General features: G+C 48.1%; 2 protein-coding genes across 2 annotated transcripts; both read left to right on the forward strand.

Annotated features, from left to right (window-relative positions):
* Positions 1-12,817: 12,817 nt before the first annotated feature.
* LOC117870326 (deleted in malignant brain tumors 1 protein-like) lies at positions 12,818-55,552 on the forward strand. The gene is made up of 12 exons (XM_034757426.1): positions 12,818-12,824; positions 14,275-14,592; positions 16,676-16,990; positions 19,073-19,387; positions 32,315-32,353; positions 33,665-33,958; positions 42,471-42,575; positions 46,625-46,649; positions 48,280-48,332; positions 49,030-49,061; positions 51,406-51,517; positions 55,101-55,552. The coding sequence occupies exons 1-12, from the start codon at positions 12,818-12,820 to the stop codon at positions 55,115-55,117; spliced, it is 1,632 nt and encodes a 543-aa protein (XP_034613317.1). The 3' UTR covers positions 55,118-55,552.
* Positions 55,553-59,542: 3,990 nt separating this feature from the next.
* On the forward strand, positions 59,543-69,136 carry LOC117870332. The gene is made up of 4 exons (XM_034757466.1): positions 59,543-60,201; positions 61,805-62,098; positions 64,588-64,638; positions 68,511-69,136. The coding sequence occupies exons 1-4, from the start codon at positions 60,156-60,158 to the stop codon at positions 68,723-68,725; spliced, it is 606 nt and encodes a 201-aa protein (XP_034613357.1). The 5' UTR covers positions 59,543-60,155; the 3' UTR covers positions 68,726-69,136.
* The last annotated feature ends 1,945 nt before the right edge of the window (positions 69,137-71,081 follow it).

The following is a 71,081-nucleotide window of genomic DNA, read 5'->3' on the forward strand; positions in this document are numbered from 1 at the left end:
ATACCCACACAAGGAAATAAGGAAACAAATCAACAGAGCCAGATGTGTACCCAGAAGTGCCCTGCTACAAGATAAGCCCAAGAAAGAAACCAACAGAACTCCACTGGCCATCACCTACAGTCCTCAGCTTAAACCTATCCAACGCATCATCAGTGATCTACAACCCATCCTGGACAATGATCCCTCGCTTTCACAGACCTTGGGAGGCAGACCAGTCCTTGCCCACAGACAACCCACCAACCTTAAGCATATTCTCACCAGCAAACATGCACCACACCACAACAACTCTGACTCAGAAACCAATCCATGCAACAAACCTCGATGCCAACTCTGCCCACATATCTACACTAGCGACACCATCACAGGACCTAACCAGATCAGCTATAACATCACCAGTTCATTCACTTGCACGTCCACCAATGTGATATATGCCAACATGTGCCAGCAATGCCCCTCTGCTATGTAGATTGGCCAAACTGGACAGTCACTACGCAAGAGGATAAATGGACACAAGTCAGATATCAGGAATGGCAATATACAAAAACCTGTAGGAGAACACTTCAACCTCCCTGGCCACACAATAGCAGATGTAAAGGTAGCCATCTTACAGCAAAAAAACTTCAGGACCAGACTCCAAAGAGAAACTGCTGAGCTTCAGTTCATTTGCAAATTTGACACCATCAGATCAGGATTAAACAAAGACTGTGAATGGCTATCCAACTACAGAAGCAGTTTCTCCTCCCTTGGTGTTCACACCTCAACTGCTAGCAGAGAACCTCACCCTCCCTGATTGAACTAACCTCGTTATCTCCATACTGATTCTTGCCTGCATATTTATACCTGCCTCTGGAAATTTCCGTTACATGCGTCTGATGAAGTGGGCATTCACCCACGAAAGCTTATGCTCCAATACATCTGTTAGTCTTAAAGGTGCCACAGGACTCTCTGTTGCTTTTTACAGATCCAGCCTAACACGGCTACCCCTCTGATACTTCCTAAAACTGTTGCCCCCAAGGATATAACAGGGTTTGTTTGCTCAGCATGTTTCAGGAACATGTATTTCACAATCCAGTGATAGAAATAAAGCCACAGCGCAGGTCACTTCTCCTCTGTGGGCTCAGTTGCACGCACCCACTGGGTCACTTCAGGGGGGGCGCAGAGGGAGGGGTCTCTGCAGTGAGAGGCCTGTCACACCCCCTGTCCCCTTGGGTCCCTGCCCCCTTGGGTGCTGCCCCATCTCCCCAGCCTCCCAGCCTGTGACCGTCACACCGAGCTCAGCCTGCCTCTCTCATAAGGACGATCGCCTGCCCTAACCCCTGGCCACGCAGCCCCACAAGGCGTGTGCCATGAACATGGGGTTTCCCGGGTGCCTCCTGCTCCCAGCTGGGCACCCCCTAGGCAGGAGCTCGGCTGCCTGTGCTGGAGCCGGGAAGACAAAGATCCCCATCCTCCTGGCCTGGCTTTGGGGTGAGTGGCCTTTTCCCTTTGCTCTGGCTTTGCATAGCCCTGGGGGCACCCTGCGATTCTCCAGCCCCACCCATCAGACACGGCATAGCTGTGTCCTGGGAGCCAGGACTCCTGGTGTCTATTCCTGTCTTGGGAAGGGGAGTGGGGTCTAGTGGTTAGACCCACGAAAGCTTATGCTCCAATACCTCTGTTAGTCTATAAGGTGCCACAGGACTCTTTGTTACTTTTTAGTAAATATTATTAACTATTATTTATTATGCAAACACAAGAATTCATGTTATGGCAGCACTGTAGGCCGAGCTCAAGGCCCTGTGGTGCTGGGCTCTGCACTGGCAGGGTGACAGGCAGTCTCTGCCCCCAAGAGCTCAGTCTAAATGGAGAGGATAGAGAGGGGCAATAGGGGCACAGAGAGGGGATGTGATAGCCAGGGCCGGTTCCAGCATTTCTGCCGCCCCAAGCAAAAAAAAAAAAAAAAAAAAGCCGTGATCGGCTGCGGCAGTTCAGCGGCAGGTCCTTCGCTCCTAGAGGGAGTGAGGGACCTGCTGCCCCCGAATTGCTGCAGGTGCTGCCCCTCTCCTTTGGCCACGCCAAGCACCTGCTTGTTAAGCTGGTGCCTGGAGCCGGCCCTGGTGATAGCAGCTGTTGGGAATGGAGCCCTGGTCTCATCACTCCCAGCCCGGTGCCCCTCAGCACTGCCAGTGTGCTTGGTGCTGTACAACACACAACCAGAGACAGCCACTGGGCTCACAGTCAGCCATGAAATGTGCTGTCCCCAGACACAGCCCTTCTCAGACTCAGGCCGACACTGACAGAACCTGGAGAACAAAGACAAGTTAACATTACAAATCTCAGCTCCCTCTCAGAACCCACCAGCATTTCCAGAGGGCCAGCAACCCACTTTGTAAGCCCAAATAGAGAGACGATGGCTCTGTCGCTGGACAGTGAAAGAAGAGCTCATCACTGAGAAAGTTTGCAGACGATACAGTTGGGGGAGTGTAAATAATGAAGAGGACAGGTTATTGATTGAGAGATCTGGGCGCTTTGTAAAGTGGGTGCAAGCAAACAATATGCATTTTAATACAGCAACATGCAAATGTATAAATCTAGGGGCCAAGAACATGGGCCATACTTACATGGTGAACTCTCTCCTGGGACGCAGTGCCTCTGAAAAAGGTATGGAGGTCATGGTGGATAATCAGCTGAACACCAGCTCCCAGTGAGACACTGTGGCCAAAAGAGCTGCTGTGATCCTGCAATGCACAAACAGGGGAATCTCTAGTAGGAGCAGATAGTTTATTTTACCTCCGCACTTGGCACTGGTGTGATCAATGCTGGAATCCTGTGTCCAGTTCTGGTGTCCCCAGTTCAAGAAAGATGTTGATGAGTTGGAGAGGGCTCCGAGAAGAGCCATGAGAATGAGTAAAGGACTAGAAAACCTACTTAATCTGTTTAGCTTAACAAAGAGAAGGTTAAGGGGCGACTTGATCACAGTCTGTAAGTATCTACACGGGGAACAAGTATTTCATAATGGGCTCTTCAATCTAGCAAAGGGGGAACAGGATCCAATAGCTGGAGCTGAAGCTAGACAAATTCAGGCTAGAATGAGGCATTTACCAAGGGTCATGGTGGATGCTTCATCATTTTTGACAACTTTTAACTCAAGATTGGATGTTTTTCTAAACATTCAAGGAATGATTTCAGGACAGGTCTCTGGCCTGTGCTATACAGGACTCAGAGTAGATGATCACAGTGTTCCCCTTTGGTCTAGGAATCTATGAATCTGTAAACCCCCCGAGTCAGACTGAAACTTTCTTTCATCCTATCAGACTGTGCTGGGTGTGCAGGGCTGGGGCAGGTTTGTGGAGCCCCTGGAATCTCACAAAGCTGCAGAAACACTTTGCATTCAAAGTTTCTCCCTTGATCTGAGAGCAGCACTGCTGGGGTCCTGAGTCTGGTGAAGAATTTGTTCACTAGAATGAACGTATTACATTGATTCATTGTGAACTTATTAGCCTCAGTGAAATCCAAACCAATTATCAGCTCACCCATGATCCTGGCTTCTTGCTCAAATTCCAGTGCTCCTATTTTCAAAGCCAATTTCTCCCATTTTTGGAAGGAGGCACACTCCCCAGTCAGGGGCCATGTCTACAGTGCGCACAGAGCCAGCTGCAGGGGTGTGAATTGCAGAGTTCACCAAAGAGCTGCACTCAGACTGACCTGTGTGGACACTGCTGGTGCGAACTGAAGGTTCCTAATTTGAGTTAACGCCCTGTGAAAGAGCACTAGGGTAACTATGTAAGAACCCCCCATACACTGGATGGGCAGGGGGAGTTCACGCACTGTAACTGCCCCCCATACACACGCACACTGGGGAGGCAGGGGGAGGTCACGCACCGTAACTATTCCTCCCTCTCCCCCCCCAACTGAGGAGCGCACTAGGCCTGGCCAGACCTCGGGGGAGCAGGGTGTGTCATGCTCCTGTCCCAGGTGTGGTCTGGCTACAGAATTTGCTCATCCACCCCAGCTGTGTTCATCGTTAGATCCTTTAATGCCCTGCCAGGTACAGCTGAGGTTCGGCTCCATAAGGGATGTTACACACAGCAGCACCCAGTGGCTGAGCAGAGTGCTACAGGTTAACATCCCAGTCCATCTCCCCCATTAAGTTCCATGTTCCTGCCATTTATTAACACTGTCATGCTGGCTGTGAAGTTCAGGACGGATCAGTCAGTTCAGTGTTTCTGAACCACCCTGGGCTCCTAACTGCAAAATGCCAACGTGTAGCAGCTTGGCCATCTGGCTGGCCGCTAGTTGCAACGAATGAGTGGGGTTGTTCTGGACTCCTTGAGTTGTCTTCTCGTTCAGCATCCACCATCTGTTGGGTTTGCTCTGTGGATGGTTTCTGTTGAACACAGTTCCATACCCAGCAGGTCTCAAACGGAGTGATGGCTCTTGTAAACGTGTCTGTTGTGTAGGGGCCAGCTGCCCTCACTGGCACTGGGTGGGTTGTTTGGCTGCCCTCTCCCCATGTCAGGAGAGGGGAGGGGTCAAGGAGCAGTTGGGACCCTGGGACTGAGAGAACTCCAGACAAGGGCCAATGGATAGTAGCCAGTGCCCCAAGTCATTCTGATTGACCAAGCAGCCAGGCCAATCAGGGAGCCTGGCTCAGGTCCCAGCCTCCATGCATGTTGGGGAAGGAGACAGCGAGAGCAGCCCCCGGGGAGGAGCTAGGACGGAGCCAGGGGGAGAAAAGCCATGTGAGAGGGTGGGAGGAGCTGAGCAAAGACCCAGCCACATATGTGGGGGCTGGTGAGTGGGGCAGGGCTGGGGCCAGCAAGTGGGACGGGGGTCGGAAGGGGGAGGGGGCCGGGGAGGGGGGGGGGGGGGGTCAGGGACACTGAGAGGGTGGGGCCAGCAAGGGGCAGGGATCAGGGTTGATGAGAGGCTGGGGCAGGGCCCAGGGTGAGAGTTGGTGAGGGGGGCAGGGCAGGGCTGTGGGGGGCCGGGCCAGGGTTGGTGACGGGGTGGGGCCAGGGTTGGTTGGAGGGCAGGACGATAGTCAGTGAGACAGGCAGGGTGCGTGTCAGTGCGAGGGGACATGGACAGGGTCACTGAGGGGAGTGGAGTCAGGGTCAGCTAGTGAGGTGGGGCTGGGGTCAGTGATGGGAGCAGGGCCAGTGAATGTGACCAGGAACAATGCGGGGACAGGGACAGGATTGCTGAGGGGGGTGGGTCACAGGTCAGTGAGGGGCGGGATCAGGGACATTGAGAGAGTGAGGCCAGCAAGGGGGCGGGGTTTGGGTTGATGAAGGGCTGGGGGCGGGGCAGGGAGTGGGGCTAGTGAGCATGGTGAGGGTTGGTGAGGGGGGCAGGGCGAGAGTCCATGCGGGGGCCGGGCCAGGGTCAGTGAGGAGGGTGGGGTGAGGGTTAGTGATAGGAGTGGGGCCTGTGAGTGGGGTAAGTGTTGGCGAGCGTGGTGAGAGGCAGTGGGGCGGCAGGGGCAGGATCAGTCAGGAGGCGGGGTGAGGAGTGGTGAGTGGGGCGAGGTTCAGTGAGGAGGGTGAAAGGTGGGAGGAGGGTTTGTGAAGGGGGTGGGACCCTGCCGTGACACGGTGACAGGCCCAGCCTGGCAGAACCCCACGAAGGGAAGCGAACCCAGCAGAAGAGACAGGGGCTGCAGAAGGGACCTGGTGGTTCAGGACCTCGTTGTGAGGGAGCAGGAGACAGGTAGAGACCCAGCGGGGGGGAGTGAGTGGGCAGCTAGGAGGGCCCAGAAACAGCCCCCGCTCCCTCCGCCCACCCTGACACCTGCCATACAGGGAGCCATGACTAGCCCGGCCTGGGGCGTTTCCAGGAGCCCCTGAGCCAGGCAGATGACTGCAGCCGGCTCTGCAGAGACTTGTCTGATCTGGTCCTGAGGCAAGGCCCCTGCATTAGCCGTGTACAGCCTGGACAAAGGCGGCCCCACCTCACAGCATGCCGGGGAGTCCATGGCTCAGAGGAGGGCGGGTTTTTCTTTTCTCGATTTCTCTCCTTTTCAGTTGACCCTTGGCTACAGGGGCTGATCAGCCTGCTGCCCCAGTGAGTACTCAGCCGGGGCATCTACTGGTGTGGGAGGTGGGTCTTTGTCACTCACAAAAGCTACTGGGGTACAACATCTAGTGACCCACCGCACACTCTCTTGGGGGAGAAGATGTGGGGCTAGCGCAAAAAGAGAAAAAAGGGGGGAAGTCTGGACACTTCTGTAATAATTTGTGTGGAACTTCGAGGGAAGCCATCAGCCGGGGGATGGGACATCGCCCTCATCACACCCCCTTCTGGTGCTAGCAAACTGAAAAGACAAATTTCAGCAGCCAGAGAAGAGACTGTTACTGCTGAAAGTGTGTTGGTTTGTAGGTGTACATACAGAGTAAATAGTTCAGTACGCTTCCCATCCATGTGTAATCCATAGTGTGACGATTTGTTTAGTATATTTTAAAATCTTTCAGCTGCTTAGCGTATTCTGTAGCCTGCTAACAAGTTTTCTCCCAGTTTCGGGCTGTTCCTGAGAGAGATAAATTTGTTATATTTGAGTTGTCGTTTTGTGTGTGTGCCCTTTTTAACAGCTTAGATGTGGATAAAGCTACTACCCCAGTTAGGGGAATGTTACTCATTGGGAATCTATCTAGTACCTGGGTGGGAGCACTCCAACTCACAGATGGATCCAATGTGAATAAGAGGAGAAGCTGGGGAGGAGGTACTGTGGTGAGGGGACAAGGCAATTTGGAAGCTCCTTTGCCATAGTCTCCAGTGTTCAGGTTCAGTCCTGGGGTCTCACGAACAGGTCTGAGGTCCCACAGAGGTAGGATGTCATGGATTCACAGGACTTGTGCTCTCTCTCGGCTCTGTAAGGTCCCTGGGAAGAATCCCCTTCAGTGCCACAGCCCTTATCGGGGGTCCACCCTCCCTCGGGTATTAAGCCATTGTGCATGTAGGCCGGGATTTGTCCCTCTTAGCCTGGGTGTTCTCTCTCCTGGCTTCAGGGGTATTATGATAATAAGCTTTAACACTCTAGTGTAGCTGTAGGCTTAGAAGGTTTAAAGAGATGCTAAAGAGTTTACAGCATCGGAGCTGCAGTGGTGCTGCTGTAAGCTCTCTAATGTAACCACTCTGAGCTGATGGGAGAGCTCTGCAGTTGGCTTAACTACTCCAGCCCTGTGAGCGGTAGTAGCTATGTCGGTGGGAGAGCTTCTTCTGCCCACAAAGTGCTGTCCACACTGGTGCTTAGGTCAGCATAACTTACATCACTCGGGGGTGACATTTCATACTCCTGAGCGACATAAGTTATACTGCAGCAAGGGCTAGTGTAGACATAGCCTAGGCTAGTTTCATGTTTTTCAAGTTGCTCCTGCCTTTTGTTCTGTTGTTTGACTAATTCAGACTGGTTTGCTATTTGAATAGCTGTGGCTAGAGTTAAATCTCTCTTCAGTTGTAGCTGCTGTGAAAGGATTTTATCTGTTAACCCAATAACCAGCTTGTCTGTGATATTTTCAAGCTTTGCATTCCCAAAATCACAGTTTTAAGCCTATATATGCGGAGCTCTTATAAAACATTCAAAACTTTCCCCTAGTTCTTGAGTTCTCTGGTGAAAACAAGCTGTTCCATAAGCCACATTTCTCTGAGATATAAAGTATGCATGAAACATAGCCAGACCCCTTTCATAGTCACCTTTGCGTCTGTCTTCAGTAAAGTCAAAGGATTTAAAGATATGCTCTGCTGGCTTCCCGTAGCCTACATTAAAGAAGATACCCGCATCTCTCACTTTCTTTGTGCAGCTTGGCAGCAATATGAAAGCTTGTGAAATCTTGTTTCCAGTGTGTCCATGGTGAAGTTTGTGAAAGTTGAAGTTCTCTGGGGCACTGAAGAGTGGCATGGTGATGAGATCCTGCAACCTTTGTAGCTTTGTTCCTTCTATTTCTGTTCTTAGTGTAAGCAGAGTCAGGATGAGCTCTACCCTGACATCTGGTGGTGAATTCTGGCAAGTGTGGAAAAGAACTTCAGGGGCTGATCTTGTTTGCATAGGCACACCCACCCCATCTAGCATGAGGCCACAGCAGCCCAAAATGGTCACTTTGGCTGCTGTGGGATCCCCAGTTTCTCTGTTATTGGAGCAGGAGGAATAAAATGTTGTTACCCTGATTATGTGAATCAAGGACAATGAAACTGTTTTATGACAGAGGGTCTCACCATCAACTAAGTAGCACTTGCTAGACAAGGGACATGGGTTCCAAAACCTAGTGAATTGAGGAAAGTGGGGCAAGTTTCTGTATTTGAGGGTATGGGGGTTGTTGGAAGGTCTGGCACACCAGTTCAATTTTTTTTCTATTGTTAAAGTTCAGAGCTAGTTTTGATTCTATTATGAGTCTAGTTACAGGTTGTTGAGCTGAATTCACTTTGTGCTAATAAAAAGAACAGGAGTACTTGTGGTACCTTAGAGACTAACAAATTTATTAGAGCATAAGCTTTTGTGGACTACAGCCCACTTCTTTGGATGCATACAGAGTGGAATAAATATTGAGAAGATATATATACACACATACAGAGAGCATAAACAGGTGGGAGTTGTCTTACCACTCTGAGAGGCCAATTAAGTAAGAGAAAAAAGAAAAAAAAAAAAACTTTTGAAGTGATAATCAAGCTAGCCCAGTACAGACAGGTTGATAAGAAGTGTGAGAATACTTACAAGGGGAGATAGATTCAATGTTTGTAATGGCTCAGCCATTCCCAGTCCTTATTCAATCCTTTGTTGATTGTGTCTAGTTTGCATATCAATTCCAGCTCAGCAGTCTCTCGTTGGAGTCTGTTTTTGAAGTTTTTCTGTTGTAATATAGCCACCTGCAGGTCTGTCATTGAATGACCAGACAGGTTAAAGTGTTCTCCCACTGGTTTTTGAGTATTATGATTCCTGATGTCAGATTTGTGTCCATTAATTCTTTTGCGTAGAGACTGTCTGGTTTGGCCAATGTACATGGCAGAGGGGCATTGCTGGCACATGATGGCATATATCACATTGGTAGATGTGCAGGTGAACGAGCCCCTGATGGTATGGCTGATGTGATTAGGTCCTATGATGATGTCACTTGAATAGATATGTGGACAGAGTTGGCATCGGGCTTTGTTACAAGTATAGGTTCCTGGGTCAGTGGTTTTGTTCAGTGATGTGTGGTTGCTGGTGAGTATTTGCTTTAGGTTGGGGGGTTGTCTGTCTCCCAAGATCTGTGAGAGTAAAGGATCATCTTTCAGGATAGGTTGTAGATCTCTGATGATGCGCTGGAGAGGTTTTAGTTGGGGGCTGAAGGTGACAGCTAGTGGTGTTCTGTTATTTTCTTTGTTGGGTCTGTCTTGTAGGAGGTGACTTCTGGGTACTCGTCTGGCTCTGTCAATCTGTTTTTTCACGTCAGCAGGTGGGTATTGTAGTTTTAAGAATGCTTGATAGAGATCTTGTAGGTGCTTGTCTCTATCTGAGGGATTGGAGCAAATGCGGTTATATCTTAGAGCTTGGCTGTAGACAATGGATCATGTAGTGTGTCCTGGATGGAAGCTGGAGGCATGTAGGCAAGTGTAGCGGTCAGTAGGTTTCCAGTATAGGGTGGTATTTATGTGACCATCGCTTATTAGCACAGTAGTGTCCAGGAAATGGACCGCTTGTGTGGATTGATCTAGGCTGAGGTTGATGGTGGGATGGAAATTATTGAAATCATGGTGAAATTCCTCAAGGGCTTCTTGTCCATGGGTCCAGATGATGAAGATGTCATCAATGTAGCGCAAGTAGAGTAGGGGCGTTAGGGGACGAGAGCTAAGGAAGCGTTGTTCTAAGTCAGCCATAAAAATGTTGGCATATTGTGGGGCCATGCGGGTACCCATAGCAGTGCCGCTGACTTGAAGGTATATATTGTCCCCAAATGTGAAATAGTTGTGGGTGAGGACAAAGTCACAAAGTTCAGCCACCAGGTTAGCTGTGACATTATCGGGGATACTGTTCCTGATAGCTTGTAGTCCATCTTTGTGTGGAATATTGGTGTAGAGGGCTTCTACGTCCATAGTGGCCAGGATGGTGTTTTCTGGAAGATCACCGATGGATTGTAGTTTCCTCAGGAAGTCAGTGGTGTCTCGAAGATAGCTGGGAGTGCTGGTAGCGTAGGGTCTGAGGAGAGAGTCCACATAACCAGACAAGCCTGATGTTAGGGTGCCAATGCCTGAGTAAGGACTGGGAATGGCTGAGCCATTACAAACATTGAATCTATCTCCCCTTGTAAGTATTCTCACACTTCTTATCAACCTGTCTGTACTGGGCTAGCTTGATTATCACTTCAAAAGTTTTTTTTTTTTTCTTTTTTCTCTTACTTAATTGGCCTCTCAGAGTGGTAAGACAACTCCCACCTGTTTATGCTCTCTGTATGTGTGTATATATATCTCCTCAATATATGTTCCATTCTATATGCATCCGAAGAAGTGGGCTGTAGTCCACGAAAGCTTATGCTCTAATAAATTTGTTAGTCTCTAAGGTGCCACAAGTACTCCTGTTCTTTTTGCGGATACAGACTAACACGGCTGCTACTCTGAAATTTGTGCTAATAGAGCACCTGCAGTGGGGCTCTCCTCCTACAAGCTAAAATCACTGAGTGCTATGTTAATGAGGGGGGCAGGGGGGGGGCTAAAAATCTATTGCTAAGTGGCTGGTGGACTGGAGGTGAGCAGTTTGTGGGACAGCTGGAGTGGCTCATGGGATGGCTGATGGAGCAGAGCAGCTGGCAGAGTGGAGCAGTTCATGGGATGGCTGGTGGAGTGGAGTGACTTGCAGTGAAGGCTGCAGCAGAACCCCACGGAGAGGTGTGGCAGTTGGCCTCGGACCAGGTAAGGTGCCTCTTAACACACCCCCCCCCATTTCCACCCAGGCTGGGGGGGGGGGGTAAAACTCTGCGGATAAACTTTTGAACCCTGGTGCTGCATTGACCAGGGACAGAGACTTTTGGGTTGTTGGACTTTTGGGTGATTTTTGGGTTGCTGGACTCAAGAGACTTTTGGGGTGTTGGACTGTTGGGACTTTGGGTGATCTTTCGGATTGCTGGACTTAAGAATCTGCTCATGGTTTGTGTTATGACTCCTATTTGTGGTGTTTCCCCAACATAATGCCGCATTGTTTCCCTCTTTTATTAAAAGGCTTTTGTTACACTCGGACGCTGTGCTTGCGAGAGGGGAAGTATTGCCTCTTAGAGGCACCCAGGGGGGTGGTATGTAATTGTCCCAGGACACTGGGTGGGGGCTCGAGCCAGTTTTGTATTGTGTTATTGAAACGGAACCCCTAGATACTGAACCCAGCCCCTGTTGCTGCCAGCTCTGATGAGCAGAAGGGTTACATTAGTTTACTCCAGACACTGTGCTGTTCTTCTGTACCAGACATGGACTGGTCACAGAGCTTGCTTTTACATACCACGATCCTTTAATGCTCTGCCAGATATGGTTGAGGTTAGCTTTAAAAAAGGTACAGTAACTCCCCACTTAACGTCCTCTCGCTTAACGTTGTTTCGATCTTACGTCCCTGCTCCATTACAGAACATGCTAGTTTAAAGTTGTGCAATGCTCCGCTATAACGTCCTTTGGCTGCCTGCTTTGTCCACGGCTGGCAGCCCCACTATCAGCTCCCCTACGCCCCCCCCCAGCACCTCCTGCCTGCCGGCGGACCCCACAGATCAGCGCCTTCCCCCTGCTCCCCCTGTCTCCTGCCCACGGCAATCAGCTGGTTTGCGGCATTCAGCAGGCGGGGGGGAGGGGGGAGGAGTGAGGATGTGGCGTGCAGCCTCCCCGCTCCCTCCCCTGCCTCCTGAATGCCGCAAACCAGCTGATTGCTGCAGGCAGGAGACGGGGAGGGAGGGAGGGGGGAGGCTGCGCGCCGCCTCCTCGCTCCTCCCCCCAGCCTCCTAAATGCCGCAAGACAGCTGATTGCCGCGGGCAGGAGGTGGGGGGAGTAGGGGGAAGGCGCTAATCCCTGGGGGCTGCCAGTGGGTGGGAGGCACGGGGAGGGCAGGGGAGCTGATGGGGGGCTGCCAGCCTGTTTAATACCTGTATTAAATTACTTGTTTAAAATTGTTTAAAATGTATATAATGCCTTTTGTCTGGCAAAAAAAAAAAATTTCCCTGGAATCTAATCCTCCCTATTTACATTAATTCTTATGGGGAAATTGGATTTGCTTAACATCGTTTTGCTTAAAGTCGCATTTTTCAGGACCATAACTACAACATGAAGTGAGGAGTTACTGTATTTTACACACATCGCCACCTAGTGGCTGAGCGGTATAATACAGTTTAGCACTCCATTACACTGCGAGTGGGGCTGTCAAACTCCAGGTCGGGGGGAAGCCAGGCCTGAGGGGAGCAGGGTGTGGGGGTCCTTCACCGAAGCAGGCAGTGTGAAAGCAGGTGGCTTGGTTTGGAAGGGCTGGTGCAGTGTCATTGGTTCTGACGTTGCTCACCAGGTCTTGTCTTTTGTTGGCTACTTAGGGCTCTTCTGCACTGGAAACATTACAGTGGCCCAGTGGCAGCTCTGCAGCTACAGCGCTTCTGTGTAGATGCGACCGACACTGACAGGAGCGGCAGGAGGGTCAATCCACCTCCCTGACGGGCAGTAGAGAGGTCACTGAAGTACAACATGCAGCTGAATCTTTTCTCTCAGTGCATCAAGAGATGGCAGGGGAGAGCTCACTCAGGCCACTGCTTACATTAGCCAGTGTTTGGAGATCCCCAAGGTGTCCAGCCATGGAGACAGAGACTTACCTCATTTCTTTGCTTTCTTTCAGCTTCAATGACAGGATTTCCCATGGCAGGTAAATACAAACATAGGCAGAGGGTGCGGGGGTCTGTCTGTATGTGTGGGGTGCATGCTGTAGTGTGCAGCTATCTCATAAATTGGGGCAAGGAAGGGCAGAGTTAAGGTTATTTAATCTAGTCGTTCAAGTGTAGGACTTGAGACCTGGGTTCAAATCCTGCCTCCTCCAGACTCACCCCATGATCTCAGCCTATCACTTCCTCACTACGTGCCTCAGTTTCCCCACCAGTGAATTGTTAACAAAGGGGCTGTGTGGCAGAATGAGCACAGCACAGGGTATCCTGGCTGTTGGGTACCTGTGGAAATCCCCAACCATTCAGTGTCTCAAGGGTTCACCCTTGCCCAGTAAGGCCGATTGAAATTTGGGCTCTGGCAGTGGCTGTATGAGCCACATCAGTCTGGGTGAGCCCAGATTTACCCTAGGGTATGATCTGCCCCAACAGATATTTTTGCCTTTAGTTATTGTTAGAGCTGTTTCAGCTTAGCCCTGGCTGTGGCTGGTGAGTGACCCCACCTCTGCAAAGGGCAAGTGGAGGTGCTGTGTACCTGCACTGGGGCGCTGTGATGCTAGCTGGGGCCTGTCAGAGGTGGGGGTGGGGTACCAGGAGCTGGGCTGCTGTGGTGCCGTCACCACAGGAGGGTGCTCAGTTCAGCCTGGCACTGCCCCTGTCTGTCTGGACGCTGTGGAATATGGAGGAGCTGAGTCAGCCCCAGTCAGGGCCAGTGGAGGCTTTGTGGGAGCAGAACTAAAGCCCCGCGAGGCTGCTGCTGTTGGCTCCAGTCAGGCAGGGTCATCGGGGCGCAGACAGGGAGGGAGCCCAGGCAGGGGCAAAAGGCAGTTCAATCTCCTGACCACTTATGTCCTTTGCCCCTCGGCTGGGAGCCGCTCAGACTGAGGGCTGGCCTGGCCTGCACAAACCTGTCCTGTCATGGAGGGGAATTAACCCCAGCAGCTCATTTCACATTCTGGGCATCAGAGAGTTGCAATGGCTGCGACTTCCACTCACTACCAACTTGGACCCAGGGCCCCAGACGTGAAAGCCCAGTGCCTGTTCCCCCCACGCCAGCCACTGTCCCTGCCTGAGCTGGGGCCAAATGGGATCTGGTGCCCTCCGGAGGAAAAGCCCCAGGTCTCCTTCCCCGAATGTACTGCATCAGTTCATCCCCCTCGCACAGACTGTACTGGAGCCGGCATCCCCTGAAGAGAAAGACCCTGTGTCCCATTCTCCATCCCACGAGTCAGCCATTCCCCCATGCCTGGGGCTGGATCAGAGCTGGTGACCTCCAGAGAGGAAACCCCCAGTATCCCATTCCCAGCCCCCCTGAGCCAGCCAGTTTGCCACACTGGGACTGAATGGGAGCTAGAGTAAACTATAGGGAACAAGGCCCATATTCCTTTCCTCTAGCCCATCCCTGAGTGTTTTTTCCCTTGGGTGTTTGCATCTCAGAACTGGCTCAGCTCCGACTGGTGAACGGCCCGAGTCGCTGCGCTGGGAGAGTCGAGGTGTTTCACAAGCATCAGTGGGGAACCGTGTGTGATGACAGCTGGGACTTACAGGATGCCGGAGTCGTGTGCAGGCAGCTGGGCTGTGGGACGGCGTTATCAGCCCCAGGGGCGGCTAACTTTGGGCAAGGATCTGACCCTATCTGGCTGGATGACGTCCACTGCGCAGGAACCGAAGCTGCCCTCTCCGAATGCAGTACTCTTCTGCCTTGGGAATGGAATGACTGTACCCACGGAGAAGATGCCGGTGTTGTGTGCTCAGGTAACCTTTATCTACCACCATGCGTCTTGCAGGAAGCCGGGTGGAAAGCGCATTATGGGGCATTGTCCCCTCACAGCCAGTGCTGACCCCAGCATGGTGCTTGGAGCCTGTGCTTCAGGGAGCAATATGGCGGTTCCTGTAGGGAGCGCTCTCCTCTCAGTCTGTGCTGATCCTAATTCCCCTGTGAGGGTCTATGGGCCTGTACTGCAGGGAGCGGTGTGGGGTCTCAGTAGGGGACGCTCACGCTCTCCCCTTGATAGAAATGCTGGCCCCAAAGGGGGCCTGTGCTGCAGGTAGGGGTGTGTGAGTAGAAGGCTCTCTCCCTTTGCACTTGTACTGGCCCAAATGCCCTAGTGTGGTACCATGGGTCCCAACATGAGGAAGTCATGTCTGTGCCCGCTGCGGGGCAGCTCTCCAACTCCCGCAGCCACAGACCACACAAGCCGTGCCCTTTAGGCCTTGTGGGGGAGTGACCTCTCTCCAGGTTGGTAATATGCACACTTCACCCTTCGGCCCTCCGAGAGTCCTTCTGCAGCACCCAGTCCCTGTCCTGCTGGGCATTCACAGAAGTCACAGATCTGCTGCTCCCAAAGGTACAGGGTCCCAAGGTGACCAGTTCCACCTCCCATCTCTGCCCCGATCAACACACAGTTCTAGATCCCCTTATAGTCACACCAAGTACAAGTGATTTCACACAGTGTAGCGATTCGAGGGGTATCAAGGAGAAGGGTTGGAAAGAAATGGTTCCATGGCCAACAAAATCATACCACGCTGACTAGAGCCTAGACTCATTGAATGAGTTACTTTTCTGTCTGGTAGAGCAACGCTCACCCCACAGTCCTTCCAGGGTTTTACTCCAGGCTTGGCTGTGATCTCCTATTCCTGAGACAAACGCTGTCAGCCGCCTCCTGGGTGAAAGAGAGATCTTGTCCCCTCTCCTCTTTCTTTGTAGGTACAAACCATTGTTTCTTCCCAGAGGAGGTCTCTCTTCTGAGACTTGTGCTGAGGGTCCTTTGTCTTTGTAAATTCTCAGGCCTACACTAGACCCAGACAATGAATATAGCCTGTCTCCACGGCTGTGCTTTGTTCTATGTGCTGATTGGCTCAGCCGAATGGATTGCCATGGCGCAGGTGACAAGCTTCACTTCAATACTTCTGGAGCCTCATATTCTATATTTTACATCTCTCTTCAACTATGTCCCATCCAAACATCTTGCCCCCACTAGGGTGATCAGTGGGCTGCTGTCTCTTGGTAGAGACCTCACACACCACCTCTAGTGAGCTATTGTGCATATATCTCACCCAGGGGATCCCTGAATAACTCCAGGCAAACCTGTTCCCTCTGCCAGTTGGCGTCTATTTATCTCTGGGCCAGACTCCTCTGTGGCACACTGGGGACCTGGGTAACTGCAGCTTCCTTTGGTTGGATTTGGTGTCAACAGAGCCTGCAGCCGCTCACTCAAACTAAAAATCCAGGACCAATTTCTGAAGAGTCCGGTTCCCAATCACTGTGTTCTGGTGGATTTGCGTTTCAGGGAATTAGTCCTGAAGTTGTAACTTCCCCAAGAGCTGGACACAGGAGACGCAATTCTTCCTCACTTCCTGTCCTATTACATATTTCGCTATCCTGTTTCTCAGCTGCCCTGTCCTACCGCAAAAGTGGCTGCATGTCAATGCGGGGAGTCTCCTTCTTCTGGGTATGTCACACGTGGATATCTACGTAACCCTATGTATCTACGAATACCAGCACCAGGAGTGAGGGTGTAAATCTGTTCCCCGGGAGGTTCCTGCCAGTAGTGTCGGGGCTGATCTTTATAATTAAGTGCTCTAGTGGGAGCGGTAGGTCAGAATGCCGTCCAATCTACCAAACTAGGTGACAGTTGGCTGGGAGGGGAGTGGACAAACTTCGACATTCCCCAAGTGATTAGCATGGTCAGTGGTGGGGAGCCCTTGACAGGCAGTGGCTGTGTGCAGAGACTGGTCAGATCTGTTGGCGGGAGGCGCTACGTTCCCCAGCGACGCAAGACATCAGATGCACAGGAACCTCCCTGAGTGTTTTTTCCCTTGGGTGTTTGCATCTCAGAACTGGCTCAGCTAAGACTGGTGAACGGCCCGAGTCGCTGCGCTGGGAGAGTCGAGGTGCTTCACAACAAGTTGTGGGGATCCGTGTGTGATGACAGCTGGGACATAACTGATGCTGGAGTCGTGTGCAGGCAGCTGGGTTGTGGGACGGCGTTATCAGCCCCAGGTGCGGCTAACTTTGGGCAAGGATCTGACCCTATCTGGCTGGATGACGTCAACTGCGCAGGGACAGAAGCTGCCCTCTCCGATTGCAGGGTTCGGTCTTGGGGAAGGCATGACTGTCAACACGGAGAAGATGCCGGTGTTGTGTGCTCAGGTAACCTTTATCTACCACCCTGCCTATTGCAGGGAGCTGGGTGGGAAGCTCATTATAGGGTATTGTCCCCTCACAGCCAGTGCTGACCCCAGCATCGTGCTTGGAGCCTGTGTTTCAAGGAGCAATATGGCAGTTCCAATAGGGAGCGCTCTCCTCTCAGTCTGTGCTGACCCTAATTCACCTGTGCGGGTCTATGGGCCTGTACTGCAGGGAGCGGTGCAGGGGCTGAGGAGGGGACGCTCACGCTCTCCCTTTGATAGAAATGCTGGCCCCAAAGGGGGCCAGTGCTGCAGGTAGGGGTGTGTGAGTAGAAGGCTCTCTCCCTTTGCAGTTGTGCTGGCCCTAATGCCCTAGTGTGGTGCAGTGGGTCCCTAGCATGAGGAATCCTTGTCTGTGCCCGATTTGGGGCAGCTCCCCGACTCCCTCGGCCACAGGCCACAGAAGCGGTGCCCTCTAGTTCTTGTGGGGGGTGACCTCTCTCCAGGTTGGCAATAGGCACACTTCACCCTTCAGCCCTCCGAGCATCCCCCTTCAGCATCCAGTCCCTGTCCTGCTGGGCATTCAGAGCAGTCACATATCTGCTGCTCCCAAAGGAACAGGGTCCCAAGGTGGCCAGTTCCACCTCCCATCTCTGCCTCGATCAACACACAGGTCTAGATCCCTTCATAGTCACACCAAAGACAAGTGATTTCACAGACTGTAGCGATTTGAGGGGTATCAAGGAGACGGGTTGAAAAGAAAGGTTCCATGGCCAATAAAATCATACCACACTGACTAGAGCCTAGACTCATTGAAGGAGATACTTTTCTGTCTGATAGAGCAACACTCACCCCACAGTCCTTCCAGGGTTTTACTCCAGGCTTGACTGTGATCTCCTGTTCCTGAGACAAACGCTGTCAGTCGCCTCCTGGGTGAAGGGGAGCTCTTGTCCCCTCTCCTCTTTCTTTGTAGGTACAGACCATTGTCTCTTCCCAGAGGAGGTCTCTCTTCGGAGACTTGTGCTGAGGTTCCTCTGGCTTTGTAAATTCTCAGGCCCGCACTGGGCCCAGACAGTGACTATACCCTGTCTCCACAGCTGTGCATTGTTCTATGTGCTGATTGGCTCAGCCAAAGGGATTGCCATGGCGCAGGTGACAAGCTTCACTTCAGCACTTCTGAAGCCTCATATTCTACATTTTACATCTCTCTTCAGCTATGTCCCATCCAAACACCTTGCCTCCGTTAGGGTCACCAGCAGGCTGCTGTCTCTTGGTAGACACCTCACACGCCAGCTCTAGTGAGCTATTGTGCATATATCTCACCCAGGGGATCCCCTAATAACACCAGGCAAACCTGTGCCCTCTGCCAGTTGGCGTCTATTTATCTCTGGGCCAGACTCCTCTGCGGCACATTGGGGACCTGGGGAACTGCAGCTTCCACTGGTTGGATTTGGTGTCAGTGGAGCCTGCAGCCGCTCACTCAAACTAAAAGTCGAGGTCCAATTTCAGAAGAGTCCGGTTCCTAAGCACTGTGTTCCGGCGGATTTGCGTTTCAGGGGATAAGTCCTGAAGTTGTAACTTCCCCAAGAGCTGGACACAGGAGACGCAATTCTTCCTCACTTCCTGTCCTATTACATATTTCCATATCCTGTTTCTCAGCTGCCCTGTCCTATCCCAGAAGTGGCTGCATGTCAGTGGGGGGAGTCTTCTTCTTCTGGGTATGTCACAAGTCGATATCTATGTAACCCTATGTATCTACAAATACCATCACCATGAGTGAGGGTGTAAATCTGTTCCCCGGGAGGTTCCTGCCAGTAGTGCCGGGAGTCATCTTTTTAATTAAGTGCTCTAGTGGGAGCAGCAGGTCAGACTGAAGTCCAATCTACCAAACTAGGTGACAGTTGGCTGGGAGGGGAGTGGACAAACTTCAACATTGCCCAAGTGATTAGCCTGGTCAGTGGTGGGGAGCCCTTGAAAGGCAGTGGCTGTGTGCAGAGACCGGTCAGATCCATTGGTGGGAGGTGCTACGTTCCCCAGCGACACGAGACATCAGATGCACAGGAGCCTCCCTGACTGTTTTTTCCCTTGGGTGTTTGCATCTCAGAACTGGCTCAGCTAAGACTGGTGAATGGGTCAAGTCGCTGCGCTGGGAGAGTCGAGGTGTTTCACAACCAGCAGTGGGGAACCGTGTGTGATGACGGCTGGGACATAACGGATGCTGGAGTGGTGTGCAGGCAGCTGGGCTGTGGGACGGCGTTATCTGCCCCAGGCGCGGCTAAATTTGGGCAAGGATCTGACCCTATCTGGCTGGATGACGTCAACTGCGCAGGGACAGAAGCTGCCCTCTCCGAATGCAGGGCTCGGCCTTGGGGAGAGAATAACTGTAACCATGGAGAAGATGCCGGTGTTGTGTGCTCAGGTAATCTTTATCTACCACCGTGTGTGTTACAGGGAGCTGGGTGGAAAGCTCTTTATGGGGCATTGTCCCCTCACAGCCAGAGTTGACCCCAGCATGGTGCTTTGGGCCTGTGCTTCAGGGAGCAATATGGCGGTTCCTGTAGGGAGCGCTGTCCTCTCAGTCTCTGCTGACTCTAATTCCCCTGTGCGGTTCTATGGGCCTGTGCTGCAGGGAGCGGTGTGGGGGCTCAGTAGGGGACACTCACGCTCTCCCCTTGATATCAATGCTGGCCCCAAATGGGGCCTGTGCTGCAGGTAGGGGTGTGTGAGTAGAGGGCTCTTTCCCTTTGCACTTGTGCTGGCCCAAATGACCTAGTGTGGTGCCATGGGTCCCAACATGTGGAATCTTTGTCTGTGCCCAATTTGGGGCAGCTCTCCAACTCCCGCCGCCACAGTCCACAGAAGCCGTGCCCTCTAGTCCTTGTGGGGGGTGACCTCTCTCCAGGTTGGCAATAGGCACACTTCACCCTTTGGCCCTCCCAGAGTCCTTCTGCAGCACCCAGTCCCTGTCCTGCTGGGCATTCAGAGAAGTCACAAATCTGCTGCTCCCAAAGGAACAGGGTCCCAAGGTGACCAGTTCTACCTCCCATCTCTGCTCCGATCAACACACAGCTCTAGATCCCGTCATAGTCACACCAAGTACAAGTGATTTTTAAAGAGTGTAGTGATTCGAGGGGTAGCAAGGAGACGGGTTGGAAAGAAATGGTTCCATGGCCAATAAAATCATACCACGCTAACTAGAGTCTAGACTCATTGAACGAGATACTTTTCTGTCTGGTAGAGCAACGCTCACCCCACAGTCCTTCCCGGGTTTTCCTCCAGGCTTGGCTGTGATCTCCAGTTCCTGAGATAAACGCCGTCAGCCGCCTCCTGGGTGAAAGGGAGCTCTTGTCCCCTCTCCTCTTTCTTTGTAGGTACAGACCATTGTCTCTTCCCAGAGGAGGTCTCTCTTCGGAGACTTGTGCTGAGGGTCCTTTGTCTTTGTAAATTCTCAGGCCTCCACTAGGCCCAGACAGTGACTATAGCCTGTCTCCATGGCTGTGCTTTGTTCTATGTGCTGATTGGCTCAGCCGAAGGGATTGCCATGGCGCAGGTGACAAGCTTCACTTCAGCACTTCTGAAGNGCTCAGCCGAAGGGATTGCCATGGCGCAGGTGACAAGCTTCACTTCAACACTTCTGGAGCATCGTATTCTACATTTTACATCTCTCTTCAACTATGTCCCATACAAACATCTTACCCCCATTAGGGTGAAGAGTGGACTGCTGGCTCTTGGTAGAGACCTCACATACCACCTCTGGTTAGCTATTGTGCATACATCTCTCCCAGGGGATCCCCGTAAAACTCTAGCAATATCTGTGCCCTCTGCCAGTTGGTGTCTATTTATCTCTGGGTCAGACTCCTCTGCGGCACAATGGGGACCTGGGGAACTGCAGCTTCCACAGGTTGGATTTGGTGTCAATTGAACCTGCAGCAGCTCACTCAAACTAAAACTCCAGGGCCAATTTCTGAAGAGTCCGGTTCCTAAGCACTGTGTTCCGGCGGATTTGCATTTCAGGGGATAAGTCCTGAAGTTGTAACTTCCCCAGAGCTGGGCACAGGAGACACAATTCTTCCTCACTTCCTGTCCTATTACATATTTCCCGATCCTGTTTCTCAGCTGCCCTGTCCTACCCCAGAAGTGGTTGCATGTCAGTGGGCAGAGTCTTCTTATTTTGTGTATGTCACAAGTCAATATCTATGTAACCCTTCTGCCAGTGTCATCAGAAGTGATTAGGGACGTGTTCAGTATCTAGGGTTTCCTTTTCAGCAATATAACACAGATCTGGCTTGAGCACCCACCCAGTAACCTGCTTTTTACAGTTCCCAACAGTTGGTTAGAAAGGGTGAATATCAACAGAGGGAAAATTGCTTTTTGTAGTGCTAATGAGGCTAATTTAATCAAGGTGGACCTCGCCCATTCCCAGCAATGCCCCTCTGCCATGTACATTGGCCAAACTGGACAGTCTCTATGCAAAAGAATAAATGGACGCAAAGCAGACATCAAGAATTGTAACATTCAAAGCCAGTAGGAGAGCTCTTCAATCTCCCTGGACACTCAATAACAGACTTAAAAGTGGCCATTCTTCATCAAAAAAACTTCAAAAACAGACTGGAATTAGAAACTGCAGAAATGGGATTAATTTGCAAACTGGACACCATCAAATTAGGCCTGAATAAAGACTGGGAGTGGCTGGGTCACTACAAAAAGTAATTTTCCCTCTATTGATACTCGCTCCTTCTTGTCAACTGTTGGGAATGGGTGACGTCCACCCTGATTGAATTGGCCTCGTTAGCACTACAAAAAGTAATTTTCTCTCTGTTGATATTCTCCCCTCCTTGTGAACTGTTGGGAATTGGCCTCATTAGCACTGACCCCCCACTTGGTAAGACAACTCCCATCTTTTAATGTGCTGTAATATATATACTGACTACTGTATTTTTCACTCCATGCATGTGATGAAGTGAGTTTTAGGCCACGAAAGCTTATGCCCAAATACGTTTGTTAGTCTCTAAGGTGCCACAAGGACTCCTCATTGTTTTTGCTGATACAGACTAACACGGCTACCACTCTGAAACCTTTAATAAAAGGAGGGAAGCCCCCAGCATTAACTTGGGAAAACGCCACAAACAGGATTTCTAAAAATATAACCATGAGCAAAACACCTCTCCCAGAGTATGTTGGGCAGTGTCTTTTGCCTCAGGTTCTTGAGTCCAGCAACCAGAAGTTCCTTTAAGGTGCCCTTCTCTTCTCCCTCCACCACACCCCACTTACAGTGGTTGTCCTTGGTTAGTGAAGACCCAGAGTTCAGAGGTGCACCTGTGTGAGTTCAGCTCCCACCATGGGGGCGGGGAGGAGAGCTCCTGGCTCTGGTGGCAGCTGGTGTTTGCTCTGGTGACAGCTGCCCTACCAGCCACTCACCAGTCTGTTCACCCTCACCTTCTGCTGCCCCCGGCCTTTCTACTGTGACCTCTGCAGGTCGCTCTCTTGAGGCTTAAGAGATGCTGATGTTGTGTGCTCAGGTAACTTGCATCCATGACATCACTGTGGGTGGTGCAGGGATCGGGCTGGGAAGCTTTCAGCACAGACCCAGCTCTCCTGTCTGAGTCAGCGCTGACCCCAGTGCCCCAGCATGGTGCTAAGGGCCTGTACTGCAGGGAGCCAGTTCGGGGTCACAGTATGTGTCGCTCTTCCCATGGTGTCAGTGCTGACCCCATTTTCCCCACACAGTTCTACAGGCCTGTGGTGCAGGGAGCGGGATGGGGGCTCATTCGGGGGTGATTTCCCCTTGAAGTCAGTGCTGAGCCCAGTGCCCCAGCACACCACTTAGAGCCTGCACTGCAGGGAGCAGTACGTGTGCCTCTGTGAAAGATCCTCCCTGTCGCTGGTTGCTCTGATCTCCCTGTACCGCTACAGCACAATGGGGCGCTGGGTAACCGTAGATCCCATTTGTGGGATTTGGGATTGAATGAATCCTGCAGCCACTCAGGGATCCCTTTATGAAGTGTGGGGTTCCTATCCCCATCACTCCGGGTGATTTACATCTCAGCTAATTACCCATGAACCTGTAACATCCCCCACAGCTGTGACTGGAGACAGGGTTCTTCCTCAATTCCTCTCCTACACAGCCCATGAGTTTCTGTGCCCTGTCTCTCGTCTACCCTGTTCCACCCCACAGGTGACTGCATGGTAGTGGTGGGGAGTAGGGCTGTCAAGTTATTAAAAAAAATAATTGTGATTAATTGTGAGATAAAAATTAATCATGATTAATTGCACAATTAATCGCCCCTTTACACAATAAGAGAATACCATTTATTTCAATTTTTTGGAATGTTTTCTACATTTTCAAATACATTGATTTCAATTACAATACAGAATACATAGTGTACAGTGGTCACTTTATATTTTTTATTACAAATATTTGCACTGTAAAAAAAAAAGAAAAGAAATATTATTTTCAGTTTACCTCATACAAGTACTGTAGTGCCATCTCTTTATCAGGAAAGTTGAACTTACAAATGTAGAATGATTTACAAATAATAACTGCACAGCCTCTGGCATGTAAGCTGCTCCTTGGATTGTGCAACCGAATGACACTAGCCAATATCTCCGGTCCCAGACACAACCCTAGGAACCTCCGTCTTACAATGTCCAGTTATACCTGCTCGAAGCTGCAAGCTTATATGAGTTTGTCAATTTAACAAAGAAATTGATATGTACCAGGCTTCTTATCCCAAGGAGAGTCTCTGACACGCTTCAAACGAAATGCACTGCTTCAGGTAGAACAAACAAACCGATTTATTAACTATAAAGATAGATTTTAAGTGATCATAAGTCAAAGCATAACAAGTCGGATTTGGTCTCCCCCCTGCCCTTCAGAGTCAGGTAAGCATTACCTCATTGCAGTCCCAAACTGAGCAAAGGAAGGGGGGTGACTCTCTTGAGAGGGTAACAGATCCTTTTGTTGCTGCCTAGGCCAGCGTCCTTTGTTCCTGTGAGGCTGGGCTGGGTTTATCCCATGCATGCCTTGATGAGGTGTGAACTGCCCCTCTGCTCTTAGAGAGTTTTTGCCTGGGCTTTTTTAAGCCACGAGGATACATTTTCAGCCTCATAACTATATACATGAAATTATAACCTGTAACATTACTATAACATTACTGCAACAACAATTACTACAACAACAATGCTCAGTGCATCATGAGCCTTCCGAAGACACACAACATGACAAACTTTGCATTGGATAAAACACAATCCTTTTATAAGGATGAACATGGGGGTGCTGGGTGATCCCCCGAGGTACAGAGCGTCACACCTCCCTTAGATTACTGCAGGAGGGTTCGTCACTGACTAGCTCGAATGCAGTTTTTGTTATAGTTCTCTTGGCATCCAGCCATTAAGGCCATGAGGCAGCGTGCCTCAGTTTCCCCATTCACACACAGCAAACCAGGTTTTTTATGGTTCCTCTGCTATGATAAGATTTAAACCTGTTTACAGGTATTAATTGAAAAGTAGTATTATCATAAGGTTTAACGTCCGTGTCAAAATTCTTATCCCCAAAACTTAACATTAATACCAACATTTTTATCATAGATGGGTGTTTACAAGTGTCTTTATGATACCACGCCCTCTGTTCAGATAGTGTAGTTTGAGGTTAGTTTGCTCATTACCCATGATGTCCTTTGACTCTCTGCCATGTAATCAGTCACTGGCTTTTCTTTCCCTGCAGTGTTCCCCTCTGGGTGGGCTCTTAATTTAATCATGTTTCGGGAATTTTGGTGCCTCAGGGTCTGGCAAGACAGGTGTTCAGGGGGATCCTGCACATTGGCTGGCCCTTTGGGGAGCGGTCTCCCAACCCCAGGACTGTACATATGCAGAAAATCCAGCTCCCCTTCTGGGGTTACCCTGTGTTTCCCCCTCCCAGCACTGAATCCTTCCCTGCCCCCTTGAGGGCTGTGATCTGTGCTCTGTGGGCTAAGTGTGTTTACCCTTCCATCAGATTCACATTTCCCCAGCAACTTTCAGATAACTGCTCTCTGTGCCTCACCAGCCTGGGGGAAAACACCCCCTTCTCTGTCAGTGTGGTCATTTGTGTTCTCACAGACTACTACCTGGCAATTTCCTGGTCTCAACTCCTCTGCCGTCACAGGCTTTGGAGCTGCATCTTGATGTAAAGAGACACAGTTACTTTCCACAAACTTATCAGAAATATCATCCTGAAAAACTGGGACCTGGATCGGGTACCCTCTGCCACCCCTTTCTCTGTCCCTGAGAAGTCAGCTGTGTGACTGCTGCAATCCAGGTGGTCAGGTACACGGTTCCTTCTCAATACCTGGGTCACAGGCTGAGTGCCTGGGTGCACAGATGCTGACCCAGCCATCCTCCTAGTGTCCTGGGCATCCTGCCCCAATTGACTAGTGAGGAAACATTCGTGTACCCCCACTATTCCTTCCCCAGTTTCCTCCTCTGGGCCCCCTCCTAAGACACATTTCTCTGTGCTCCCCAGGAAGCGTTCTGTCTCTCGTTCAGCTGCAATAATCTGCCAGCTAACAACTGAGACAGTTTACTTTATCACTGACAACACCTCTCCTGCCTGTGTGTCTGAGGGCATGTTGCCTTCTGCTGGAAAGGAGCTAGTCTCAGCCCCTCCCATACTTGGAAGCACCCTGCTTCCCTGTGTTACAGAATCACAGGAATCCTCACCCACCTCAGTGGTTTCTGAGATTCCTGCCCCTTCTCTGGGCTCTCCTCTGGGACACATTGGTCTATGCTCCCTAGAGCCGGTTTTTCCTCTGGTTCAGCTGCAACCTGCTGGGAGCTAACAACCTGGACAATTCTCTCCCAGGCAGGCATTACACCCCCATCCCTTCCTGACATGGTGTTCCCTCCAGCTGCAGTGCAGGAGTTGGTCTCAACCACTCTCCACCTGAAAGCATGTGGCTTCCCCCAGCTGTAGAAGAGTCAAGGAGACTCTCTCCCATTCTCTCAGCAGTTCCTGAGACCTTACCCTTTCCCTCGGGGGTCCCAGCATAAAATTCCCTCCTGCTGCAGGCAAATACTTTAACCTGAGTTACACAGAAAAAATCATTACCAAGAAGCAGATCGACTGAGAGGTGTTCTATTATCTCCACAGTCAACCACTTTCCAAACCACATAGATTCTAGCTAGTGGTACAAGGAATTTGCTTTCGCCCCCCCCCCCGCCCCCATAATCTCTGCCATTTGGCCAGGCAACATACTGGCCTTTGGGACCACACTCTGTGTAACCATAGAGATCGGGGCCCCTGTATCCCTCTGCCCCTAGTATTCCCTGCCATCAATTTGGACAGCCTTAACATGCTCCATATCTGGTTCTGCAGAGGCTAAGCTCATAAAACCAATATGATAGGTTTGAATTGCTTGTGGAGGGCGGGGGGGATTGTGTTGAGGACAGCAGAACTAACATGAGCTATTGGTTGCCGGCTTCCTCCTAGCACAGGACATTTATTGCTCAGGTGATCAGTGGGATTACACTGATAGCACCTTTTGGGCTCTTCTGCTTTTACAGGAGATTTGGGATGAGGGTGAGAGGAACGTTTTTGGGTAAGAGAATGTTTAGGCTCCCAACCCCCTTCTCTCTTCCCAGGGGCAAAATGGGATCCTCCCTTCCCACCAGTTTTAAACCCCTCAGTCTGTGGCCTGCCCTTAATAGACGCCTGATTCTGTTCAAGGGCATCAGCTAAAACAGCCACCTCATCCCCAGACTTTAGATCTTTGTTCCATAGACACGGCTTTACGTCAGCCTGACACACGCGTAGGAAATGCTCTTGAGCAACAAGATCCAACGTTCCCTCAAAACTCGCCACCTCTTTGCCCTCACCCATTTTCCCAACAAATCTTTCATTTTGTTTACATATTCCCCATTACTCAGGCCAATATCCCTCTTAAGATTCCTAAATGTAACTCTATATGTTTCAGGGGTAATCTGAAACCTTTGCAAAACAGTATATTTAAATTAACAGTAGTCTAAAGCACCTTCAATAGGCATTCCACTGAATACATTTCGAGCTTTTCCAGTTAATTTCGCAATCAGGGTAGGAACTCTCTTATCAGGGATTTCATGTATTACACACAGCCTTTCGAAGGTAATCAGATATTCAGCAATATCATCGTCCTCACTGTATGCAAGACATAAGTGTTCCCACTTGTGGATTTTTTGAGTGATGGGGGTCGTTGGCGTGGGGGGTGTGGGGGTTCTGGTTCTGCTTCTCTAGCAAGTCCAGTTGGTGTTTTCGCTCTCTCTCTTTTTCTCTTTCTCTTTCTTCTCTCTCTCTCTCGCTCTCTTTTTCTTCCATGACCCTTCTGTGTGCAGCCTCCTCTCTGGCTGCCTCTCTCTCCATAGTTTCTATCAAGGTTCTTTTCCCACTCTGAACTCTAGGGTACAGAGGTGGGGACCTCCATGAAAGCCCCCTAAGCAGTGATGAGCTGCCAAAATATTAACAACCGGTTCCCTCCTCTTCACCCCAAGAGGGGGTTGTGCTCTCCCCTCCCCCCGGGACTCCTGCCCCATCCAACCCCCCACGTTCCTTGACACCCCACCCCCGGGACCCTTTCCCATCCACCCCCCTTCCCTGTCCCCTAACTGTTCCCTGCCACCCCATCCAACACCTCCTCTCATTCCTGATGGCCCACCGGGACCCCTACCCCGTCCAACCACCCCTTCCCTCTGTCCCAACTGTCCCTGGAATCCTTGCCCCTGACTGCCCCCCACCGCCCCATCCAACACCCTTGCTCCTTCCTGACTGCCCTCTCAGGACCCTTGCCCCCATTCAATTCCCCTGTTCCCGGCCCCCTGACCGCCCTGAGTCCCAATCCTAATCCACCCCCCGCCCTCTATCCAACACCCCCTCCCTGCTCCCTGCCCCCCTTACCGCGCTGCCTGGAGGTGGGGGCTGCGCCTCCTGGCATTGGGGCCGGGAGCAGGGGTCAGAGCCGTGGGCTGGCCCGGAGCCGGGGCCCAGGCTGGAGCCACTGGCCGGCCCGAAATCGGGGCCAGGGGCTGGCCCAGAGCCGGGGGCTGGGCCGGAGCCGCTGGCCGGGCCGAAGTCAGGGGCCGGCCCAGAGCCGCGCCGCCTGGCCAGCTGGAGTCAGGGCTGGGGCTGCCCGGAGCCGTGCAGTGCCTGGAGCCCTCCTTGCGCCCCCCGCCCCAGCTCACCAGCAGGAAGCTGCTGCTTCCTTCTCAGCCCTCCCAGGCTTCTCGAACAGCTGATTCACAAGAAGCCGGGAGGGGGAGCCTTCAGGGGAGGAGGCAGAGGTGGAGCCAGGTGAACTGGGGCGGGAGGCAGGGCAGGGAGCTGCTGGAACTTTTGTTAAATTTAAAAGCCCTTTTAGAATCGGGACAACCGGTTCTAAAACTGCTTCTAAATTTAACAACCGGTTCCCGCGAACCGGTGGGAACCGGCTCCAGCTCACCACTGGCTGTGGGGATGCAGCCCTTTGTAACCCAAGAGCTGCTCTCATACACAGATAAAGCACATGCATAATTGGCACAAGCACTTCTGGCCACACTTTCCAAAATGACCAGTGATTTTGGCAGCCCAACTTGGGAGACGTTAAGGCGGGACAGATAGACTGCAATGAGCCCCCACCTGCTAGAAATCAGCCCTTTAAGATGGCCTAAATTGATATCTCAAAATCAGTAATACTTTCTTAAAGTCTTGGTCTCTGTGCTTAACCATGTGATAAACCAAGCACAGTATTTAAAAATAATATTGTCTCTATCTATCCCCTCTGCTTCCTCTGTTTATGTCTCTATCCCCATACATAGCCATCTATCTAGCGACAATCAGTCTCTCTCTCTATCGCAGGCTCTGTGCAGCTGATTCCTTTCAAGTCTCTGTTAAAGCACTAGCGTAGAGAGGAGCCCTGGTCTCTTCTTCCCTGTATGCAGCCGTCTCTCTGCTCCTTTCAGGGTCTGTGCAGTGAGGCAGCTGCAGGGTCTGTGCAGCAGGAGGAACTCACTCTGCGGATGCTCTTGCTTCTCAGCTGTGTTTGCAGCTCTGACTGGAGAGGCAGGGGCTCAGTTCCCTTGTTCACATCCCGCTATGCACTGTTCATGATCCCGTCATCAACCTCCCCTTCACCCTCCCTTGGTGGAGACCTTCCCTGGTCCTGGTCCTGTGGTGGTTCTGGGTTGGGGTCTCTCCAAGTGAAAGCTCCGGAGCCATTTCTCTGTCACAAGAGAACCGACCCTCTTACACAGGGGCCTGATCCGCAGGCCAGTGGAGTCTTTCCATAGACACCAAGGGGCTTTGGATCAGGCCCTTTCTGGGCAGCATTGTCTGAGCTACAAGCAGGGCCCGGCTGCCATCCAAGGGTGCCAGCAGCTCAGCCTGACCTACAGCCCTGGGTATCACTCTGGGTTAGAGCCGTCACAATGCTGTGATGTAAAAATGACAGATTTTTAGTGAGAGTTTTTGTCAAATATTTTCCAAAGACAAAATTAAAACTGTTTTGGGGGGTTTGTAAAACCAAAATTGGAAAATTAAAAAACAATGAACATTTTCCTTTAAACAACCCACGTTTTAAAAGATTGTTTAAGCAGTTTTCAGGTTTTAGATTTCTGCCCCCTCCATTTTTACTATATTGCCATCAAGAGAAGGGCAGGAATGGGGGAGGGGGGATGTAATACAAAAATGGTTTTTAAGAAAAAGCTGTGAAACAATTATTTTTAAAAATTTTCCAAAACTATTTACCCTTTTCCACCCTGCTGACTTCTGGGCACTGCTTCTAACAGGGAGTTTCACGCTGTGCTCGTCTGACCCTCACCTGAGCATTTGAGCTCCCCCAAACATCCCCTGTCCAGCTGCTCTGCAGAGCTGACTCCATCCCAGGGGTGAAATGTGCCCAGCCACCATCCCAGGACAATCAGTTTGTGCATCAATTACTGTGAAAAGTTGATCTGCAAAACTGCTCTGCCTTGTGCTCCTGACAGGTTTCTCTTGAGGCCCTCTGCTGTTTGGCTTGCCGAAGGCCTGTCTCGGTCCCCAGGCAGTGACATGGGATGGGAGGCATTTCCTCAGTGATATGTTTAAACTCAAACAAGCAAACCAGGCTTCTTCGATCTTGCAGTTCTCAATCCTGCAGCCCTAAATAGAGATGCTGGAGTCGGGACAGGGAAAGGGGGGTGGCGTGGGGAAGGAAATGGGGAGTGATGGTGAATATCAGACCTGAGGAGGGGACAGAACAGGTCAGAGAGAGGCTGCAGAATCACTGCTGCCTGAGCCCTAAAGACCCCAGGGGTCCTGGGAGCAGGGACGGGACTGGCTGGAGCATCCAAACCTGGGAAGTGGACGGGGCAGATTGGAGCAGAGAGAGAGAGAGCCCAGAGTTTCCCTTGTCCTGAAGTCAGACAGGGCAGAGGGGTCAGGTGAGAGCAGGGAATGATTGCGGATTGTACTCTCCCAACTCCACTGGGCTCTATCCATCCTAATGCCCCGATGATCCTGTCTCTCTGCCTCTTGCTGCACTGTGAGTATCTGGGACCCCTGTGCTAATTTGTAGCAGGTTGGAAGGAAACAGAACCGAGAGCAGCCCCTGGCCCAGACTGTCGGCAAATCTTCTTCAGTGGCAGAGAGGTTTGTGCTGTTGTGATGTTGGAGGGAGTGGGACTGTCCCAAACCAGCACAGGGCCAGCGCTCGGTGCTGGGGATGGTCCGGGGCTAGCAATCGGCCCAGGCTGGGGTTACAGTCACAGCTTCACAGAGTTTCAGGCCTGGAGGGACCATTAGCCCATCCAGTCTGACCCCCTGAATGCCCAGAGCAGAGAACTTCCCCCAGCTCCTCTGCACTGAGCCCAGTCACTTGTGTTTGACTAAAGCATCTCCCAGAAAGGTCTCCGGCCTGGCTGTGACTGCCCCACTTCCCTGGGGAGCTAGCACCGGGGGTTAATCCCCAGCATGGGGAGAAACTGCTGCCTCCTTTCTCACTACAGTTTGCCCAGACTCAGCGTCCAGCCCTTGGTTCTGGTTCTGCCTGTCTCTGCTGCACTCAGGAGCCCATCAGCACCTGGGGTTTTCTCCCCAGGAAGGAGCTTGGACACAGTGACCTGCCCAGCTGTCTGACCAGCTCCACACACGGAGCTCCCCCGGCCTCTCCTGTGAGGCCTCTTCTCCAGCCCGCGCAGCATTTTTCTGGCTCTGCCCTGCACCCACTGCACTTTTCCAACACCCTTTTAAACAGGGGCCCCCAGAACTGGATGCAGGATCCAGTATCGGCCACACCAAGATCGCACACTGGGGGAAATCCCCTCCCTGCTCCTTCTCCTGCTCCCTGCTCTCCTCATTACACAGCCCAGGGGCGCATCAGCCCTGTTCCCCTGCAGTGCCCTAGGATCTCATGTCGAGTTACTTTTCCCCTAGGAGCTCGAAATCCTTCCGTGGGTCCCTGCTTTCCCAGCCCAGGCCCCAGACTGCTGGGCTGGCCGACATTCCATGTTGGGAGCTGTGACCTGGCATTTGGCTGTATTCAAACCCCTGGTGTGTCACTGGGCCCAGCTCCCCACGCCAGGCACATGGAGTCAGGACGGGCTGGGCTTGGGGGAGGATGCTCATGGGGTGTCAGCTCAGCCTGGAGGCAGAGAGAGCAGGGAGGGCTGTTGCCTTTGGAGGATGGGGGATTATCGGGGTCCAACCCCAGGGCCCCTGTTACCGAGGGGCCAGAGACACTGACCTGGGATCCAGGCTGGGCTCTGGTTCTGTTACCGACAAGAGGGGAATGGGATCGAGGGTTCTGCTTTGGGCCTGATTCTCAAACATCCATATCAGGTCTGGCCCTGTCCCTCTGACTCTCCGTAGCGTGTTCCCTGCTGCAGGCTCTGCTGGGGAAGTGAGGAGCTGAGCTCAGTTAACGGGTCTGGGGATGAACGTAGGCGCTACCGGGCTGTTAGCAGAGCCCTGTACAGAGACTCTCAGTGCTGATCCCCCGGGAGCATGAGAACCCTCCAGGCCGCCTGCATGGGCCTCACCAGCCCAGAGGGGACCTGGGGGTTCAGGGCTCTGCACAGTGCCTGGCACAGCCCTATAGAGCAGACCGGGGTGTCCCTGGTGGGATGGGTGGGGCTGGAACCAGGCCCCATGCTCCTCTGTGTGGAAGAGAGAGGGGGGCCCTGGTTCCCAGATTCCTGCATGTGAATCCCGTTCAGTGCATGGGGCTGGGGAGGGCAATGGGGCATGTTACAGACCCAGAGCCCACCCCTCTCTGCAGGGGGCACTGTCATCTCGGGAGTGGGGGCCATGGGGAGAGCAGAGACCCCATCAGCTTTTCAGGGGCGATTCTAGCAAAGCACTGAACACATGGCACCTTTCTGTTCCCAGGGCTGAGTCCCAGCAGCCAGGAGATCTGCTCAGCTCCCGGTGAGTCCATCTGTCTGTCTGTCCCCAACCTACCCAGGGAAGCTCAGCCTGAATGATCTAATGGTCCCTTCTGGCCGTACCCTCTTGAAACCCCCTGCCCGGCCAGGCTCCGTGCGGTGCCAGCGGCAATGGCACAGGAAGGCGGACGGGGCTGTGTGGGATCTTAGTGGGGCACGCAGGTCTCCCAGCTGAGCCTTCCCTGCCCCGATGCCTCTCTCCTGTGACCCGGGGCCAGTGTGAAATGTAGATAGAGAGTCACATCCACGGCCCATCTCACCCCCGGGACACTGGCCCCGGGAAGCAGAGAACGCCGCGGCTCTGTCCCCAATGGATTTATCTTTCCATGGTACAGGCTCCAGCCCCTCGTGGCCGCAGGGCTGTCTCTGGAGCTCCTCCCACAGATGCAGCCTGCACCTCCTCCTTGAATATCAGCAGCACCGTCAACACTCAGCCTGGCCGGGGGCTTTCAAGAGGGTACGGCCAGAAGGGACCATTAGCTCACTCAGGCTGAGCTTCCATATGACCTGGGCCAGGGAGCTACACCCAGCGACCCTGTGTCCAGCCCAGCAGGGGCTGGCTGAGCTGGGATGTATTTTTTTCATCATCGCCGCGTTTCTTTGCTGGCTGCCTGGGCAGCAGGGGCAGGGGATGCTGCCAGCCAAGGCACCAGCAGGGGGCACCACTGGGGTGGGGAAGATGGCAGGCAGATATTGTTCTGCCCAGTGGCAGCAGCAATTCAGAACTGGGCCTAGGGTGACCAGATGTCCCGATTTTATAGGGACAGTCTCGATTTTTGGGTTTCTTTCTTATATAGGCTCCTATTATCCCCCACCCCCGTCCTGATTTTTCACATTTTCTGTCTGGTCACCCTAACTGGGCCCCATCACCCTGGCAATTCCCGGTAAAGGGGGATCCACTCCCTGCCGCTGCTCCAGGACCTGCCCTTTGCCTAGGCCTGGAATAGACCCCAGTTTCCCCTGTGCCCACTGAGTGCTGCAGGGCACTAGGGGCACCAAGACAGGGAGGATGTTAGAGTAGATGTCGGAGCAGTTAGACTCTGGACACACCTCCTGGGCTGTCACCTGGGGAGCGACTGTCCTTCACTGCATGGGCTGTGGGAGCAGGCCGAGGTGTTGGCCGTGTCCTAGACAGCCCCCAGCAGCCAGGGCCTGGCTCACAGAAGGGTCGCCTCTCTCCCTCCTGCACTGCCCCAGCTGGGCTGGAATCAGAGCCTCCATCCAAGAGGTGACACATTCGCACCTGCAATTTTCCTCCTGTCTTATTGATGGCTGTGACCCTTTCTCCTTCCAGGTGCTCTCCCTGCCCCCACTCTCTACCTGAGCCAGACGTCTGCCCAGCCGGTGGACTCTGTGAGGCTCCAGTGCTCCATGATCTCCCATCTCCTGGCCTCCCGCATCGTCTTCTGTCAGGATGGGGAGGAGGTTTGGTCCCAGAGGGGCTTATCTGGGAAACTCACCTACGACTATGACCATGCAGTATCCGGGGCAAGCTCCAGGAATTACTCCTGTGCATACGAGATCAAGGACAGTGACAACCAGGTGATCAGGTCCCAGCTCAGCCCTCCCCAGCACCTCATCGGCACCGGTAAGGCCAGTGTGAGTGTGAGACCATATCCCAGCTCAGCCCTGCCCAGCAACTCAGCACCGTGGGAAGGTGAGTGTGTGTGTGGGGGGGTGAAGGGCAGAGCAAGGCCGAGGACTTTCCAGAGGGAATGGCCAAAAGGAACCATTAGATCACCTATGCTGAGCTCCCATATGACCTGGACCAGGGAGCAGCTCCCAGCGACCCTGTGCCCAGTGTAGCAGGGGCTGGTGGAGCCAGGATATGGCTTTTGGTCATGGCCACGGTTCTTTGCTGGCTGTCTGAGCAGCAGGGGCAGAGGATGCTGCCAGCCAAGGCACCAGCAGGGGGCACTGCTGGGGTGAGGAAGGTGGTGGGCAGATATTGACCTACCCAGTGGTAGCAGCAATTCGTGTGTGAGTTCAGAGCTGGGTCCCATCGCCCTGGCAATTCCGCTCCCTGCCACTGCTCCAGGACCCTTCCCTTAGCCTGGGCCTGGAATTACACCCACGGGAAGAGGCAGAGGTGGAGCCGGAGCCTGGTGAGCTGGGGCTGGAGGCAGGGCAGGACACTGCTGGAGCTTTTGTTAAATTTCAAAGCCCTTTTAGAATCGGGACAACCAGTTCTAAAAGGGCTCTAAATTTAGCAACCAGTTCCTACGAACCAGTGGGAACCGGCTCCAGGTCACCACTGCCTCTAAGCTTATTTACCAGCTTAGGTTATCAGTAAGCTGCCACCACCAAATCGTTTGAGTCATTTGGAAACTCTGTCTTCTCCCCAAAATATCTGCCTCCCACGTACTATAACCCTTCCCTGGGCAGCCTTGAGAAACTTCTCCACCAATTTCCTGGTGAACACCGATTCAAACCCTTGGATCTAAAAACAAGGAAAAATCAATCAGGTTCTTAAAAAGAAGAATTTTAATTAAAGAAAGAGGTAAAAATCATCTCTGTAAAATCAGGATGGAAAATAACTTTACAGGGTAATCAGATTCAAAGAGCCCAGAGGAACCCCCTCTAGCCTTAGGTTCAAAGTTACAGCAAACAGAGGTAAACCCTCTAGCAAAAGGAACATTTACAAGTTGAGAAAACAAAGATAAAACTAACATGCCTTGCCTGGCTGTTACTTACAAGTTTGAAATATGAGAGACTTGTTCAGAAAGATTTGGAGAGCATGGATTGATGTCTGGTCCCTCTTAGTCCCAAGAGCGAACAACCCCCAAAACAAAGAGCACAAACAAAAGCCTTCCCCCCACCAAGATTTGAAAGTATCTTGTCCCCTTATTGGTCCTTTGGGTCAGGTGTCAGCCAGGTTACCTGAGCTTCTTAACCCTTTACAGGTAAGAGAATTTTGGTGTCTCTGGCCAGGAGGGATTTTATAGTATTGTACACAGGAGGGTTATTACCCTTCCCTTTATAGGAATGACAGTTTCCCTGGCTGTAGCTGCTTCTTTGAGCCTCATTTCTGCCTGTCACATTTGAAACTCGTGGTCCTTTTCCTTCTCTGCAGCTTCCAGTCTGGCCAGCTCTAGTTTTGTAGCTGCCTCACTGGTAGTCATTTTTCTGCTTTCTTGTGCTTATTCCCCCCACCCAAAATAAACAAACAGAAAACAACAAAACTGTGACCGCCTCCTGATTGTTCTTAGCCACTGCACTTAAGACTCACTTAAAATCACAAATATCAGTGCTTAAAGTGTGAACTTCACTTGGAATAATAAGCTGTACATACACCCTGCTCCGCTGTGCCACTGTGACGTCCCCTCTGGTGTTATCTGGACGGGTGATGTGCTAGGTCACTCCAATCCTTGACTCTGGGAGGCAGCCTTACCCTGCTCTGCTGTGACCCCCACTCCTGGGCTGTTCACGCACAGCCTCTGGCATGTAAGCTGCTCCTTGGATCGTGCAACTGAATGACACTAGCCAATATCTCCGGTCCCAGACACAACCCTAGGAACCTCCGTCTTGCAGTGTCCAGTTATGCCCACTGAGAGCTTATATGAGTGTGTCAATTTAACAAAGAAATTGATATGGACCAGGCTTGTTATCCCAAGGGGAATCTCTGACATGCTTCAAACCAAATGCTTCAGGTAGAATAAACAAACCCATTTATTAACTATAAAGATAGATTTTAAGTGATTATAAGTCAAAGCATAACAAGTTGAATTTGGTCAAATGAAATAAAAGAAAAACCCCATTCTAAGCTGATCTAAACACTTTCAATGCCTTTACAAACTTAGATGGTTCTCACCACAGGCTGGCTGGTTGCTTTTCAGCCAGGCTCTCCCCTTTGATCAGTGCTTCAGTTGCTTGCTGGTGGATGTAGATGTAGATGTAGATGGAAGAGAGAAGAAGAGCATTGCAAACATCTCTCCCTTTTATCATGTTCTTTCTTCCCTCTTGGTTTTGCTCCCCCCACTTCAGAGTCAGGTGAGCATTACCACATTGCAGTCCCAAACTAACCAAAGAAAGGGGGGTGACTCACTCAAAGGTCCAACACATCCTTTTGTTGCTGCTTAGGCCAGCGTCCTTTGTTCCTGTGAGGCTGGGCTGGGTTTGTCCCATACATGCCTTGATGAGGTGTGAACTGCCCTTCTGCTCTTAGAGAGTTTTTGCCTGGGATATTTTAAGCCATGAGGATAAATTTTCAGCCTCATAACTATATACATGAAATTATAACCTAACGTTATTACTATAACAACAATCCTCGGTGCATCATGAGCCTTCCGAAGACACCCAACATGACAAACTTCGCTTTGGATACCACACAATCCTTTCATAAGAATGAACATGGAGGTGCTGGGTGATTCCCCGTGGTACAGAGCATCACAGGTACCTTCTTTGCGTTTTGTCAAATCTGCAGTGAAGGTGTTCTTAAAATGAACAATATTGGTCCTGCTTTGAGCAGGGGGTTGGACTAGATGACCTCTTGAGGTCCCTTCCAACCCTGATATTCTATGATTCTATGAACATTTGCTGAGTCATCATCCGAGATGACTGTAACGTGAAAAATATGGCAGAATGCAGGTAAAACACATAGCAGGAGATACACAATTCTCCCCTAAGAATTTCAGTCACAAATTACATTAACACATTGCTTTTTTAACGGGCATCATCAATATGTTAGTATGTTGTCTGGAATGATGGCCGAAGCATGAAGGAGCATGTGAATGTTTAGCATATCTGGCATCTTGCAATGCCACCTACAAAGTGCCATGCGAACGCCTCTTCTCACTTTTGGGCGACATTGCAAATAAGAAGCAGGCAGCATTATCTCCCGTAAATGTAAACAAACTTGTTTGAGCGATTGGCTGAACAAGAAGTAAGACTGAGAGGATGTGTAGGCTCTAAGTTTTCCATTGGTTGTTTTTTTTTTTTTTTTTTTTTTTTTTTTTGAGTGCAGTTATGTAACAAAGATATATACATTTGTAAGTTGCACTTTCACAATAAAGAGATTGCACTACACTTCTTGTATGAGGTGAATTGCAAAATACTATTTCTTTTACCATTTTTACAGTGCAAATATTTGTAATCCAAAATACAGTAAAAGCTGTTTTTTTCCAGCATTTCACCAACCGGAAAGCTCTACATGTTGGCATTTCTGATCTTCATTGAAATGATGGTTTATAGTGTGGTTGGTGCGGGGCCGGCACGGGGTTGGGGAGCAGGAGGGGGGTGTGGAGCATGGGCTCTGGGAGGGACTTTGGGTGTGCGAGGGATCTTAGTAGGTGGGAGGGGGTGCGGGGTGTAAGATCTTGGGGCCGCTCACCTCGGATGGCTCCCTGCAAGCAGTGACCTGTCCCAGGCTCTGGCTACTCCAAAGCGGAGGCGCATCAGGTGGCTCTGCGTTCTGCCACACCCCCATGCCGGCTGCACAGCTCCATTTGGCTGGGAACCATGACAAATGGGAGCTGCGGGGGAGGCGCCTGTGGGTGGAGGAAGTGCTCCAAGCCGCCTGCCGTGTCTCCACCTAGGAGCAGCTGGGATAAGTTGCCGCTTGCGGGGAGCCACTTGAGGTGAGTGCCCCTGGATCCGGCACCCTGCACCCGATACTGCGCTCCAACTGCCTGCCCCAAGCCTCCTCCCACACCCAAACTTCCTCCCAGAGCCCGTGCTCCACATACCCTCCCATGCTCCAGCCCCCAGCCCTGATCCTACTCCCGCACCCAAACTCCCTCCCTCTTAGTTAACCAGCATTTTTTATTTACCACCACCCCCCATTCCCTGAACATGCCAGATAAAACAACCTTACCTGTAATAATATAAAGTGAGAACTGTACACATTGTATTTTGTGTTGTAATTGAAATAAATATATTTGAAAACAGAAAAACCATCCAAAATATTTAATAAATTTTGGTATTCTATTGTTTAGCAGTGTGATTAAAACTGCAATTTAATTTTTTTAATCATGATTAATTTTTTGAGTTTATCGTGTGAGTTAACTTATTAATTGACAGGGAGTGAACCCCAAACAGGCTGTTGCAGAGGCGGGTGGGGGAAAGCCCCCAAAGTCAGCCCAACTTACTAGAAACTACTACATAATTAACTATCTACAACTAAGAAAAGGAAACCACTACGAAGGCACTTGTGAATGCAAGAGACTGAGCTGCTCCAACAACCGTCATTAGCGGTAAGAAGGAACTGAGCAGGCGGCGGGTCGGCAGGGACCTATATACACCTCATGAAGGCGCCACTCCAGGGGTCTCCACAGCCGACCCGACGGGTACCGCTAGGGGAAAACCTTCCGATGATCGTACACGTGGCATGCACACACCTATTGGTATGAACTTGAGCAATCACACAAAGAAGTACATAGCGCCTCCCACTGATGGGTCTGAACCTGGGCCTGCCTCGGTCACAGGAGTTTAAGGCGTGCGAGAGGTGTGCAAAACCTATGCCCACAAGAGATCCGCACGCTCCTTGTTTCAAGTGCCTAGGAGACGGTATCAGACAGACAAGTGCCCAACTTGCAGGAGTTTTAGACCCAGGGCTAAGAGAGAGTGGGACTATGGTTGAAAGCTTCTCCTGATGGAGTTGGCTCTCCGCCCCTAGCTGGCACCGGAAATGGCACAGGCATCGTCGGTGCGCAGCGCCACAGCCTCGGTGAGGGATGTCCTGGCACCAAGAAAGGACTCCTCCAAGGGTGCTAGCCGGTGGCACCACTCACAGTCCCCGGTGCAGCATAAGAAAAAGAAGGGACAGGGGTTGTTCCCCCGTCAAGAAGCCATGAGAGGATTCCAGCGGGGTGCGTCCTGCTTAGGGACGCTCATGGTCTGCACCTCAAGACCCGCCACTGTTGACTCTGGCCCCAACTGGAGGGGCATCAAGTCCAGTGCTGGTGGACTCCCCAACTCAGGAGGTTTTGGAGAAAGAGCTCGACCTCCCCTCCATGCCGGACACCTATGAGGCAGCGCAGGACCTCATTGCCATGACGGCGCAGTCCCCGGCCTGGCAGGTGCGAGCTCAGGCTCCGTCAGCAGCACCAACGATGGCACTGACTGCAGCATCTATGGTGGTGCCACATACGGCTCTGGCACCATTTGCAGTACCGTTGGCGGGACCACCACTGGTTAATCATTGCAGCAAGCCCATGATGTTACAGCACCACTCCCCATCATCCTGGTACTGCTACCTGGCACCGTTGGGCTCCGCCCTCCTGTGGTCAGGCACAGAGTACTCGTCCAAGTCAGACGCTGAGTCTTCTGTCTCTAGAAGCAGCCAGTACCGTTCCCGCTCCCAGCACTGGTCCTGGCACCACAAATCTGTGGACTCATTGATACCGGCCGTCTCCTAGCCACCCCAGTGGCAGGGCCCAGTACAGTGGCCCTTTTGGACTCCTTCAACCTATCATCAGACTCAGGGTCAGGGTTCCTGGGCCACATTGGTGGCATCTGCACCCCATTCCCTCCCCCAGAAATGTTGGTGGCTCGCCACACCCACAGGGCTCCTGAGGACCCCCAATGAGACAGGAACTCTGGGCCGTCACGCTCAGGCACGGCACCCGAACCAGTGCCACCAGTTGTACTGGAGCCACTTCCAGTCACAGGCAGGACCGAGGCACCCAACCCAGCCTCCAGAGAGCGAGAAGGGCAGGAAGACCCGGTCCCATGGGCCTCCTCCTCCTCCTCACTGGATGAGGCAGTGGCAGGCACCACCATCACCCTTCCAGCGATGGACACCAGGACCTTCTTAGGAGGCTGGCCCTAAACCTGAATCTCCAGGCAGAGGAGGTTACAGAGGAGTCGGACCCAACAGTGGACATCCGTGCCCCAGAGGGTCCATCTAGGGTGGCCTTGCCCCTGATAAGAAGGATCCAGAACACTCCTAGGATGCTCTGGCAGACTCCGGCGTCAATACCACCCACCACTAAAGGGGTGGAGAGATACTATTTTTTGTCGCAGAAAGGATACAAACACCTTTTCACGCACCCCCAACCGGGGACTCTGGTGCTTGATATAGCAAACCATAAGGAGTGACGGGGCAGCCAGGTCATGCCCCAAAGCCACAAATGCTAAGAAGCTGGATTTCTTCGGCTGAAAGGTCTACTCGACCAGGGGGCTCCAGCTTCGAGTAGCCAACCAGCAAGCGGTACTCAGCTGCTTTCAATTCCTGGAGCTTGTTAGCAAAATTCCAGGAGTTGCTCCTGGCTGACTCATGTAAGGAGTTTAGTGCGCTTCTCGAGGAGGGCAGAGTGGTCTTGAGAACCTCCCTCCGGGCTGTGTTTGACGCAGCAGACTCAGCAGCTTGGACTATGGCCACCACCATTACAATGATGTGCAGGACATGGCTGCAGGTGTCGGGGATACCACTGAGGTCCAGAACATGATCCAGGACCTCCGCTTGACCATGCAGGCCTGTTCGCCCAAAATACAGACTCTTGCCTGCACAGCCTTAAGGACTCGAAGTTGACTTTAAAGTCTTTGGGTAGCCACACCCCTGGACCCCAAAGAAAGTCATTTAAGCCTCAGCTCCATCTCACTTTTACTGTGGTCCTCCGAGGCGAGACTCGTCCAGGAGACAGGACAAAAAATAATAGGAGGCGCCTGACACAGTCCTCCTCAGGCCAAGGCCAGGGTTCGGCCAAACAGCCCCGAGGCCAAACTTTTGAAGATGCACCTGAGGGCAGAGCATCAGTATTGAACTCGGATCCTTACCCTCCCTTTGTGAATCGTTTCTCCTGCTTCTACCATGCTTGGTCCAAGATCACATCAGATCGCTGGGGCCTGAGCACAGTACGGGTGGGATATTTGTCATAAACATACAGCTAAGGGTAGCATAAAATCCCTCCTTTGCCTGTAAGGGATTAAGAAGCTCAAATAACTTGGTTGGCACCTGACCAAAAGGACCAATAAGGGTAGAAGATCCTTTCAAATCTGTGGGGACAGGTTTTGTTTTGTGCTCTCTTTGTTGTTCTCTCTGGGACAGAGAGAGACCAGGGCAGGAAAAACATCTCCTAAAGCCATATCCACTGGTTACCCACAAAACCAGCCTCCCCCCCTCTTAAAAATTATAGAAGGCCAGAAAGGACCATTGTGATTGTCATAAACAGACAGTTAAGGGTTAATTCTTCTTTTACCTGTAAAGGGTTAAGAAGTTCACATAGCCTAGCTGACACCTGACCAGAGGAACCAATGGGGGGACAAGATGTTTTCAAAGAGGGAGGAGGGAAATCTGTCTTTGGTCTGTTCAGAAAAGTTTGTGCCGGAGTGAAGAATCCAGGAATCAGCCATCTAACATTTCTTAAAAGTAGCAAGTGTTTAGAGAAGGAATGTATTAGATTATGTTTATTTTCTTTTGTGACTTTGTTTTGCATAAGAGGGAGAATCAAATTGTGTGTCTTTGTGTAACTAAGGTTTTTGCCCAGAGGGACATCCTCTGTGTTTTGAATCTCTTGTCTGTGAGAGTAGCTTGCATGCTAATCTCACAGAGGTATTCCTTTCACCCCTTTTCCTTTAATTAAAAGTCTTCTTTTAAAGAGCCCCATTGATTTTTCCTTGTTTTAAGATCCAAGGGCTTTTAGATCTGGGCTCACCAGGAATTGGTGGGAGGTGAATCAGTCTCAATCCTGCCAGGAAAAGGGGGATAAAGACTGGGGAAATATTTGGGGGGGGGAGACAGTTTCAAAATGACTCTCCCATAAATGTTTGTTTAAACTATTTGGGGTGGCAGCAACTAGATCTAAGCTGGTAAATAAACTTAGGGGTTATCTCATGCAGGTCCCCACATCTGTACCCTAAAGTTCAGAGTGGGAGTGACACCTTGACAATGATCATCTCATCTGACCTCCTGTGTAACACAGGACACAGGACCTCCCTGAAATCATTCCTGTTTCAACTAGAGCAAATCTTTTAGGGAAGTGTCCAATCCTGACCTAAAAACAGCCTGTGATGGACAATCCACCACAATCCTTGGCAAATTGTTCCATTGGTTAATTACTCTGACTGTTAAAAATGTGCACTTCTTGATCAAGTTTTTCCTGCCCTTCTTCTCCCTTGTTGTCTAATGAAATGTGAGTATCCATGTTCTTTTCATTTTCTAGGACTGGAAAATGTTACAATATTGGCAATTACAGTTCCTGTTTCGGTGGGTGTGATTTTGGCTCTTGTTCTGCCCCTGGTGTATTACCTTAAGAAGAAGAAGAAAGGTATGTAAACATGGAAACCTCACATTATTCACAAATGAACAGGTATAGGAGGCAAACAAAGGACATAAAAAAAGATTCCCACCTCACATGGTGTTCTCAGACATGGAAAACCTGAAGAAAATAACATTTAAATAATTGCCATATAGAAAATCTGAACCTGAAATGTGAACCCTTTCAGACATTGAGGGTAAAGAGAGCAAAATGGGGGTTAAACTCCAGCTCTGAACTTAATCTTTTGAGGTCCTTTCCAGACCTATGATTCTATCTAGTCCATCCATGCTGGACCATGTAAACCTAGATGATCCCTGGCAGATGTTTATCTAACCTCTTCTTAAAATCCTCCGATGAAGGGGCTTCCACTACTTATCTAGGTAACCTATTCCAGTGCTTGACTATCCTTAGAGTTAGAAAGTTTTCCTAATACCTAACCTTAAACCGCTCTTGCTGCAGATTAAGACCATTAATTCATGTTTTACTTAACAGACATGGAGAACAATTTATCACCGCCTCTTCATAACTTGTACCTAAAGTTTTGGTTTGAGATATATTTTCTGGATCTGATTTGGATTTGGTTTGACATGGAAGAAATCTTGCAAGAACAGCTGATTTTGTGAGACTTGAATGATTTGAGATCAAAATCATATGACCCACAGCTTGTCAGATTTCACCACTGACCCTGAGCCTATACACTAGTCCAGGATTGACCTTGAGTCTGAATTTAGGAGCTGGTCAATATTTTTCAAATTTCAAAAATTGGATGAAAATCCAGATTTTGATATTTGAAACAAACTAGAAAAACATTTGTTAAGGGGCTTATTCCTTCACCCTCTCACTTCCCTGGTCCTTCTCGCATGAACAGAGAGCAACAATACCCGAAGTCCAAAGGCGCAAACAATTTGATGTTTATTGGGGTGAACTTCCAGCAAGCATGATTCCAGTTTCCTTCCTCAGTGTTCCCCTTCCCAGCTCTGACACCACAGAGCCATCCCTTGTCCCATTCCCCTCTTAGCAAAACATGTTTCCAATTGCCCCACCCCCATTCCCTGTTCCCATTCTCCCCCTTACTTCCTGATTGACTGCAGACTATATAGTAAAACTTGAGTTCTGCTTAGCTATACCTTAACCAATCATTTTACTGAAATTTAACTAACCAATCCTAACATACTGTAACATGGTTATTTAACTAATTATATTCCATCATCTTAATTGGTTTATACCCAACAAAAATAATGATACAGCAGACAGAAACAATTACAGAACCAGAGACCATGCAAATAAACATACAAAACAATACAGAAATGAGGATTTTACAACTACATCTATACAGACTGTGGCAAATTGCCGGCACTACTATGATGGGTCTCGCACTCTCTCTTCTTGGGGGGGGGGGTTCAGGGCACCATTTCTTGCCCCTAAACCGGGATATTAACTGTCCCACTAGTGTCCTGGGGCAGGGCCAGCTCTAAGTTTTTTGCTGCCCCAAGCAAAACATTTTTTGGTTTCCACCCCCACAGCCCTGGGCTCGCTCTCTCCCTCCCCGCCCAACTTCACCCTCCTGCCGCCCCAGCCTTGGGTCACTGGTAACTCGCTCCCAGGGTGGTTCATTCAGCAGGAATTTTGGATGTGCACAGAACACAGACAGGATTGGTTCCCATATGGTTACAGAACTGCAGTAATGTGGAACAATTTTCAGCTTGTGTGATTGGAGGATATCTGGATGCATATTATAATACTGTCCTACATAAATAAGGAAAAGTTGAGGTGCCTTTATTATTCTTTTGTTCCATTCTTTGTTTCTATGGGGAATTTGCCAATGCAATATTACTGTCTTCCTTTTAAACAAAGGAAACTAAAACAAAACAAAAAAAACAACAACAAAAACAAACAAACAAGCAAAAAACAATGGCTGTTGAAAATAGCAATTCCAATCCTAATAACCACTGGGAAGCATTTCTTGTTCAATTTATTCTACAGCAAGTTTCTACAGCAAGTTACAGTGGATCAGTATATTTGATTTGGGAGAAATGAAGTAACAGCTGCCCAAATTGAGCTTGAGCACTCCTGAATGTTGAGGGTGTTCAAATCTGGAAGGCAGGTGCTAGATTCCCTTTCTGAATATTAGCTAGATCTGGAAAAGAAAAGTCAATTTCTGCTTCCATGGCTCAGAAGTGTAAAACCTCCTATGTGCCTGGTACTGTACCTAAAGCTGCCCAGGTCCTAGTAGAGCCTCCCCTCCCTTACTTTTCATTTTAAATGCTAGTGGGATCCACATACCTCCCTTGTTAGGCTTCAGATAGAGAGGTGCACTGTCCATTTAGTCCACCCAATTCTTTCTTTGGGGGAGAGCCCAGGGCTGGGGTGGCAGGAGGTGCGGGTGCTGGGGGAGGAAGAAGAGCCCAGGGCTAGGGTGGCAGGAGGTGCGGGTGGGGGCCAGAGCTGGGGCAGCAGGGGATGTGGGTGTGTGTGTGGGGGGGAAGAGCCCAGGGCTGGGGCAACACAGGGCTGCAGGAGGAGCCCAGGGCTGGGGTGGGGGGTGGCAAAAAACCTAGAGCTGGCTACGTCCCTACCATTCACAGCAAGCTGCAACATGAGGTTTCAGTTCCATACTCCTTCCCCCTCCCTTTCCTGTTAATTACAGCCAAGGGAATGCTGGGAAATGTAGTTCTTTCCCTGCTCCAGGGCTGGCTCTATAGGCAGGGAGCTAAGCAAGGAACTACAGCTCCCAGGGCCCCCTGTTGGTTCTCAGCTCCTAGGCTGGATTCTTGCACCCCTGCAAATTTGCCACCCCCAAGCAACTACTTGCTTTGCTGGTGCCTAGAGCCAGCCCTGCCTAGAGAAGGGGAGTGGAGGGGGAGGGACCCGGGCCCACCCTCTACTCCAGGTCCCAGCCCAGGGGCCCTAGGGATAGTGGTAAACCATTTGAACTAGCAGTTCCTTCCACTGGGCTACTTCCCTCTCTTGCCCTTCAGCTTGTGGGGGGCTTCCTGCCCTCCCTCTGCACAAGCCAGGTGTCCCTTTACCTAGGGTCTTGATCTTCTTACCCCACCACAGCACTTCTCCAAACTTTCCTCTGCTTTCCTCCAAACTGCTCTCTGCTTCAATACCAATCCACTCTGTTTCTACTCCTTCAAACTGTTCTCTGCTCCAACATCAATCCTCTCTGCTCCAGCTCCTTCCCCTGTCTGATTGAAGCAGGGGGGTTTTAGTAGGTGCTCTAATTAATTTATAGCAAATTTTCTTCCCTGTACAGGGAATAAGGCTCCCTTCTAACCCTCTCCTGCTGCCCTTTGGCCATGCTGTATCACAAGACATAAGGGTTTCCCAGCCGTGTCTATTGATAAGTGAGTTCTTACCAGACAGAAAACTATCAAACTAAATTTCCTTTTACATCTTCTAGGCTCTTTCCTTTCTCTGGAGGGGACAGGAATATCAGGACAGGATTGTATTCCTAACAGCCCAATAGCACCTTATTTCCATATAACTAGTTTGGAATGTGAGAATGTGACCCTTCACTTCTCAGCCCATGGCTGCCTCGGCTGCTTAACCAAAGGCCTTACTTAGCCTAAGAACAGGGCCTCAGACTGTCACAGTGAGAGACACAGAAAGACAATGATTTTGATTCTTTCTTTTATACCTCTCTAACTAGCTAAGTGATAAAAATACACCTAAATTCTTCAAATATAGGCCTTGCAGACAGGCCTGAATATCTATATCCTAACACCACTCACAAAACTTTTTTCTTGATTTTTTTTATCAACTCTAAGGCCAGATGAAAGTATATGAATTTCAAAATTTTATATTTCAAAAAATCAGGAAAAAACCTAAAAGAGTTTGTGAATTCTTCTCCACCTTTTTGTGATGAGCTCTGATGAACTCTTCGCCTAGCCCTAACCCTAACCTAAATCTTAACAGAACTCCAGAAACAAACCCCTGTCTCCTTATCCCTTAAGTAGTTTGTTTAACTTCCTCTCCCTCTCATTGATATTTTGAGGAGAGGCAAAGAATTTTTCTCTAAACCTTTCTAATTTGTTTTTTGTTTTTTTTTCCAGTTGTAAATAATAGGAGAAAAGAAAGGTAAGAATGGTGTAATTCCATCATACCTCTCACGTTACAGACAGAAAAAGATTAAACCCACGTAGTATACCAACTTGTCTCCAAGTCAGAGGGTTTGGTACCTGCAGCAGCCCCCTCTAAATGGTGATGCTGTTGTGGGATATATGGGGTACTTAAGCTGTCTACCTGGATTATGTTATGGCTCCCCTCATCACTATCGTATCTGAGGTAATGATGATGCTTGATAGCTAGTGACTTCATTCATGAAATCAGGGTCCCTTTGTGTTGGTCACTGAACAAACAGGTAACAGAGAAGACTGTCCCTGCCCCAGACAGTTTAAGGTCTACATATTGTTATTAATCATTAATAGTATGGTTGTTCTTGCTATTGTTATGATTAATCATTGTTATTGCAATAGTGTCTAGAGGCCTCAAACAGGCTGGGCCCCATTGTGCTTGGTGCTGTACAAACACTGAGTATATGACAGTCCCTGACTCTAAGAGTTGCAGTATAAAGGAGTATGAACAAAGATAAAGATTAGCTCCATTAGTGATCTGGTGGCTCTGTCCATCTGTGAGAGTCCTTCCCCACCAAGAAAGCTCCAGCTAACCTGGCGCAAAATCCACTAACAAGTGGTAAGCTTTGCCCATGCAGTTCTGCACTAGTTGTTATGTGCAGGTTGTCAGGGCAGGGTTAAAATATCACAGTTTCCAGCAGAGGCATGTCCCCAGGATGATGTGGCTATGAACTGTCTCCCACTCCAACCCCGATAAGCTGCTTTCTCCTAATCCAGCGGTACTGGGTTGCAAACCACTCATCAGAAAACAGAATTTCTATTGCACAGGAAATTCCAATATTTCAACATTTTTTTTCATGCCAAATAGGAATGAAAAATCAAAATGTTGACGTTTTCTGCAAAACCAAAATTCCCACAAAATCGTTTTGGAAACATCAAAAGGTTTTGCTTTCATAACATTGAAACATTATACTATACTATGACATATTAAATGTATGATTTGTAAATATAGCATATATAATAAACCATTACAATTAACATTTTAACCATCTAAAAGTCACAATGAAATGAATCAAAACAATGTTGAAATGAAACATGGTGGCCTGATTGAAGTGAAACTTTTGAAGTTATTGAAACAAAAAGTTTTAACAGTATTGAAATAATATGAGAAAGTTGGAGTAATTCATTTTGACTTCCTCCAGTCAAAATTTTTGTCAAATCCACATGTTCCCAGGAAACTCTTTCTAGTTCAACAAAACTGAATTTTCCAACCAACTAATTGCTAAGGCTGTGTGTGGCTCCATAGCAGTCTATGTGTCACTTTTCTTGCGTATACTTCTTCAAGAGAGAGGCCTTTAATTTCAAAATTCAGATGTGCAGCCGGAACACTCCATTGGTAGGGACTGTGGTGCTTGGACTGCTTGGATGCAGGGTTACATTCAGCATCCTGATGAGAGAGGGACTACTTGTGCAGTTCAGATGTGGATGCAGATTTGGATTCTAACTCTCCACAGCCTCTATGTTCAGTCTGCGTGAATTTCAGGATTTTGAGCCAGGTCCATCCCTTATTTTAGACGATAAATATGACTCACATCCCCCATTCACTTGTGCAACTTTTCTCTTGTTTTTATTAGGTTGCAAAACCTCTATGGGAAGAACAATAATCCCACTGAAGATCAGTACACGGGTATGAAAATCAGACACATTAATCACTTATTGCTCTGAGCTACGGATGCATTTGCTGTTTGGTTTTTGAAGGAATGGGGGGTTTGATGAAGTTTATGAAGTAATTCAGGGGCCAGGATCTCTGAAAAGTCAATTAAGGACACATATTAGAATAAGTAGAGAAACTATTTCCACCAGCAGCAATTTTTAACTACCAATGGTTCTGTCTACCTTGGCCCTTAATTTATTAGCATGGTACCTAATGCCTTCCTCACTGATTAGAAAACATAACATCCTATTTTGCTCCCTATTAGCAGCTGAGTGGAGGAACTAGGACTAATCCCAGGTCTCTTGACTTTAACTGTAGCGACCAGTTCTCTGGGCCACATTGCCATTTTAAAGCTATGTTGATTATAACTGATTTCAGAAGCAGCTCTATATGAATGAGCATCTGGCACAAATCAGGTCTGGAGTACAAATCCATCCCAAATGCCCTCTTCTGGATGTATAGCTCAACAGGTTGATTTCAATAATCAGCTCTGAGTTTAAATATTTAAAAAATCTTTTGGGGAACTATGTTCTGCCTGTTACATTTGCTGAGACACCAGTTAAACACATTGTAAGGGGACAAATTCACTTTTTAAAACGCCTTACAGCAAAATCTTACCAGAAATCGTGTTATTAAAAAAATTGTTATAAATGTGACTTTTTTTTTACAGATAACAATGGGGTTGCATATTCCCATGGCATGGTGAGTGATTATGTTGTGCTGTTAAGCCATAACAATACACTGAAAGTCTGACATATTACACAGCAATGGTTTCCTGTTTAGATGTATTTTCCTTAAAAAATTATAATAAATTATAATTTCTATTATGATAGTGCTTCAAGGCCCCAGCTGTGATCAGAGCCATTAGGCACTGTACAGATCCATAATTAGAAACAGTAAGTTTGTGAAACAGCTTTTTCGTTTGAGAAATTAGACACAAAATTAAAAATATAAAGAATGGTCAAAATTGAAACAAAGTGTTTCAGATTTGTTGAAAGAGAACATTTTGATTGCTCCAAACCAATGTTTTCCCAGACTTGTGTGTCCCAAAAAAACTGCAAAATTTTCATTTTTCATCTTGATTCTGGATGAAAAAAAATTGAAGTCTCAAAATTTTCCATAGGACAGAAAACCTGTTTTCTGGGCAGCTCTATTTACCAGTAAGGTTTTCATCTCTGGGGGCCCCAGTTCCATTGGGATATCATGTGTTGAGGAATTAAGCAGTTTAGAGTTATATTTCTTGCTATTTAGATATCTAAAAATGATCCTACTGTAATAGCAAGAAAATAGCACCCTGCTATAATTCCTCAAGCTACCAATAAATGTATTAGTATATTACCAGGGTTTCCATAACTAATACAAAAAGTATTAACATTGATATCCATTTTGTGGCCAATGCTTCATAGATCGAAATGTTTATTTACTAATGAATACATCTAAAAATTGGAAGAGCCCAGCGGAGGGCAACAAAAATGATTAGGGGGCTGGAGCACATGACTTATGAGGAGAGGCTGAGGGAACTGGGATTGTTTAGTCTGCAGAAAAGAAGAATGAGGGGGGATTTGATATCTGCTTTCAACTACCTGAAGGGGGGTTTCAAAGAGGATGGATCTAGACTGTTCTCAGTGGTAGCAGATGACAGAACAAGGAGTAATGGTCTCAAGTTGCAGTGGGGGAGGTTTAGGTTGGGTATTAGGAAAAACTTTTTCACTAGGAGGGTGGTGAAGCACTGGAATGGGCTACCTGGGGAGGTGGTGGAATCTCCTTCCTTAGAGGTTTTTAAAGTCACGCTTGATATTCTATGATCCTATGATCTTAGTGATGGCATTTTTAAACATGTATGAAGACAACAGGTTAGCTGAGACTGAATTTCCTTCTCTCCAATAACTAGTACTTATCCACAGAGATTTTTTCACTTACACTCCACAGCAGGACTATATAGTCTTATTTAATTTTTCAAGCCAGAAAGATACAATCTGTACAGAGAGGCATCTCCTTCTGTGCTGATTTCAGCTGGATTCACCAAAGGATTGGCTATTTATCTGGTTAACGAGGGCACCTAGAATTACAGTAGTCAGGTTTATTAATCACCAAAACTTTTGGAAGAAATATAGCTGCCTGCTTCAGAGCATCAACCATCCTGGAACAACTGGGGGTTAGAAGAGACTTTCCCTATGGGTAGATTATTTCCTAGCTCCTTCTTGCAGGATTTCATTTTTATTATTATTATAGCTGGTTGAAAATTTTGTGACTGGACAGTTTTCCCATCCGAAAATGCTGATTCAATAAGATAAAAATATTTCATGGGAATGAATAGATTTTGTTGAAATTTTTGAGAGAATGCTATCGAAACTTTTCATTTCAATATAGTCAAAACTGTGCTTCAACTTTATGGTTTCAACTTTTATGTTAGAGTAGAATAGTCTAGGCATTTAGACATTTATATTATATTATATTATATTATATTATATTATATTATATTTATTTAAGAGTCACAATGAATCATTCCAGCCTTTCAGAAATGAAACATTTTGCTAAGGAGCTTACAATCTAAGGCCTCCATCCTGCAAATTCTTATGCACATGCTTAACTTCATGCTGTGTGTGCAGGCCTATTGAAGTCAATGGAGATGCTTGCAATGTATAATGTAAAACAATACATTCATCTTTGCAGACTGTTGGTCTGTGTAATATCCATTTTCCTCTGAAGCATCTGCTGCCGGCGTCAGATTTGACTAGTTATAAAGTACACATGGGAATGTTGGGGCTGATTAGCTATAGTTTGTACAGTATTCTGAGATCCTCAAGTGAAAGTCACAATGCGGTTTTGTCATTGACTTCAGTGGACCCAGTATTTCACCCAGTATGTTCATTATTTAGCTATTATCAATTAACAAAATTTCCCCTTCACATTTAATAATGGGCATGTTTGATCACTCTCTGAGAGGCTACTTTGGCTGTGCCTTTAAATCTCCTCTTTCTGACAGCATTTCAGCCAGAAAATAGCACCTTTGCACCCAGTTTAACATTCCCCCATTGATTTAAAGGGTAAAGAAGCCCCGGAGCCGATCTATGAAAATTTTGATCTAACGGATATGCCTCCTTCTAAACATCACTCCAAAGAGACGTATGAATCTGTCTTTCCGCTATATGCGAACGGTAAGTGATCCACTCCTCTCACGCCCTCGGCCCGGACTCAGCAAGGGTCTTAAACACTCATATGCATTTTACCAGGTATGTAATTAGTGGGATTCTTCATGTGCTTCAAATTATGCATGTGCTTAATTACCAGGGCCTGGATCCTTGTCACTTATTCATACTGATGTAGAGCTTTCTCCACCAGGAGAAGTGGGGTGAACTTGACCCCTTCTGCCCTAAGCTTGAGGAATCTGATTTTCCATAGAGGTGGGGCAGGAAATAGAACGAGAACAATCAGAGGCAGATCCAGGTCTCGCTCCCTGACCCATGGAGGAGCAGCCTGAATTCATCGCATTGTAAGATTCAGAAGGGTAAACTAGTGGGGAAAATGTTTCCTGTAGGCTGACTCCGACCAATGAGAGATTTTGAAATCTCTGATTAAACGCAAGCTGGAAATAAGGTTCTCATTTTGATGGTGAGGGTGACTCACCCTTAGAACAAACTCCCCATGGAAGTGGTGGATTCTCCATCACTTGATATCTTCAGGTCAAGACCGGACACCTCTCTGGAAGATGCTTTAGCCAAACAAAAGTTTTTGGGCTCAACTGAGGGGTAACTGGGTGAAATTCACGGGTCTGTGCTATACAGGAGGTCAGATTAGATGATCTAATGGTCCCTTCTGGCCTTAAACTCTATGAAACTTGGATCCAAGAAAGAGAAGAGAGACTATAAATATCAGACTGAATGGGTTTTACTTCCAGGCCCTTGAAATCTTTTAGTCCTGATCAATGGAAAGCCTAGCAATAATTTGAATGAGTCCTGGGTCAGGCCCGTTACCACTAGAAGTGTTGCAATTTCCGATTAAGTTGAATTATGGATACCCTGGAATTTCAGAATACAAAAACCAGCCTCCAGATCACAGATATGAATCTGCAATTACTATAATATCATAAAGTTTGTTCTGCTGCCTTTGTGAAACGGGCTGAGATTCCCGTGTCTTTTTTAGGGGCGGATAAGTGGCAAAATAAGACCTGAGCAAATATCTGAAAATGGTGGTGGGGTTTTTTTTCCCAAATATTTGCTCAGAAAGAAACACTGGATTTTCCTTGATGGCATTCTCATCCTTCATATGTTTGCTTCCTGCACCACTCCATTGATGAGTTTGCTTCAGTACGGTCATGGAGTCAGAAAATCAGAAGTAAACGTTAGATCAAGAGAGTATTTCTAATTCAGCCATGAATGTTCACACTGCAAACCTGACTGTTACCCTCAACCAACCACTGAAGAGATTAAAATAATCTGTTAGATTTATATTATCAAATGCAATGAACGTAATGTAAATGGGCTATGCACCAAGAATATTTCGTTGAAATTGTTTAGTTAATAAATTCATGTTATTAATAAATTTGAGATAATCACAATCTGTTTAGCCAATTTGTAAAGAGAAAAAAATTGTCTAACAAGTGAAGACTAATTTTTTAAAAGTGGATCACGATTTTGGGCACCCACAGTGATGCATCTTAGAAAAACCCGATTTTCACAAAATCAGGCCCTTTTCAGGTGTCTTAACATGTGCTTCTAAAATCGCTAGTCACTTTTGAAAATTTAGGCCTAATGGTCCATAAATATCTGCCGAAGATTTAGCCATATATCAGGAGTCCCACCTCCACATTTGGCATCACCGTTTGTAGTCTCACACTTAGAACGGGCAAATGCACTGAAACAGGGCTAGATTCTGCCCTTTTACTTATAGGGAGCACTCATGTGCTATTCGCATAACTGACTAGTAGAGCAAAGTACTTTTCAAAGTGACTAAGAGTGGCAGAACCAGGCCTGCAATCTCAGAGAATCATAGACCCATGGGGTCAGAAAGAACAGAAAGGGTCACCTAATCTAACCCCTGCCAAGATGCAGGATTTGTTGTGTCTAAACCCTCCAAGACAGATGGCTACCCAGCCTCTTTTTGAAAACCTCCAGTGAAGGAGATTCCACAACTTCCCTAGGCAGTCTGTTCCATTGTCCTACTGTTCTTACCGTTAGGAAGTTGTTCCTGAGATTTAATCTTTATCTTCTATGCTGTAACATCCTATCTGGTAGCCTCTCTGGGGGAAGGTTGAAGATAGATAGACGGATTGATAGTGGGTTTGTAAAGGAAATTGCATTGCTTCTGTGTTGCTTATGCAGAGAGAGGATTTCATTCTTGAGGGACTGCACCATGCACCAATTTTACATTCACCTCCAAATAATAATAAACCAATTGCCACACCAAAATTTGCAAAAACTGGGGTTTGGCTCCTAGACCAGAATTTATTGCAGAGGTGTCTGATTTGATGTTCACATGGGGTGAATAAGGACAGACACGGGGATGGATTTTGCATTGCAGGCTGCAACTTTATTAAACTTAATACGGGGAGGGGTGCTATCTGCCATGTCCTCCATACTGTCACCCACCAGGCATTTTAAGTGGTTACAGTGCAATGGTTACAGGCTCCTACCATGTAACCCATAACTCGGGGTAGACTCTCCTCAGCTGATCCCTAAGATTCAGGTTTCTCCTCTGAGTCGTACCACCACCACCCTAGTGAGGGGGACAGAGGGTCCTAGAAGGGGGACCTCAGCTAGGGTGACCAGATGTCCCAATTTTATAGGGACAGTCCCAATTTTTTGGTCTTTTTCTTATATAGACTCCTATTACCCGCCTCCCCGTCCCGATTTTTCACACTTGCTGTCTGGTCACCCTAACCTCAGCCCATAAAAGCCAAAAATCCTCTCTCATGAACCCAAGGCCCCTCAGCAAATTCCCAGGTCTTCTACTTCTAGGAACCTTCCCTTTTAGCCTGTTAACCCCACTGGAAAATGGCTTCAAGTTGCAATGAACTAATATCCCTGACAAATACTAACACAAATAACTAAATCTCACTCCTAATTAACCTAACTGTGCCTCCCAGATACTGAGAGGAAGGCAACAATCCCACCAGGCCTCTGCTAATTTGGCCTGATGGGAAAAAAATTCCTTCCTGACCCCCAAACAGGCCATCGGTCAGACCCACAGCACTAGCAAGACACAGCTCGGAAACTACCATTACAGGGGTGGGGCTGGGGCTGCTGAAACGGAGTAAAAAGAGGCTCCACATGGCCCAAGCTAGGGCTTAAATTAACCAAAGGCAACAGCAAGGGACCAATCAACTTCCCTCTGTCCCCAGCTGGCCAAGAGGTGGATAGAACCTCTGAAGTGAGTGCTCTCCTCCCGTTTTCTACTGGGGCTGTCCCAATCACACTGGCCCCATCAAGTTTTCCACCCAGTGAGGCAGGTGGGTGGCACCATCTCTCACTTTCTCATTTTTGCATGCCTGGAACCAGTGTCCAGACAGCCATTGCAGGGGTCTGAGAGTCCCTCTCGTCCCTTATTCCAGTGTCCAGTCCAAGTCACATTTACATTCTGTCACCGGAATACAGGTTGTACAAATCATATGTCTCTCAGCAACCTTCACTTAAATCAACGGTGTGTTTTGTTTGGGATAGGGTGAAATTCCCTGGGGATCAATGGTGTGAGATCTGCAGGTGGCTAATATGTTTTCCATGTTTCCCTCTCATTTTCCTGTAGACGTGTACAGGCCATGAGAGGTGCAGGATGTTGGAAGATAAGCGTCTCAGTTTAGCTTTTTCAAGGATTGATTTCAATGTGTCGGAGCCAGCAGAAGAGGGAAGAAGAGGACACTCAGGCACTGAAGGAACATTTCAGAAATTTGGAAATATGAAGAATTTTTGGTTTTTGAAGAGAGAAATAAAGAGCAACATGACTTTAACCTATCTGATTTCTTAACTGGGAATGAGGATGTGTGTCAATTTCAGACTAGTTCCTCCTGTGCAAAAGGAAAATGTGAGTTTGATGTAAATAGATGATGCTGTATCATAAATTGTAACTGTATTTCTGTTACATGTATGCTGGGCTGTAATGTATGAGAGGGCTCACTTATTTGATCACATGAGTCAGAATTTTCTTTTTGTTATCTAGCTCTATAAAACTATTAATTTCAATTTCCTCTTTTTCAATATATTCAAAATAAAATTTAAAAAAGAAAAACAAGTATTGTGCAGTAATGTGTATAGAACTGAGCAAATAATTGATTTTTTTCAGCTCAGGAACCAAACTAAAAATTTAGTTATTTCGAACCAAACCTGAATTTTTCTTTTACACCAAAGCAAAAAAAAAAAAAAAAAAAAAAAATTGTTATTGGGTTTGTTTGTTTATTTTCCATTTTGGATAGAAAACACCCCAAACTATATGAAATGAAAAATCTGAAACTAAACGAACTTGGGTGAGGGTTATTTGGGGGGAAGAGGGGAGGAGTTTGTTTTTTGTTTTAATTCTGAGGTGTTTGTTTATTGGAGATGAAACTTTTTTTGGTTTTTCATTTAATTTAGTTTTCAAGTGTTTTTCCACCCCTTAAAAATAAATATACCTAAAGTTCAAAATTAAAATGTCATTTTGAAATGAAAAGACACAATGTTTCATTTTGAAATGGTTGAAGCAAACTGTTTTGACTTTAAAAAAAAATTCCATTTTTTTCAGCCAAAAGTATTTTCCACATTTAATCCAAATTCAGGAATAGTTTCAGTGCCCCCCCAATGCTTTTTTTCAGCTTATTACTTCCCCCCCCCAAAAACCCTTTCACCCAGCTCTGAACACATGAGCATATTCACAGTTCCTCTGCTTTGTAAAAACCATATAGCTCTATTGATTTCATTGGCGCTTCACTACTTTGGCCTTTTGAGTATTTTCCCCTTCACCAATTTCTTCCATTTGAGCATGTGGCCCATAGAGGGTAAAACACTAGATTAATTCTTAGATTGCACTCCCTTCTGTGTGACAAAACATGCACCCTTCTGCTGGGGGGGTTATACTGCTCAGCATTGGGAAGACACCCACTCATTTCAGGTACCACAGTGAAGACGAGGCAGAGTCAGACCTGGAGAGGTCAAAAGAGGAGTTTCTGGAGTAAGCAGATAAATTACGGCCTTATCTAAAGCTTATTGAAATCAATGGAAAGACTCAACTGCCTTCAATGGGTTTAGGATCAGGTCCTCAAAGAGCAGCAAATTACTGTGCCTGGGCAGGACCTGACAGAGACCCGAAAGGACCATTGTGATCATGGATTCATAGATTCCAAGGCCCGAAGGGGCCACTGTGTTCATCTAGTGTGACCTCCTGTAGAACACAGGCCAGCGAACTTCCCCACAATAATTCTGAGAACAGATCTTTCAGAAAAACATCCAATCTGGATTTAAAAATTGTTAATGATGGAAAATCCACCACAAACCTTGGTAAATTGTTTCAATGGTTAATTACTCTCACCGTTAAACATTTACACTTTATTTCCCCTCTGAATTAGTCAAACTTTAACTCTCAGCCATTGGATTGTGTTAGACCGTTCTCTGCTAGATTGAAGAGCCCATTAGTAAATATTTGTTCCCCAGGCAGGTACTTATTGACTGTAGTCAAGTCACCTCTTAACCGTCTCTTTGTTAAACTAAAGAGATTGAGCTCCTTGAGTCTCAATATCAGGCATGCTTTCTAACCCTTTAATCATTCTCAGAACTCTTCTCTGACCCCTCTCCAATTTATCAACGTTCTTCTTAAATTGTGGACACCAGAACTGGGCATCCTATTCCATCAGCAGTCGCACTGCCACCAAATATGGAGGTATATTAACCTCTCTATTTCTATTCAAGAGTCCCCTTTTTATGCACCCAAGGTTCACATTAGCCCTATTGGCCATAGCATTGCACTGGGAGCTCATGTTCAGTTGATTATTGGTCCTGCTGGTGTTGGTCCTGCTTTGAGCAGGGGATTGGACTGGATTACCTCCTGAGGTCTCTTCCAACCCTAATATTTTATGAAGGGGGAGAAATTGATGGCCAGCAGAGAAAAGCAGGTTTTCAAAGGCAAGAATACATTTGAGGAACCATTAGAAAAGCATATCTTTGGTGAAAGGGAGTGCAAATTAGTTTAGTGCTCTCAAAAGAAGAATGGCAGTAGAACTAGATAAAACATGGTGCTATCTGGGAACAGGACTTTTTCAAGTTTCTTCCACACAGCTCTGCCAATACAATAGCACCCTTACTATTCCAGTCTTGGATGTCTCCTAAAGAGAGAAGGCAGCAACTGGGAGAAGGCAGCAGTGGCTGTTCTCAGTGGTACCACATGACAGAACAAGGAATAATGGTCTCAAGTTGCAGTGGGGGAGGTTTAGGTTAGATATTAGGAAACACTATTTCACTAGGAGGGTGTGAAGCACTGGAATGGGTTACCTAGGGAGGTGGTGGAATCTCCATCCTTAGAGGTTTTTAAGGCCTGGCTTGACAAAGCCCTGGCTGGGATGATTTAGTTGGTGTTGGTCCTTCCTTGAGCAGGGGTTGGATTAGATGGCCTCCTGAGGTCTCTTCCAACCCTAATCTTCTATGATTCTATGATTATCCACCATGATCCCAAAGTCTTTTTCAGTCACTGCTTCCTAGGAAAGAGCCCCCCACATCCTATAAGTATGAGTGACATTCTTTGTTCCTAGATGTATACATTTACATTTAGATGATCTGGGTGTAATAGACCAGTGAGCCTTACTTTCTTACTTCTGGGTACTCTTCTGGCTCTGTCAGAATCACCTCCTACAATACAGGCCCAACAAAGAAATAACAGAACACCACTAGCTGTCACCTTCAGCCCCCAACTAAAACCTCTTCAGCGCATCATCAGAGATCTACAACCTATCCTGAAAGATGATCCTTTACTCTCACAGATCTTACAGACAACCCCCCAACCTAAAGCAAATACTCACCAGCAACTACACATCACTGAACAAAAACACTGACTCAGGAACCTATCCTTGTAACAAAGCCCGATACCAACTCTGTTCACATATCTATTCAAGTGACAGCATCATAGGACCTAATCACATCAGCCATACCATCAGGGGCTCGTTCACCTGCACATCTACCAATGTGATATATGCCATCATGTGCCAGCAATGCCCCTCTGCCATGTACATTGGCCAAACCGGACAGTCTCTACGCAAAAGAATTAATGGACACAAATCTGACATCAGAAATCATAATACTCAAAAACCAGTGGGAGAACACTTTAACCTGTCTGGTCATTCAGTGACAGACCTGCGGCGGGTGGCTATCTTACAACAGAAAAACTTCAAAAACAGACTCCAATGAGAGACTGCTGAGCTGGAATTGATATGCAAACTAGATACAATCATCTCAGGATTGAATAAGGACTGGGAATGGCTGAGCCATTACAAACATTGAATCTATCTCCCCTTGTAAATATTCTCACACTTCTTATCAAACTGTCTGTACTGGGCTAGCTTGATTATCACTTCAAAAATTTTTTTTCTCTTACTTAATTGGCCTCTCAGAGTTGGTAAGACAACTCCCACCTGTTCATGCTCTCTGTATGTGTGTATATATATCTCCTCAATATATGTTCCACTCTATATGCATCCGAAGAAGTGGGCAGTAGCCCACGAAAGCTTATGGTCTAATAAATTTGTTAGTCTCTAAGGTGCCACAAGTACTCCTGTTCTTTTTGCGGATACAGACGAACACGGCTGCTACTCTGAAATATGCTAAATAATCATATGGACCTTCAGGCTTCGGCCACCATTCCAGAGGACATGCTTCCATGCTGATGATGCTCGTTAAAAAAATAACGCAAATGTTACGTTGTGTAAATAAGATGCTAGAAGAGAATGGTGAGAATATTGAAGTGTCACTCTATGAACCAATGAGATGCCCCCACCTCGACAGATGTGCCCCAGGCTGGCAGGTCATGGGCATGGCATCTAAGTGGTGCCTGGGCTTGGGGTTGGGGGAATTTGACCCCTAGTGCATGGAGCCCCTGTCTCAGTCTCTGATGGGGAAAAGCTCTTTCTATTCTCATCCCAAGACAGCGACGACCGTTTCTGGCTCACACAGACAGCACAGAAGAGGAGACGCTACAGCACAGTGACTGTGGCTTTCTGTCTATTTTAGCACAAAGGAACAGAAACAACCACTCAGCTGAGAGCAGCTGCCACTTATTTGCTGGCATGACCATAGCAAGAGAACAGGGAGAGCAGCTGGGGACTGCAGCTTCCCCTTTACTGAGACCAGAATGAGCAGAGATGGTCTGGGAACAGGAAGCCTGATTTTCTGATATCCTGATCCTTGTGCTCTCATTTGCACCAGTACAAAGTGAGTGTGATACATTACCATCCTCTTTTAGCAGCCCTTTGCCCTGATGCAAACACAGCACCAGGTGCAGGGCAGCAACGATTCAGACCCGGAGAGCCACTGCAGCTCGTCCCCTATCTAAACCCAAGGAGCAGAAGAGAAAGGTCACTGGAGAGAGCATCTAAACCTCAAGGAGCAAAGCAGAACACCCCAGCGATGAGCTGTGACTTCCCATTGGCCTGAATCCTGCAGAGAAGAAGGTGACCCACAGCACCGAGTCACTGCAGATCCTAGGCTGTGAGGAGCATCAGACAGAATGGAGACTGGAGAACAGAGCTAGTGCTTTGCCTGAGATCCAAGGACTTGGAGGAGATTCAGAGCAGATCCCTTTGTTCTTGGGGAGCAGAAGCCACTGCAGAATTTGAAGGCAGTTGAATGAATGCTGATTCCACCAATGATTCTCGCACTGTGCCTGTGGCTTGCTTGTGAGTACTGGGCTTTGTTTCCCCCATAAGAAAAGTATGAGTAAAATTTTCCGGTCATAGACAGAGCTGTTATGTGCTATTGCAGAGCTGAGAGCTTGCCTCAGAAACTGTTCTGTGTCATTAAGGCACAAACAAGACCCTGCTCTCCTTATCTATCTTGCTGTGTGCTGGGATGGCTATTCTTGTGTTTCTATAGCTTAACTCTTTTATCAGGCTAGGTTGGCTTCTTGCTCAACGACCAAGGTGGAGGACCAGTGTGCTACTTTTTGTCTGGTTCCTAGTGTGGCATATTGAAAATTCTGCTAAAATTGTGGCTGTCATTTAAAATGTCAGGGTTTTTTCCTGGTCCTGACTGCAGGCAGGAAGATCTGTAGGGAAGTGTGCAGTCTGGATCCAGCAGCAATCAGTCTGCAAAGAGGCAGCCTAGAGCAAGGTGGGGTGAGTTGGGCCTGTCTGCCTCAGCGAGCAGCCTGCTTTTTCTCTTTCTGTTCTTTGTTTTTGTGTGTTAAAGTTCTGGATTCTAAGAAATAAATGGTATAACGTTGCAACCTTCCAACAAGAGTATTATGCCTTTATCTAATTTCTCTGTTTGTGTGCCATGAAACAGGACACACAAGCTTTCCGATCGCATCTAAGTGTTGTCCCCAGGGAGACAGCTCCTGGAATGCCCCAGCAAGGATTCTCCAGCCTCGTCCACAACCCTAACTGAATTGGCACCTTGTGGAAATTCTGCAGCTATGAATCATTTTCAGATGAAAGGAAAAATGATGCTGTTTTTCCCTAAAGTAACTTTATTTTTTCTCCCAAAGCTTTGAGCTTTACATCCCAGCAGCAGCCAGCCTCCAACTGCATCTCCATAGTGTGTAAGTCCCTTTTCTCATCATCACACTAATGAAACTCTGTTTTTCAAATGGGCTGAGTGTCCACAACTCTAAATGAAGTCCATTGGCTCTGCAGAGGCTCATTGTCCAAGGTGCGAATAGAATCGGGTGAATTTTCTTCAGTGATCAGCAAATTCTCTGGGGCACGGAATCTGTCTGCAAATTTGGGTCGAACTCAGTGAATAGTTTTAGCCAAAAGAAATTAAAAAGTTGAAATGGTTCATGTCACCTTTTTATTTTGAAATGGCATTTTGTTTCAAAAGTTAGCTAGTTTAAGAAAAAAAGGGGGGAGTTGAAAAATACCAAAAAATAACCCAAAATGAAACAAAAAATGAAAAAAAATGCTTGATTTGACCCAAAATGGATTTGTTTGTTTCTTTGTTTTTGTTTGTTTGTTTAAGAGCGAAAAAAGCAAAAAGAAAATTCAGCTTCAGTTCAAACTGAACCATCCCCCCTCCCCCCCAGATTTGTCAGTTTTCCCCTCAAATCAAAAATCAATTATTAGCTTATTCGCTCAGGTCTAGCACTGAGCCCCTGCAGATCCCAAGGATTCCATTTCAAGCCCCGTGTGCTCTGGACTTTTGAAAATCAGGACTCTACAGACCCAATGCAGGCCCCAAGTTGGCTTGGGCCCTTTCTCTTTCACAGGAACTGGATTAGGCCCTAATCATCGGCAAGGGAAATCAGTCATGTTGGGTGTTTTATGGTCTCTGTTTTTCCAGGGGATCTCCCTGCTCCTGAACTATATCTGGACAAGTCATCGGCTTATGTAGGTGACACGGTTCTTTATCGGTGTCTCACCCCCTCGGACGCCCCCGTGAGCTTCGCTTTCCTTTGCAAGGATGGCAAGGAAATGACCAGGAAACCGGCTGTGCCAGGGAAATTGTCCTTTGACTTTCCCTATCATGTGTCTGAGCAGAGTTTGGGCAACTATTCCTGTGGGTATCAGCACAAGGGCCTCCATAACCAAGTGTGGAATTCTCGTCTCAGCATCACCCACTACCTGAGTGTCACAAGTGAGTAGGCATCCATTGTGCGGAGGATAAAAATGCTTCCATTGTTTAGTATTTTGTTTAGTAGCATATTGTGGTAACACAGGGCCCATTCCTGCACCCCTTGCTCCAGCAAGCAACTCTTTCAATGGGGACACTCAGCATTGCATTGTTGGTTCACAAGAGTTTCAGAACTGGAGCACAGCGAGTATCTGTTCCTCAGAGGAGCTCAGTGTGGTTGATGCGGTGCAGAGAACCTTTAATTCCCATGAGAGTGAATGGGAGTTTCAGACGATGAATATTTCTCACTCATCACTCAGTTGCTTTTCAGGACTGTGTCTGAAATGTCCATGTACTCTGGGATCTCCTCTTCAACAATGGCCAATGCTAGGTGCTTCAGAGGAGGGCTGAAAACTACAGATCTGATTGAATAATATTTGTTGAATCATTTTTCCAATTACTTTTGTGATATTTTGCCAATCTATTATGTGAAAAATATTCACTGGGCTTTCTGCTGGGCGAAGGATGGCTCTGTGCTGAAAGCTGTGGCTATAGCTTCGAGCCAGGTGGGTTCAAATCCCACAATGGCAATTTTTTAATCCATCTGATGTCTCAAACCATAAAGGGAGAAATAATATTTCCCTATTCTCTGCCAGAGATGTGTCATCAGGCTAATTTTAAAATTACATAGATACTCCAATGATGGGAGATGTTCCAGCTGTTGATAGGGCAGGTCAGATAGAATCATCCAATTATTTAATTAACAATTTTTGTGAAATATTTTCTATGAAATATTCAATGAATAACAAGTCCTATTTGCCCACCTTTGTGCATTATTTCAGAGTCCGTCACTGACGGCAGAATTAGGACCAGAGAGTTGTATACTGAATTTGGATATATTTTTAATCATGCTTAGCTGTTGTACAGCACTTCCCATCTGTAGATCTTGTAGCACTTCAAACAGGACAGTGAATGTTATTGGGAAACCGAGGCATGGAGAGGGGAAGGGAGTTGCTCAAGATCATAAATCAGGTCGGTGGCAAAGCTAAGATTGGAATCCAGGTCTGCTAATCCCTGGAACTCACCACTTCCACGTGGGAGGCTCGTGAGTGGCTATGACATCTAGTGCTGAGCAGGGTCAGATTTATACCTTACGCGCCCCTATGAATTCTAGTGCTGAGGGAACTGAGCTGTTCAAAGATTTTTCACTGAAATGTGTTTTTGACAGAAAATGACATTTCCATCTAAACTGAAACATTGCAAAATGTGTCACATTTGATGAAAATTCCTGTAGAAAAAAAATTAAATGAGTTTTGTTTGTTTGTTTTGAAATGTAAGGAGTCCCCTATGGAGCTGATTGAAACTCAGAATGACCAGTTCATGGGATTTCAGCATTCTGAAATGTCTTTTTCTTTCCCATTTGAGTCAAAACAAAAAAAAATCAAAATTTCATTTTAGATTTTTGAATTTCATTCAAACTCTTTCATTGTGATACAGACAGGAGACACTTTATCTAAAAAAGAAGATACGCTGTTCCAGTGTGTACTAAGTAGCTGCTGCCCTTAATGATTTTAAAATAAAATAAAAATAGAATTTTTCAAGTATCTTCTCATATAATGACTTGTCATTAGTAATAGGAGTATTGCAAAATGTCATGCAATTATGTAAAAATAATATACAAATGAAACAAAATAAAATAAATTCCAAAACAAAGTTTTGATACTGCAAAATGAAATGTCAGAATTTCAAAAATCTGAAACAAATTTTCAAAATCCCAACACAAGCCTTTCTCAAATCTCAAATTTTCAGAATTTCCAGTTTATGGGGATTTTTTTAAAATGTTTTTTTCCACATAGGAACAAAAAAGAAATTTCAAAATGTTAAAATCCCATGAGTAGGTAATTCGGAGTTTCAATGCGTTGTATGAGTAGTATTAGATTAGGATGGAAGGATTAGATTCTTATCAGTAAATGTTGATTTCGCCATAAACACACAAATAAATGAAACAAATATTTTCACTGATAATATCAAAATTTACAGATAGATAAAGTAAGAAAAATGATCCTTCATAACTTATTAGAGTTTGATGTAAGGATATTTACTGTGTATAGTTTGACATGTGATGTTGACAATTTGTGTTTTAATGGTATAAAGCTTTAACTTTTTGAATATCAGTATTTATGTCATTATATAATTGTCTGACCCTCCCCCATAATTTCTTGTAGCATTAAAAATAGAAACAAATGCTTAACATCCATAATTTGGTGCGACTGTGTAAATGTAAATTGCTAAGTATAAAAAATGCTTCAAAGTAAATATTGATATTGTCGGATGAAATTATAAAAAAAATAAAAATCAGATTCTGCCAAGCCTAACTATGAGGGTCGCTTTACATTTCAAAACAATACCCTCTTCCCCAACAGAGGAAACAAGCGACTGCCTTAGTGTTAAAATATCTAAGAGGGTTTCCTGCTTTTGCTTTAACACTTTCTGCTCTTGTAATTTCTGCACAGACAAAACCACCAATTCCAGCAGCCATGATCCAGAGACGCCCTCTTCCCATGGTAAATCATCTCATTCACTCATGATTTAGGAGACTTCTCCAGTGCCCCCTAGGATGTGAATTCCAGAAAAGCAGAGCTCCTTCCTGTAGGAGCTGTTATCTTTTCCTCTCACTCGCTTCCCTTCTTCTTGAAGAGTATACACACAGGACATCCATTGAATAGGCTGCATTCAGTTAGCCTGGTGCAATGGGGTATAAATCACCACCACCACCATTCCCACAGTGAGACTGTTCCCCAGCAGGATTCACCTCAAGGGAGGGCAGATGGTGTTTCCCCAACCTCCAGCTTCCATCAGGGTGCTCCATGGTAGCTCTGCCAGCAGGAGCTCTAAGCGGAGTTAGAGCCTTCCTGGATCACTCTGAACCAGAATAAAGGACCTTGAGACCAATTTGGGCTGCCACAGCCTCTGTCCTAAGCAGAGTTTCCAGTGCTAGAACCTCCAACCAGATCTGGTCTGGCACAGAACTGGGCCCAGAATATGCACAGATAATCTTCCAACCTGGATGACACTGGTACTGAATTGGTTCTGTCCACTCAACAGGGGGCAGGCAAGGCACTCACACTTCAGTCATCAGCTTCCGAACTCTCCTTAGGCCTCCCACCTGACTTTGCCAGGTTACAATGTAAACGTCCACCTGTACTAAGTGCCTGTCAGAACCAGGGCCAGAGGTAGTAGCCGCTGTAGCTCAGGCTATCATCTTGCTCTTTGCAGACTGGTTGAAACCAAACCAACAATAAATCACTGGCCTCCTGGTACTATTGATGGAAAGGTCAAAGTTTAATTTGGGTTTTGTTTTTTGTTTTCTGTCCCCAGCAGCGTGTAGTGAGTGTCCCATATTTCAGGATATGTTCAAATGGGAACATGAAAACAAATAGAGCTGGTTGAAACAAAACAAAACAAAAATACAGAACAGTTTTTCATTGAAAAATTCAGATTTGTCAAAATCAGAATGCTTCATGGGAACGTATCAGTTCTGATGACACTTTGAAGGGAAAGCGTCCAGATGAATCATTTTGACTTTCACATTATATTAATGTTATGAACATTATAGTATGAGTATAAATAAATATTGATTTTAACATATTTTATTGATATGATTTGTATTTAATATTATACTGAATATATTACAATGATTCAATCTATCTTTTACCTTATCAAAACCAAAATGATTTAACATTATCAAAGCAAAATATTTCAGTAGTTTAGAATAAATTTTTTTAGCAAATTTCTTTTTGCAGAAAAATTTAAAATTGTGGCTTTTTGTTCCAATCTGGAATGAAAACAAATTTGGAAAGGTTAGAATTTCCCACAGAATGGAAATTCTGGTGTTTGAGCAGCTCTAAAAATTCATTCTATCAGTCAGTGAGTGGCTTGTGACAGACGTCTCGATAATAATAGATACTTATTTTTGGTCTAGCTGTTGAGGGGCCAGCCAACTTCAACATATTCTAGATTCCCTTTCCCTTTATTTCTAGTCTAATGTTATTGTTTTCTGTAAATATTCATGTTGCTTTGGTTTTCTAGGACTGCAAATGATACTTGGAATTACAATTCCTACCACCCTGGGTCTGTGCTTGGTTCTGTATCTAGTAATAATGAAACATATGTAAACACCTACACCTGTTAGAAGGTAGATAAAACAAACTTCAGAAGTCCTAATAATAATCTCTTGTCTTTCAAACAAGTTTCACAACTGGGAAATATTTGTGAGGAGAGAAGTCAAATTCTGGAGGAACCTTAGAATCCTTCTTGTGACCTCCTGCCAGCAGCTTGTTGGCCACAATGTTGGGTTTAGCAACTTTTAGAATTCGGTTGACCTCATGATCTGGGTTCGGAATATTCTCCAGTATCATTTTAGCCTGTTGGAAGTGTTTGCTAGCTGCCATATAGAGATCAGAGGACTGTGGAGGGGGGCTGTATTTATTTAGGTCAGACATTTCCTTGAACTGCAAATAGTGCACTGGTGGTGGTGTGATGACACTGTTGAATGGAGCAAACCTGTGCTCATATCGAACTTGCTCACTATCAAGCTCAAATTTGGGTTTTCTCACTTTACCATCCATGTCAAAAGCGATCATTGTCTTGTACATCCCAGCACACATATTCTGATATGCTTGTGTGCTGGGATGTACAAGATGTAATCTGTATTTCAGATACCTGCTTTGAAACTTCAGAAGAAATCCCCAGGTTTCATAACATTCTGAAACAGGGACGGGGAGCCAGGATAGAATCACTGTTAGATGTTTGCAGTACGTTTCTTTTAGGGAAGGGCCAAAGTCAGAACTTCAAGTGTGAATCCAGCCCAAATTCAGGGGTTTATTATTTGAATCCTGTAATATTCTGGCAGTGTTGGCCTGAAAATTCCACCTGTTAGCAGGTGAAGATTCTGCTAGAAAACATTAATGCATCTTTCTGATTCACTGTTGCAGGGGACTTACTCTATGGTGTGTTCTACCAATGCCCCTTCCCTGCATGACCCTTGTTCCCTGCAGGGCCCAGCACCTTGCACAAACCGCAGGGCAGGCTGGGGAGTTGGCCAAGGGAGCTGCCTGTAAACCCAGGGTTTGCCTGCACACGCGTGTGCACAGCTGTGTGAGTGTACACAAATATGACATATACACACATGTGAGTGCATGCTGGTGCATGTGCTGCATGTGCACAGGTGCATGAACATGCACATGCCTGTGCATGACTGTATCTGCACTCGTGAGTCTGGAGCCACCAAGGTGAGCCCCAGCGACTGGCACGTGTCCCCCACTCTGCCCTGCACGACTGCATGCTGCTGAAGCCAGGCAAGGCCTGGGGGAGAGTGGGGGGATGCTCCGCCCGGTGCTGCCACCCCAGGCTGCCAGGGGAAGGTGGGGTGTGAGGAATAGTGAATAAATCACCAATATTTGGAGAGTTTCACACGCTGTTGGGGACAGCGCCAGCTCACACAGCCAGGGAGATCCGAGGGGCTGGGGTACGGAAGCACAGAGTTTATATTATTAGTGGTTCTATTATACTAACCCCCCCCAGCCCCAGAGGGCTCAGGGCCCTGTGGTGCCAGGCATGGCTCAGAGCTAACTAAGATGAGAGGCCCTAGCCAACAGGGCATCCTCCCTAGCCACGCTCCTCCCCACATCCCACATACCCTGCCCTTGGCTGCTCCCGGTCACCCAAGGTCCTCAAAACTTTGCACAGGTAGCATCACCTCCATTATAGAGACAGGGAAACTGAGGCACCGGGGCATACCTAGGGTCCTACAACAAGAGAGACAGGGATAGAACCCAGGAGTCCTGACTCCCAGCCCCCTTCTCTAAACACTTGACCCTCCAGGAGAAAGGCTCCATGTCCTATTCCCAACCAGTCCAATGTATCCAGATCCTCCCGCCTTGAGTGGAAGTGACGACTGGGCAACTGCTCCAGGGGCTGCACTCCACTGCAGAGCTCACAGTGCAGCTCCTTGCAGCAGCTGTCAGACGGGGCATTTGGGAACAACTCACTCTCAGCACTTGGGGCCGCAAAGTAATTCTGTTGTTGTTGTTTGCATTGCACTAGTGCCTAGGAGCCCACTCATGGTCCGGGACCCCATGGTTCTTGGCTCTGCACATAATTTATTAGGTGTATTACGGCAGTGTTTAGGAGCCCCACTCATGGCCCAGGACCCCGGCACTAGGCGTGGCACAGCATGTATTATGGGAGAGCCCAGGAACCCTGGTCATGGCCCAGGACCCATGATGCTAGACGCTGTACAGCACGTATTATGGGCATACCTAGGCGCCTCAGTCATTGCCCAGGGCCCATGGCGCTAGGTGCAGCACACCAAATCATTGCTCTGTCTTGTGTGAACAACGCCGCCTCTGTTAAGTGTTGCATTTTGGCTTTACAGATGCAACCTTGAGATCCAGCCGTCCTTGTCATCAATGGCCAAAAGACTCCAAAGAATCAGGAAGCGTCTGTGAAGAAGCAAAGAGGACCTGCTTCATGAAGTCATGCAGTGGTCCCTTAATGAAAATCAAAAAGTGCAGGAGTGGCGGGCGACTGAAAGGAGGCTCCGCCAGCAGAATGCGGAGCGCCGGCACCAAAGCACGCAACGCCTGCTAAGCATCATTGAGCACCAAGCAAACTTGATACAGACGCTCGTAGCAATGCAGATGGAGCACATCCGTGCCCCCCCCTGCAGCCCTTGTCCCAAAACTCTTTCCCTTGTGTCCCCATGTCACCGCCAAGCCACTTTCCGCAACATCCAGATTCTTATCGCCACCAGCTGCCTCCAACACCTGTAGCTTCACCACCCAGCCCTGCAAACTACAACCCTTACCCACTGTGTACTCAACCCTCATCACCAGGCATTTTAGCCAGCCTGAAGTGAAGCACTCATTATATTGCACTCCAGACAGGAAGGCTGAGTATGATAACAAGACATACACAAATCTGTGATTGTCCCGTTCCCCATCCCGCCCCCCTTTCAAACATTACTGGTGGCTTTCAGCATCAGATTGCTCCCTCAAGGCATCCCTCATCCTTGCAGCCCCACGCTGGGGCCCTCTAATAGCCCTGGTCTCTGGCTGTTCAAATTCAGCCTCCAGGTGTTGAACCTCTGAGGTCCATGCCTGAGTGAAGTTTTCACCCACCCTACCCACAAATGTTATGGAGGGTACAGCACACGGCTATAACCATAGGGATGTTGTCATCGGCCAGATCCAGCTTCCCATACAGAGTGCACCAGTGGCCCTTTAAGCAGCCAAAAACACACTCCACAGTCATTCTGCACTGGCTCAGCCTGTTGTTGAACCGCTCCTTGCTGCTGTCAAGGCTCCCTGTGTAAGGTTTCATAAACCACAGCATTAAAGGGTAAGCGGGGTCTCCAAGGATCACAATGGCCATTTTGACTTCCCCTATGGTGATCTTCTGGTCTGGGAAGAAAGTCCCAGCTTGCAGCTTCCTGAAGAGGCCAGTGTTCCGAAAGATGCGTGCATCGTGCACCTTTCCGGGCCAGCCTGCGTTAATGTCCGTGAAACACCCACGGTGATCTGCAAGCGCCTGGAGAACCATCGCGAAGTACCCCTTCCGATTTATGTACTCGGAGGGTAGGTGGTCTGGTGCCAGGATTGGAATATGTATGCCATCTATCACCCCTCCGCAGTTAGGGGAACCAATTTGTGCAAAGCCAGCCACAATGTCACGTACGTTGCCCAGAGTCACGGTTCTTCTGAGCAGGATGCAATTAATGGCCCTGCAAACTTGCATCAACATGATTCCAACGGTCGACTTTCTCACTCCAAACTGGTTAGCGACCGATCGGTCGCTGTCTGGAGTTGCCAGCTTCCAGATTGCAATAGCCACCTGCTTCTCCACTGGCAGGACAGCTGTCAATCTCATGTCCTTGTGCCGCAAGGTGGGGGTGAGCTCAGCACACAGTCCCATGAAAGTGGCTTTCCTCATCCGAAAGTTCTGCAGCCGCTGCTCATCATCCCAGACTTGCATGACGATGTGATCCCACCACTCAGAGCTTGTTTCCCGAGCCCAAAAGCGGCGTTCCACTGTGGTGAACATGTCCATGAATGCCACAAGCAATCTCGTGTCATATGTGTTACACAAGATGACTTCATCGTCGGACTCCTCACGGTCAGTTTGTAGCTTAAGAAGAAACTCGACTGCAATTCGTGACGTGCTGGCGAGACCCATCAGCATATTCCTCATAAGTTCAGGATCCATTCCCGCAGCCTGAAAGGGAAGACAGAGTGAGCAGTACAAAAAACATTGAAAGATGGCGCCAAATGTGGACGGAAGCACAGGGATTGCTGGGATGTGAACCGATGCATCACGGGGCATTGGACAGGACCAAGAATGCCCCACACTCTCCCCACCCTCTTCCCACAAGCCACAGCACCAGAATGGGAAGAGGTGCTCTGTGGGATAGCTGCCCATAATGCACCACTCCCAATACCACTGCAAGTGCCGCAAATGTGGCCATGCCACTGTGCTTGCAGCTGACAGTGTGAACACACGGCAGCGCTTTCCCTGTTGCGGTCTCCGAGGGCTGGTTTAACTCACAGTGCTCTATATCTGCAAGTGTAGTCATGCCCTAAGAGACCCACTCCTCACCCCCTGCCTCCCGGCCGCACTCACCAGCTCTGCCGGGAAGTGACTGTGTTTGCTGGACTGAGCCGGAGTGCAGCCAGGGCTGGTCCCGGGGCAGGGAATCGCTCCAGCCCCTTGGAAGTGGTGCGATCAGCCAGCTTATGGCCTTCCCTGGCTGAGCTCCCTCAGGACCCACTTGCCTGGAGGAGCCCAGCCAAACTCCCCACACTGTCCTGCATCCACCCCGACTGCCCAAGACTGGCCAGTCTTCTGCACCAGTCCCAGGTGGCTCAGCTCGGGGATACAGGCAGAGCCCCACCGGTAGAGGGAAGCAGAGTCTGCCCAGAGCTGAAGGTGCACTGGGGTCTGGCCAGGG

This window comes from Trachemys scripta, unplaced genomic scaffold (assembly GCF_013100865.1).
Source record: "Trachemys scripta elegans isolate TJP31775 unplaced genomic scaffold, CAS_Tse_1.0 scaffold_26, whole genome shotgun sequence".
Taxonomy (NCBI): Eukaryota; Metazoa; Chordata; order Testudines; family Emydidae; genus Trachemys; species Trachemys scripta.

Bases quoted from the DNA above. Each gene is read 5' to 3' on its own strand.
- LOC117870332 (XM_034757466.1), top strand. From the start codon at position 60,156: ATGCTGATTCCACCAATGATTCTCGCACTGTGCCTGTGGCTTGCTT. The intron at 60,202-61,804 runs GTGAGTACTGGG...CTGTTTTTCCAG, and splicing joins ACTGTGCCTGTGGCTTGCTT to GGGATCTCCCTGCTCCTGAA. The intron at 62,099-64,587 runs GTGAGTAGGCAT...ATTTCTGCACAG, and splicing joins CCACTACCTGAGTGTCACAA to ACAAAACCACCAATTCCAGC.
- LOC117870326 (XM_034757426.1), top strand. The intron at 14,593-16,675 runs GTAACCTTTATC...TTTGCATCTCAG, and splicing joins TGCCGGTGTTGTGTGCTCAG to AACTGGCTCAGCTAAGACTG. The intron at 48,333-49,029 runs GTATGAAAATCA...TTTTTTTTACAG, and splicing joins CACTGAAGATCAGTACACGG to ATAACAATGGGGTTGCATAT.